We start from the raw sequence: 64,379 nt of genomic DNA, 5'->3' as shown, positions 1-64,379 counted from the left end.
TGTCTCCATCAATGCTTCAATTAACATTCTTGATTATAGCAATTTAGAAAAATAAGATGATATAAGCTTTGCAGCCATAGTTGTGAATCATGATATATTAAATCTATGAATCATTAATTGATCTGTAATTATAAGAGTTGAATAGGGAGCTAATAAGTAAATACATTTCGATACCTTGGAATCCAAGTTTTAATATAGCAGAACTGAATACTTTGATATGTCGATTTTATGCAAAAAGTAGCCTTACATCAGAATATATTTAGTGTAGCCTTGCAGTCATAGACCAAACATTAACATACTTCTATCATTTATTTTCTCAAGGACAAGTACTACAATGCTTCATAGAAAGTAAATTGATATATTGAATTAAAATGAAAATAAAGGACCTAAGGAAGGGGGTATTATTAATCACACTCATTTTGGTACCTAAGCTTGTGCTGATCCTTTGCTAGAGCTAATATGATAGAACTTATAGCCAACAATGCAAAATTGAATAGATAAACAAATGTAGCCTCCATCACGAAACATATTCATAAATCATCAACGCTTGCATGCATGACATTACTCTTCCTCTTAACAAACATATTCATAAACTCTAATAGTAGCCTCGATCACCACATTCAAAGTAGTTACGTTCTCCAATTGGCAAACAGTAACCCTCCCCTCTTCCTCTTAACAAACTCTGATACCATCAACGCTTGCATGCATGACATTACTTTTCTGTTAGAGTGACATCATGTTTTTTTATGTCTCTGCGTTTGTAATTGAGGCCAGATCAAGGATACACCCATCACCTTGAAATTAATGTGCATATAATATTTGATTTAAGTTTTGGAGAAAAGTGATATCTTAGCATATGGAAACCTACAAGAAACCGGTATGTGTGTTGAAGAAACTATGGCTTTCTTATTAAGTTTCACAATATCACTTTTCTTCATAAAAAATGGCTTTTATTATGCTAATCTTCATGGAATTTTTATTCAGCAAAAACATCCTTGGTGAATCCAAAAACACACTATCATGCCACTTATTTACCTTGAGGGCATTGTTGGAATCTTGAGGGAGAACAACGTTGAGAAGAATGAAAGTGCAAATTGACTGACAACTATAAAGTGAGAGTGAGTACACTCTTCAAAATAATAAGAAAAGTCCCACATCGGGTGCTTTGTGAAACAGAGAAAATAAACTCATCTATAAAACGAAGGTGTGATGTGAAGGGTAAGTCACAATGAATAGAAAATACGTTCAAATTTCCTTCCCAACGTTGTTTATTTTTTTTGACGCCACTGTTGTTTGTAATACACTGATCATGTGATTGTGTCAAACAAAGTGGGATCAAATAAAATCAATAATGTTGCTATGCAAATTAAATTTATTTATTAGACCTGTTGAAATAACAATTGGTTCACTTTATTTTTATATAATATAATTACACAATTTTGGTCTATTTATTCAAACGTCACTCTGGTATTTCGTTTCGAGTACATGACAATATGCTTGAATGGAACTCATGTCACAATTTGTTCTTTTTAAATTAAAGAAAAAACATAATTTCCAATAACATTTTTTATTTCACCATTTAATAAATGGTGTTTCTCCAATTCACTCATAGATTAAATAAAGTATATTGGTGCAGTGTCCTTTAAACATTCTAAATTAAGTTAGCATTTTCCTTAACTAGTGTACCTGCTCCCGTGGACATTAGTTAGCATTTTCCTATCTTTAATTACACAATTTAGGTCTCTCTATTTTTATTTTTTCAAGATCAATTTGGTTTTCCATTTCAAGCACAATATGGTTAAGTGGAACTCATGTCACAAATTAGATTTAGTTATTATAATCGTAAATGATAGAAAATATTAATTTATTGATCAGGTGTACTTATACACTCAATGAATTTTTGTTTAGTCTTTATAAAATATTTCATGTTAAAATTGATCCCATAATACTCATTGAGAAATAACTTTTTTTACAGCAACATTTTTATTTCAAGTACGGTGCGTTCGGTGATCGTACCCGATCAGAAGGTTACTACTGAAGCGGTGTTTGATGGCAGTTGTAGGTAGTTGCAATCGATTGGAACATCGGCGGTGTATACCTGCAGACACTCTGACACCCAAATCAGTATTGAGAATTAGAATGGGGTTAGGGGAGATAAAAGAGTCTAACCTTGAGAAGTGTTGAGACTCCTCTTTTTATAGTGTAGAGACGCAGGAGCCGTTGTATGACACACATGTTACGGATTTGTGGAAACAACTAATCAAGACTTCAAGCTGAATATCCAAGTTCCACTTACCAACAGCAGTCAATTTATTGGAAGGAAACCTCTTAACTCTTCCTTGTTGAATGTCCAAGAGCACATAATGACAATTAAAGTTGTTGAATAGTTCCACCTTCACAATTAGTAGGCAGTTTAATTGGTGAGTTAAAAGGTTACCTTAAGACTAACCAAACCACCAATTTTGTAACATTTGCCTATCCAGAAAAAAGAAAGTAGCAAAATCAAGGTTAATATAGAATGTAATTGTTTTGTCCATACTTGATCAATATCACAACAAGCACCCCACCGAGGAGATGTTTTCAAGGGTGTTCAACAATATACAAATGCTTACTTCAAGTACTTGTATTGAGGCTCCAAATTATTCTTGATACTATAACAAAACAGCCGAGGAAATCTTCGGAACATCGATGTTGTGTCATTGTGTAAGAATCCAATACTTTCAAGTACTCGATTCGATGTATAAAATTTTCTTCAACAATACATGATAAGAATTGGTAGGTAGGACGATATTTCTGAACAACGTTGCATATAATCAACCAATATCTTAATTGATAAAGTTTTTCACTACTCTGTAACTTCTTGGTCTTGTCGCATACAACATAGGATCGTTTTTGTCATGTGATTATAATTAATACCACCAAGCACTTCCCTTTATTTAATATAAAATTGTGTTAAGAGGGCACTCACATCACGGTGATGCCAAAACCACACTATTATGCCACTACTTGCGTTGAGGGGCATTGATGGAATCTTCAGCGAGAACAATGTTGAGAAGGAACAAAGTGTAAATTTTAAAAAAATTGCGATGAGAAGCGAGATTTTTCAATAAGGAGAACGTGGCCCTTGTCGTCGTTAGAAGCCTTTGAAACTGAATCGACATTATGGAGAAGAACATCAAGAATGGAACGGAGACTTTCAAAAGGTTGAATTTACAAGAGTGAGAATTATTATTTATAATTGAAGTAAATTAGATAATTATTACTTCAATGATAGACTACGATCCTAAAAGTTATCTTATTGTACTCATTTAATCAAAATATGTGCTTGGAATCGACACATATTTTTGTTTTTTTGTCACTGCCCATTGATCTTCGTTGAGTCGATGCTTAATCGATCCACCACATTCAAAGTAGTTACGTTCTCCAATTGGCGAACAGTAACCATCCCCTCTTCCTCTTAACAAACTCTGATATCATCAACGCTTGCATGCATGACATTACTTTTCTGTTAGAGTGACATCATGTTACGACATCATGTTTTTTGATGTCTTTGCGTTTGCAATTGAGGCCACATCAAGGATACAGCCATCAGCTTGAAATTGTGTTATGGCTACACCTTGTATCTCCTTTTCACTATACATACAAACATAGATTTAAAGTGTAATATCATACTAAGATGAGATAAATCTTCACTCGCCATTCCTGGTGAATTCAAAAACACACTATTATCCCAATACTTACTTACCTTGAGGGCAATGTTGAGAAAAAAGAAAGTGTAAATTTTAAAAGCATACAACGTGGTCATTGTCCTCATTACAAACCTTTGGAAGCAGATATTCTCTAACAGTGTAAATAAAGTTATTTATAAAACCAACGTGTGACTGATTGGCTTGATCATGGAATTGAGGATACGTAGCAGTTTTCTCATCCATTTCATAGTTCAAACTTCCTTTTTTGCATGGTTTATTTTATTGTATTTTGCGTTAATGTATGCACACAAATTAACATTGTGTTCATACATTGGGTGGATTCTAGGGTGAGGGTTCAGTTAAGTCCCTCACTGGTGTACCAATTTATTTAACCATTAGATTTAATAAGACCATATGATATCATTATTTGTGACCTCACTATATCTAATCCCTCTTCTCTGCAACCAATTCTCTCTTGCCTACAAATCTCCTTTCACCGAAGCACAACCACGATGCCGAAGTTATGTTTGCTCCTCCGCTACATATATAAATATTTACTCCTGAGTTCACACAATAAACCCCACAAGTGCCTATCGTTTTGTATGATTCAACATTAAAAGCCATCAAAAAGACTTCATTGATTATTTAACAATGATTCTCCTTGGCCATTGATAACCATGCTCTGGTAGTGTATGGATAGAAGATATCAATTTCATGTGATAAACAACAGCAATTCATATGGGACTAATACTCAAAAACTACAATGGAATTATTTTCTGTTTGTCGCTAGTTCCTATACACACTCAATTGAATTCGTTCACATCAGTTATGTCAAAATCCTTTTCATTCCTCAAATTTTTCTTTTCTTAAAATTCTCCTAAACTTGTTTTAATTTTATTTTCCATTCAGTGTGCGGCAGTGAAATAAGATCTGCCAAGAGAGAGAATTGGTTGCAGAGAGGAGTTATTAAATTTAGATCCATTGTAGTCAAGTATAATGAAACAATATGATCTTATTAAATCCAATGGTTAAATAAAGAGGTACACCGGTGAGGGACTTAACTGAACCCTCACCCTAGAATCCACCCATACATTGAAGCATTTTATTTAACTTCAAATTATTTATTATATCAACCAAAATAACATTTTTGGATGAGGCCTAGTCTTTTTCTATCTCTTTCATTAGTGTTTTTTTGCCTTAAAAAAAATCCAGTTTTGGTGTTTTAAGAAATTTGCATTTTCGTTCACTTCATTTTAATTACACAGTTTTGGTGTTGCTATTTTTCAAACTTTCATTTTTTATGACAAGTCATTACCAATATGCTTAAGTGAAAATCATGTCCCAATTTATTCTTATTAAATTAAATTAAACAAAACGTTTTAAATATTTTTTTATTTTGACATTTAATAAACAGAGCTTCTACGATTCACTTGCAAATTAAAATCTACCGGTACACTTTCTTCTTAAATCAATAAGTTAATGGTCGTCTTTTTATGAAATAAAGAGCTCTTTGTTTTTTTTTTTTTTTTATATTTTAGAAAATATAATTTCATTAGAGAAAAACACATTATTTTATTGTTTATAAGAATCATATTATTATTATTATTTTTACATTTTATCCTAAAAAATAATCACTATTCATTATTATGAGTAAAAAAATTGAAGCATAACAAAACATACACTTAATTATGAAATGTTTAAATTTCATTTCATTGATAAAAAAATTGATTTACAAATAATTTCAAATTTTTCATGAAAACCTTTTTTTTTTTTTACAATTAGGTCAAGTGATAGGGGAGAACCTATCTTATGTACCTCATAGATTCTTCAATGAAGATTAGTCATGTTAACCAGTGAAGTAAACTTAGTATCAATAACATAGTAAAAAAAAAAATGGAACGTTAATAAAAAAAAGGGTTAAATATGTTTTTGGTCCCTATAAAATTGTGACCTTTTAAGTTTAGTCCTTACTTAATTTTAATAGCTTTTTTAATCCCTACAAAAAAAAATTTACTTATAATTTTAGTCCCTGCTAAAATAAATTTTGTTTAATTATCCTTAAACTCTTAAATTTTTTAACGATTCTTTTTATACAAGTTTAGAACACTATGAAAGGTTCATTTACTAAAATCTATAATTTTTTAACATGAAATAAATTAAATATGAATTTTTTAAAACGACAAAAGTTTAAGATATAAGTAACAAAAATATGGACGTAGAAATCAAATTTTTGCGATATTTTTTTTGGAGGACCTTTTAATAACGTTCTTAACACGCCTGTAAAAAATTGTTGAAAAACTTAAGAGTTTAAGCATAAATTAAACAAATTTGGATTGAGTAAGGACTAATATTGAGTGCAGAAATTTTTTGTAAGGATTAAAAATGCTATTAAAATTAAGTAAGGACTAAACTTACAAGATCGCAATTTTGTAGGGACCAAAAACATAATTAACCCTAAAAAAAATCAATTTATTATACACAAACCAAAGTTACATAGCTTACAAAAATTAAAAGCAACACAAGTGAAGCCGATAATCTTAAAACTGGGCTGAGGATACACCCAATCTTGAAATTCTATATGCTTCTGCATCACCCCATCAGCTTGGAATTAATGTGCATTTAATATAACTAACAGGAGACAAAAATACCAAAGATTAAAGAAAGTGTGTTATTAGACAACCAATATCCTAATTGAACCATTCATCAAGTTTTTGACTCCCCTATAGCTTTTTTGGTCTTATGGCTACAACTTGATTTTCCTTTTCACTATACTTACAAACTTAGGATCGTTTTTGTTATTTGAATATAATGCCATACTATCATGCCACTGCAGTGGTTTATTAGAATCTTCAACGAGAATAATGTTCAGAAGGAAGAAATTAAAATTTTCAAAGCAGTGCGTTGAGAAGCGTGCGACACGGTCAATAATGTTACTGTTCTCGTCGTCTTTTAAACCTTTAAAAGTGAATCATTAGGGAGAAGAACAAGAAGATTGAAGAGAGGGAGACTTTCAACAAGGTTGATTTTACAAGAGTGAATGAAACACCTGTTGGGAAAAGGAAGAAGAGAGGAAACAGAAAACTTATATAATAGTCCCACATCGAATGTTCTCTGAAACACACAATAAAGTTACCTATAAAAGCGGGGTGTGATGGAGTGGTTTAAACATGGATTCCGTTGGGTTATCTACCTTTTTCGTAGTCTTATTTTGTATCCCATTTCTTAGTTAAGGCATATAAATACAAACTGTGTGATTTAATCTTAGACATGTGATATAAAATCAAAACTGCTCTTATGCAAATCAAATTTATTAGCACTAACTAAATAACATTTGAACAGAGAGAATTCAACTTTAGATTAGAAGGTTCTCTTTACTTTGGATTATAAGCGATGACATTTTGATTGATTCTTTTTTGTTTTTGAGAGAAAATAACTTATATCATTTCATTAAGAATTAAAGTAGTAATACATGCTGGAATAACATCAAAGACATGGAAGCTAGTACTAGATGTGGCTGCCTTAGCTAATACATGTGCAGCCTCATTCGCTTGCCTCCTAGTAAACTCGACATGAGAGTTTGTTAAATGATTTCTACATAATTGGATGCTACTATCCATGAGAGAACCAAATTCGGTGACATCTCCACGACCTTTGTTGAAATAATCGGCTACTTTTTTTGAGTCAACCTCGAAGTCAACATTTGTTAGTTGAAGCTCTTGTATCCACCGAATTGCATGATATAAACCCAGTGCCTCCCCAACATCGACAGAACAAACTGGAGCAATCCACATTGTTTTAGAACGGACATGATTCCCATCTGAGTCTCGGATGCACATTCCAAATCCTACCTTATTGTTAGTATTTGAAAAAGAGGCATCAATATTACATTTGTATCTTCCCCTACTGGGTTTCCTCCATCTGAGATTCACATCCCCATTTTGGTGTAACGTACTTTGCGCACCAGGTAGGGTACTCTGACTAGACGGATGTTGCTTACAATTCGCATTCCTCCATCCTTCTAACAAGTGTGTAGCTCTTTCCAAAACTGTAATACTCGGGTCTGATACCTGTTGCCACAACTTGAGATTTCTAGCTTTCCAGATGCTCCACATTATGGTGACGATAATTTCAATCTGTGATGATGATAATTCCTGCATTAAATTAAAAATAATATCCAGAGCGTTATTAAACTCGTTCAGAGACGGGGAAATCAAGTGCCACACATTTGCTGCAAGCCAGACATCAATGGCTGCCTGGCAGTGAAAGAAAATATGGTAGCTATCCTCATGAGGGTCTTCACACATGACACAATTTGACGGACAGTTAATCCTCCTGCTACGCAGTTTCACCCGTGTTGGAAAGCAATCTCTGCAGATTCTCCATACCAAATTCTTGACTTTAGGAGGTACTTTTAACCTCCAGATTCCACTCCAATACCCTGGTTTTCACAAGTGATCATTGTTTATGACGTCTTCAATGCAAATACGATACGCACTTCTGACAGAATAACACCCATTCTTCTCCCCCTTCCTTACCAACTTATCCATATGAACCTGCTGATGAAGAGGAGTGTTCAGAATATTTTGGGTTGTTTCACTTGCAAAAATCTGATGGACCAACTGTTCGTTCCAAACTTTCTCATTTTGATCAATAAGATGCCCCACAGAATAAGGTTGAAGGGCCATCATGTCAGAACCAACCGGAGGGATGCTAGATCCTGACCCATGTTTTATCTTGGTTTTCGGGTGTCAAACATTGATTACGTTTGAACCTTTTTAACCGGTGATATCTCATTTTTTCTTGGGAAGGGAAAAAATAAGCAAAACCCTTGAGAATCGAGGTCCGGGAGTTGTTTTCGCTACGGGAAGGTGTTAGGCACCCATAACGACTATAGTATCCTATAGGAACCGTCTTTATTTTCTACGCGCGCGCTTTATTTTTAGATGCTATTTAAGAAAGTGATATTAAGCCTAAGAGTTTTCTAAGTGAAGAATTGGAGGGAGAAGAATGTGTTTGAATTTTTATTTTATTTGAATTGAAGGAATTTTGATTCCCTGCCTACGTACCCGTTTAAGGGATCAAATCCACCGTAGTTCTCTTCCAAAAAGTGTTTTTGCTTTTGTTGGTTGATTTTAAGTTTGAAAATTGGAATTTTTAAGAATGAGGGAGAGAGGCCTCAAGGGCATAAGATTGTGAAATTGTGAGGTTGAATTAGTTATTTTGCAAAAGAAAGTCAAAGTATGATTAAAATTCATTAAGATTTTATTTAAGAAAAGAAAGGGAAAATCAATGGGAATTTGGATCCCAAAGTTTATTAGGAAAAAGATTTGAGTGATGTTGTTCATATATTTTTTGGAAAAAGGATTTTTCTAAGTATCGCGATTCCTAAGCATACATCTAAACATACATTCCCTAAACATACATCTAAAATATCCATGTGATGTGTGTGCATGTGTCGGTGCTTGTGTCGGTGTACATTATTAGAGTCCATTGTCCTTTACATCATTGGCCTAGATACATTCTATGGTCTTGCAAGAATTTAAAGTTTTCATGAAGTAAAATACAAAATTCCTAAGTCTTTACATTCTAAGCCTTGGTAAAAATTAATATGCAAGAAATTGAAGTGCAAGAAATAAGAGATGAAAACATGATGTGAGATGCTTATGAAACAATGAACAAAGGGTTAGTAATGATAGGCATTGAATAGTAGAAAAAAAAAGTGGCAAGAAAATAAAGCATATCAACATGGTAAAAAAACAACAAAAAGTGGCAAAAATGCACTTAATAAAACACCAAAATTCCTAAGCAAGCAAGAGATCCATAACTCTCACATTTTGGCATTTTCAAAGGGTTTTTAGGTTCAGCCCCAATGTGAAAGTCACAAGAGGATTATAAGCCAAGGAATCATGGTATGAAATTAAGCCTATTTTTGCACTAATTACACATTAAAAATAACAAGTAACTTGCTAACTAAGCAACCAATTATCACACATTCAAAACAGCACCAAACACTACATATTATGCAACAAACAATATTCCAAGATCATTCAACAAGCCACAATTATCATACACCAAAGCAATAGAACCAAAACATGTGGAGAATTCCATAAATTGGACAAACCGATACAAAAAATCAAGCAAATCCATATGCATATTTCCTCTAACAACTTTCAGCATGCAGAATTAACAAGAAACAATCCTAAATCATTCAACAAAAATGCAATGCAATCCACAAGATTTTTACAAGCTTTTTTATCAAGATTTTCAACAAAAATTAAAATAGAACAAGTAAGCAAGGCAAAATAATTTTCTAACATTTCTTCGATCAAAATTCACATGCAATATGCCAAGATTGATAAAAAAAAATGCAAGAAAATTAATAGCAATTTTTTTGGAATTTTTTGACAAAGCTTTGAAGCATGCAGAGGTGCAAAAAGTGGAAACAGTGTGTAAAATAGCAATAAAACTGCAAGAAAAACGAAAAACAGTATCCAGAGGCCCAAGCCCAGAGTCTGAGTTGGATCTAGATAATCCAACTGCTTTACAGTCGTCAGATTGATCCAGTTCCTCTCAAACCCTAGATCCGAGGGTTAAGGGCGCAGGGGAACATGATAAGGCGGTACATGCGCACACACTGGATTGAGTAGGGGTATATAAGCTTAACTCCTTCACAAAACCTCATTTATCAACCTTCTTTCTCTCTCTAAACGAACGGAACCTCTCTTTCTCACTCTAGGAACAGCTCATCGGAAGCAAAAGAGAAAGATGACCGGAGCAACTTCCGGTGCGGCGGTCGGCCGGAGCGCCGCCGTACCGGAATTCCTTTTTGCAAACCTTTTACATCAAAAGTTCCGTCTCTTCTCTCTCTTTATGAATCTGACGTCAAATTTTCGAAATCAAGCTTGCACGCTCCTAGATCTAGCGAATAAGACTCGACAATCTTTGAACAAACACAGGAGAGGGAGCAATCTGAGTTACCTCGAGGTAAGGTCGGAGAAGATGGAAGAATGAAACGGAAAACTTCAGATAACAAAAACTCCGATCTGCTATTGTTCCAGTGATGTATTTTCCGATCTGATTGCTCCTTCTTCTTTGCTACTGTTGCGATTTAGCTTCGGCAACAGTTATCGTTATGCTTGCAGTTATAATTCACGACCTTGGAAGTTGTTGTGATCTTCGAAAACGTAACAGATTTTGTGGTTGTTGATGAACCAGTGATGCTGTGATATGTTTGGATCGAGTTTTTTGTGTGATTGATGATGATTGTGATTTCTGGAATTTTATTGTTGTTGAAGATGAATATTCATGAAGATTCATGCGATATTCATCTTGTTCTTGAGCTTTTTTAGCTTTTGATCCGTGTTTGGGTGGAGAGAGAAAGGAAAATTTGTTTTTTGATTTGGCTGTGATGTGGCACTGAATGCATAGTGTATGTGATGACTGGGCCTTTTTATAGGCTGACACATGTATGAACCTGGACCAGTAAGATAATGACACGTGGCACTGGACTTGTAACTAACTCTTGTGGACCAATCTGCAATTAACTGAAATAAGAGGACTAAAATGCAAAAATGACAAAAGGACTAAAAACGTAATTAAAATAAAATTGGTAAAAAACGTAATTGAAAAATAACGTAAAGTGAAACGATTAAAAATGACAAAACGGACTAAAACGAACCTATTACTTAAATGAGGTACTTTAAAGTAACCTCTCTCTGACGAAATTTCGTGTGAAATGACCAAAACGCCCCTAGGGACTAAAACGACTTAAAATGATTCAGATTGCAATTTTAAAATGGTTTTTTGACATGGAATTAAAGCAAGAGTTTATACAAGCAAATTTAAAAGACTCAGAGACAAATTTTAGAAATTAAACAGGGTTTTAACATATGAAAAGACTAAAATTCCCCTAGGGGCTAAACTGACTCAAAAGGACTTCAAATGCAATTTTTGAAATGGATTTTGACATAGAATTGAAATAGAGACTTACTCAAACCAATTGAAAAGGCTCAAACAATTTTTAAAGGACTAAAATGAGTTTGAATGCAGGAAATGACTAAAATACCCTTTTTCATGAATTTTGCAAATAATATTGAAATAAAATGCAGAGAAAGATGCAATTGATCAGAGACATATCAAATGACTTAAAATGCAAGAAAGATGTTTTTGGATGACTTGAAATGCAAGAAAACATGGACAAATACACAATTGAAAAGATTTTTAAAGCTAAATTGAGAGATAAAGCAGAGTAAAATATCAGTGTAAACAATAGCAAATTGGCAATTCTTCAAGAATAATAGACATATATCAAAGATGAAAGAAAATTTTGAACAAGTATTTTTAGGTCCAAAATTAGGGTATAACAACCCAATCCAAGGCTCATTAACAATAGAAATATTAAAACCAGAACCAATCTTCCATCGTGCACCTTGTCGAACAACCACTTTGGCACTAAAGATACTACACCAGACAAAACTTGGGTTGTGCCCCAATTTAGCATCCAGGTAACTGCTATTCGGGTAATAACGAGCTTTGAAAATTCTTGAAACAAGGCTATCTGTATTCGTTTGAAGTTGCCATCCTTGTTTGCCAAGCATTGCTACATTAAAAGCCGCCAGGTCTTTGAAACCCATTCCTCCATGATTTTTGTGAACAGAAAGTTTTTCCCAGGATAACCAATGCAACCCTTTGTTACTTGTACCTCCATGACCCCACCAGAAAGCGTTCATCATCTTTTCAATTTCATCCAGTAGTGAGTTTGGTAACCTGAATATACTCATAACATATGATGGGATTGCTTGAAGGACTGATTTGATCATAACCTCTCTTCCTGCTTTGGACAGACACTTACTGCTCCAGCTACTTATTTTCTGCCACACCCTATCCTTGATGAAACCAAAAGTCGCCTTTAGAAAATTTCTAAGACAGCACGTACTCCTAAGATGTTGGTGATAGATTGTTGAAGCGGTTCTTGAACATTTCTACTTTAGAAAATTTCAGATTTAGGAAGGCTAATAGCTTGACCAGACGTTTCCTCATACTGATTAAGAATCTGCTTCATCACAATTGCCTGACTTTCCTCTGCTTGAAAGAACAAGAAACAATCATCAGCAAAAAGCAGATGGGATAAGCCTTGAAGAACCCCACTAGCTTCTGCATTTCTGATTAATGCCGATAAACCTTCAGCACAAAGAATAAATAAGTAAGGTGACAACGGGTCTCCTTGCCGTAACCCACGTCCTGGAATGATAGGTCCTACCATCTCTTTGTTCATAATGACAGAATAATCAACTGTTTCTACACACATCATAATCCAATGGATCCACTTTCCAGAAAACCCCATCTTGTACATAACATCTTTGAGGTAAGACCAATCAATTCTGTCATACGCTTTGCTGATATCTAATTTTAGTGCAACACTTTTCTCGTTGCCCTTCGTCTTTGTCTTCATATAATGGACCAGTTCAATAGCCACTAACGCATTATCCAGAATGGACCTACCAGGTACAAAAGCTGACTGTGAATCAGCAATAGATTTGTGTAAAATTTTCTTTAGCCGATTTGCCAAAACTTTAGACAACAACTTATAAAGAACATTACACAAAGCTATGGGTCTCCAGTCCTTCATAGTTTTTTTTATTATGTACCTTTTGGAATAAGAGCGATATTTGTTGAATTCAGGGTTGGAGGAAACTGACCTTCATTCATCCACTGACAGCACTCATGAAAGATATCATCACTACACACTGACCAGAAATGTTGATAAAAACCAGGATTAAAACCATCAGGTCCCAGACACTTGTCAGGCTGCATGGCAAACATTGCTTCTTTAAATTCTTCTCTGCAAAAGGGAGCTGTTAGTTGAGCATTGTCATCTTCATCAACCACCTGATTTAGCATATTGATCACTGGAGAGCGAACACTTTCATGTGCTTCAAACAACTCATCAAAGTAATTCTCCGCGATTGCTCGCATTCCTGAATCATCTGTAATACGGATTCCTTCATCAGATTCAAGAGAAAGAATTTTGTTGACTTTCTTTCTGGAGGTAGCTGCAGCATGAAAGAATTTTGTATTCAGATCTCCATCACGGTACCAATGAGTTTTGGCTCTCTGTCGCCAGTACATATCTTCTTGTACAAGGAGATGATTTAGTTTTTGCCTCAAATTTGGACTTCATCCTGGATTCCATTAGCACCACGATTTCTGCTAAGTTGTCTTCGACAATTTTCGATATCAACTTGGAGTTTATTGCAATGAGATTTGCTCCAATGTGTCAACTCTTCAGCACATGCCGACAGTTTATTGATAACATTGGTTCCTGCATTCCCCAACCAACTATTGCGAACAACATCATTTAGCCCATCTTCAATTCTCCAAGCATTTTCGAATTTGAAGGTTCTTTTACCACCATGTGAACGGGCCACCGGGATTTTATCCAACAAAATAGGGAAGTGATCAGAAGATGGAGCAACAAGACTTTCCAACTTAGCATTAGGAAACATCTGCATCCAAGAATTTGTTGCTAGAGCCCTATCCAATTTGTCTTCAACAGCACGAGGGGTACCCAGGGTTTTAAACCAGGTGAATGGATAACCCTCCATATGAACATCGACAAGGCCAGCATCTTGCACAGCTTGTCGAAATCCCCTAATGAGCCAATTAGGTCTAGTAGCCCTCCCTTTCTTCTCATCGGAATGAAGGATATCATTAAAGTCCCCCATCAAACACCAAGGTAAGGTAATTTGTCTAGCCAGACCACGAATAAAATTCCAAGAGTCTCTTCTTTTATTGACTTCTGGATATCCATAAAAACCTGTGAATATCCAAGTCCCACGACTTAAGATCATATTAAAAAGGGGTTAATTAAGTTTTTAGTCCCTGTAAATATTCACAGTTTTGTTTTTAGTCCCTACAAAATAAAATCACACTTTTTAGTCCATGTGACATTTTCCTTAAGCATTTTAGGGACCAAAACTGTTGATGGAAATTTTTGACAAGGACTAAAAGTGCTGATGGAAAAATTTATAAGGACTAAAAATGCTGATGGAAAATTTTATAGGGACTAAAAAATGTCATTTTATTTTGTAGGGACTAAAAACAAAACTGTGAATATTTATAGGGACTGAAAACTTAATTAACCCTATTAAAAACAAATGATAATATAATATTCTCTCTGCTCCAAATTGTATGTTGCTTTCGGAAAAAAAATTTGTCTCAAATTATATGTCGCTTTATAATACCAATGAAACATTAATGTTATTTTTTCTATTATATCCTTAACTATTTATTACTCTATTTTCTTTCAATTCTTTAATTTATCTTTCCATAGCATTTATTAAGGACAATTTTATAAAACAACTCATAATATCTCTTTCCCACACAAAATTAATTATATTTCTTAATATGTGTGAAATGTCCAAAACGACATACAATTTGGGACAGAGTAGTACATGAAAGGAAATATATACAACTAAGGAATCGTTTGTTATTGCTTTTTTTAAAATAGATTCTGGTAGTGTAATGCGTTTTTGTTATAATTTTTTTAACAAAGAAATTTTCAATGAAAGCTTCAAATGAAAAATCCGTTTGAATACTTTATCTTAAAATGTCATTCTAAGTATTTCATCATTTGATTATAATTTTTTTTGATACTAAAATTTTGAAAAAATCTCTAAAAGAAAGAAAGTTGTTTCAAATAGCTTTTCATAAAAATCATTTCTGAAAGATGTCATTTTGAAAAAATATATGATTTTTACTGTGTAAAATCTTGAACAATGAATATTTAAATTAGTGAATGTCAAAATCTCTTTTTTAACTTATATCAAATGTGTTTGAAATAACTTTTACTATTTTTGACTAAATTTCAAAAAAATCCATTTTTAAGAATACAAAGGAAAAACCATTTTTTTTAAATCTAAAACAAACGGGCCCTAAATGATATAGATAAATAGCGGCCATTACTCTTATTTGTTATATTTTTAATTATGATGTATGCTCCCACTGGTTCAGTTTTTTGCTTTAGTGGCTATTGAATACATTTTTTTTGCTTTAGTGGGCTATTGAATACATATATTACTATAAAATAAGGTATTGGATCTTTTAAAAATATTAATAGAAACTAACAAAATATATATTGTATTTATATATACGTTTAAGTTTTATTGTTTCATGTCCCTAAAGTTATTAATATTAGACACTTTAATCCTTTAAAAAATTTCTATTTTATTTTAGTCTATTTCATTATAAATAAAATGGTTCTTTAAGATATAACGTTAAGAGACATTGGTAACTAAAGTTATCAACGCTAGACACCGACACCATGAACTAAATTGTCTAATATTTGTAACTAAAAGCAACATTTAAAGCTTAAGGGACTAAATATGAAACGAAATTTTTTAAAGAGCTAAAACGTCCAACATTTATAACTTCTGTAATCAAAATAAAACGAAGAAAGACTTAAGGGACCAAAGGAATACCTTAAAATAACTTAAGGGTCAAAGAGTAATTTAAACTTCTTTTCTTATACAATATTTATAAGGGAAATGTTAACTTGTGCCCTTAAGGCACAAGTTTAGAAGCCAAATGTAGAAACTTATTTTTGAAGATTGTGCATTCAATGTCTTGAAAAGTTAAAAACTTATTTTTTCAATACAACACACATGTTTTAATTCTTTTTTTAGATCCTTAACTTGTGCCCTAAGGGCACAAGTTAACATGATAGTATGTCATTTTGTCCCTATTGATACCAAAGCTATAAAATTTATGGCATTGAGAAAGTCTTAGAGTTAGTATTTGAATAGAAGAAGAAAACTCATTTCGACTGACCATGGAACATGATTTGTCGAAGTTAGCGATATTTAATGGAATTCAGCTAAACTATTTTGTTGTCGAAGGCTTCATTTTCAACAAGTGACATATGTTATAAGACATCTGAAGAAGTCATTAAAAGTGTCGATTTGTTTCAAAACTGGATAAGATATAATAAATACTCCATCCGTCCCAATTTATAAGCAAAAAACACAATTTTACACTTATAATTTAAGGTATAATTTTTTGTATCATTCTTGGAATAAGTTTCATGGAAAGATGTAAAAACAATTATCATTGGTTAATTATTATAGAGAAAATAAAAAGGAGAACAAATTGAATGCAATTTGCATTTAATTTTACTTTGGAAAGATAATTTTTTTTGAAAAAACATAATAATAGCATAAAAGTTGATCTTTTTTGCTTATATTTTGGGACAAAGAAAATGAGATTTTGTTGCTTATAATTTGGGAGGAAGGGAGTATACAGTTAAGCAAAACTACGGTGGAAAAATGGACATTTTACTAGGCAAGTAATATATAAGATAAAAATAACCCAAATCGAAGTTGATAGAGTAATGCATGTGGCATTTCCCAATTTTCCTTTTATTCTGGGAGCATGGAATAGAGGACACTTCATTCTGTGACTTAGTTACGGAAGGTGTCATTTTTTTTTTGTCAATTTCCCAATTTCCCAATTGATCAGGTGTACTTGTACACTCGATGAATTTTTTTTTGTCTTCATAAAAAAATTTCATGTTAAAATTGGTTCCATAATATTCATTGAGAAATAATTTTGACATTAACATTTTTATTTCAATTACGGTATCGTTCGGTGATCGTACCTGATCAAAAGGTGACTACCGAAGCGGTGTTTGATGGCAGTTGTAGGCGGCTGCAAGCGATTGGAACAACATGGGTGTATACATGCAGGCACTCTGATGCACATGTCAGTATTGAGAATAAGGATGGAGTTAGGAGAGATGAAAGAGTCTATCTAACCTTGAGGAGTGTTGAGAATCCCCTTTTTAAAGTATGGAGACGCATGAACCGTTATATGACACACATAGGGCTCGGGGGTTACAGATTCGTGGGAAACAACTAATCAAGACTTTAAGGTGAAAATCCAAGTTCCACTTGTTGTAAAATTAGGCACAAGATTATCTCTATAAATAATAATCAATATATAAATATAAAACTCGATTAAACATAAACAAAATAGAGATCAATAAACTTATCTTTTTTGAGATTGTGTTGAATTGACCACTGACATAACCCATATCCATCATCATCTCTACTCATCAATTCAATAAGAGAACTACAAAATGAACAAACGGTGAAAATAGTCTGAGACGTGCTGATCGCACTGTCCTTAAGGATTTTCCGCGTAATTATACGCTAATCCCCCAGGATTTAACAGACCCTTCCCGGTGAGAACCGAGGATACAGAATTGACAAGATATAATCAGGCGGATGAAACCCAAAAAACTCAACAGTTGGGAGGAGAAAATTATTTTAAGAAAGTTGAAAGGATAGGTGTGTGAACACGTACTATAGCATGGCCACTAATTTCATATTAATATGCACAAGCTAGTAACGGTTTTCTTTAGGAAAAAAAAAAAAAAATAAGGCATGACCAAGCAAAAGAATGTGTGTTATTTAAGGTGTGGGTAATGGCTTGTTCTTTATAATGAGCAAGTAATACAAAATAACACTGCTTACATAAATTGAATATTACTTTGACCAAGCAAGATTATTGCCACATTTAAGAGATATAAAGGAAACTGCCGTTACAAAAATTTGGAATTAAAACCATGTCTACAAAACCAAGTCAAATACAATAATTATGATAATAATTTTTAATTAAAATATTTTTTTTATATTTCTCAATTAAAAATATGGGACACAAAATATTTAAAACTTTTGAAATATACTCAAAATTTACAACACCACTTACAAACATTAATAGTCAATTTGTTGGAAGGAAACCTCTCAACTCTTCCTTAATGTCCAAGAGCACATAATGACAATTCAGAAAGTGGTTGAATAGTTCCACCATCACAAGTAGAAGGCAGCTTAATTAGTATTTGATTTCTACTTGGTAGTATGTCTTCAAAATTTTAGAGGAATATTCATGTCGTTCTTTCCAAACCAGAATGGTGTTAGTCCTCATATAAGGCAATGCCTTTGAATTATGGGTTATACCATGCTTTTTCTTTGAACTATGGACACTTCTGATTATATACAATCAATTTATTTTATCAAATTATTATCGGCATCTATGTCAATGCTTCAAGTTAACTACAATCTTTATTCTAGCAATTGAGAAAAATAAGACGTTATAAGCTTGGCAGCCACGGTTGTGAATTATGATATAGGGAGCTAATAAGAAAATACACTTCGATACCTTGGAATCCAAGTTTAATATAGCAGAATAGAATAATTTGTTTTGTTGATTTCATGCAAACGACTCTATTCAGAAAGAATTCTATACCATAGTCACATAATTCGCCAACTTGCTAGCGAACCGCGAATTGGTTCGTGCGAACCGGTTCGCGGTACTTTTGCGAACCGGTTCGTCTGAATTCCCTGTAGAATTCGCAGCAGACAGCGTACCAGATAAATGAAAGAGCGAACCAAAAAAAGATGTTGCAATTTCCGTCTTTCCAGTATCAAATTTCAACATGAAGACTTGAGAAAGATACTGAAGACGTAATTTATGGTTGAATGAAAGATTCAGGAAGAAAAAACAAGGAGTTAATCAAAAACATGCATGATAGAGGAAGAAAGGAGTGTGCTGTCTCTTGATGAAGATGATTACTTTTGTTGGAGACGAAAGGTTAAGCAGCAAGAGACTTCAATTTATTTTTGAAAGAAGAAAATCATTTATTTGGTAGTGGATTTAAGCTTTACTTTTTCTCTCGATGAAGGAGAGAATGAATTTAGTATTAAAAATATTATTTACCCGATTCATAGGGAGCTGAAACAAACAATAAATATATTGTTTTGGGAAAAGCTATTAAAAATAGTACATTAATTGTTTTGTGAAAAATCAAGGGGAATTGCTACATTTATGATTTTCAACTACCATCGTATTTGACACATCCAGCTACAATATTCCCTTAAAAAAATATTATATTATTTGCCTCATAAAATATATATAATGATAATAATATTTTTAAAATTTTATATAGTTATTAATATTCTACCTTTGATAGCTTACACTATAATTGATAGTATTAGTACTACGAACCGACGCGTACCGAAGCTGCATACCCCCGTACGTACCGAATTCTTCTTATAGTGCGTACCGCGAACCCGTACCCGTACCGCGAACCGAAGAGAACCGCGAATTATGTGACTATGTTCTATACAAAACTAATCTTACATTATGATATTTATTGCAGTCTTGCAGTCATAGACCAAACATTCAACACTGTCACACTTTACACAACCAAAACTATTAGACTATGTAAATACACGGCCAAAATGTGTCTGAGACATTTACATGGAAGAGTGAATAAATTTTCTATATACCAAATTGTACATCAAAGAATGCTTAAAGAATGAATTATATCAACCAACTCAGTTAAGAACTTATAGACCTTGACTTCCAGTCAAAAGATCAATATTAGACAATTTCGACACAATCCTTGCGAAGCATTAGTAGAAAGTCTGATAGTAGTGAGTGTCCAATGCTGCTCAAAATGACAACACTTGCATGTATGACACCCCTTTGCTGTTAGAGTGAACATTCATTTGCTTCAAAATCTCAAACGTCAAAAACTTGACGATTCTTCTACTGATATTCTTGTTGTCTTGACAGTTTTGCCTCATCTGACTAAGCAAATCAAGAGGTATACTCAGTCTGGTTGCCCTGTTCCTTGAAAGTTGTACAGCCTTTGTCGAATGAAATCACATTAGTCAAGAAACAACGGGACCTCGTTAGTCACATTCAAGGTCTGGTTGCATCATGCTTTTTGATGTCTCTGTGTCTGCAATTGTGAAGGTCGCACTGCATCCGTGTTTTAACATTTTGTCGTATTATATTCATGGCTAAGATCGAAAACCAATGCAAATGGGAGAAAAGTTATTAACCAAAAATGGCTAAGATTGAAGAGGTGGACCCTATGAGTAATGTTATCATCAGTTGCGGCAAGAGAAGCCGATTCGGGGTATAAACACACTATCATGCCACTACAATCTTCAGGGATTGTTGGAATCTTCAGGGAGAACTAGGGCTGGACAAGGACCCGTGACCCGGCCCAACCCGAAAAAACCCGGGAAAAAAACCCGAGCTGAGTGGGTTTAAGCGGGTCTGCGGGTCAAACGGGTCAAAAATACGGGTACACAAGGGTATAAAGGGGCAGAGTAGGGTTAATGAGCTTCACCCGCGGGTACCCGAACCCGCCCGTATTAGATAATTAAAAACGACGTCGTTTTATTACCTACCATAGAGGGGAAACTCATTAACCCTTATCTCACTCACTCATTCCTCATTTCTTCCAAAATTTTCTCTCACTAGCCTCAAACTCTTTCACCTTCCTCCACAAACCCTAGCAGCCGCCGCTGCTTCTCACCACCACTACCTCACCGTCACCTTCCTCCACAAACCTTAGCAGCCGCCGCTGCTTCTCACCACCACTACCTCACCACTTTCCAACTTGATTCCCTTTGTTTTATGCCTTTCTCAGTCAAGACAACACGAAAATTCATCCTCTTCCTCCTTCTTCTCAGTCGCGTGTTCTATCTATCAAAGGTAAGGCAACATAGTAATTTTTTTTTCATTTTCAGCTTACTGTTGTGGATTTCTTACTAACATAATTATTATTTTTTTGTTTATTTTCTCTGTTTGGCTTAGGAAACTTATACATCTCTGCAAATTATTTCAGATCTGAGAGGTAATCTTCCTTCTTGACATATTTTCTCTTAAAGTTAACCATTTACAGAAAAAAATAGTGTTAGTCTTACTTCCATTCAGTTTTATTCGATTCATTATCTATAAGTTTTTTCCCTTTACAACAAACTTTCACTTTGTGCTTTTCTAACTATTGTTTTCTTTGATTTTATTTGTTTATGTACTGCATCTATGAGAACTCCAGCTTGTCAAAGTAAGTAATTTTTGTTGATTTAATATTAGCTTCAGTTTTGTTACTTGTCTTTTTATACATTTATGCCAAAATTTTAAATTATTCATTTTTTTGGAGTCTTTAATATTAGGCTTTTCTAGATCTGAACTTTATTCAATGTGTGGGTTTGTATTTGAATTTGTTACTAACATGACAATTTTTGTTATTTGTTTTTTCTCTTTTTATCAGCTTTGGAAACTTCTATCTTTGTGCAAATTTTCCAGCTTCAAGAGGTAATATTGGATCTTAATATATTAAGTTTACTCAATTCCATTTTCTCTCAGTTTTTGTCCTTACTAATCTTTTTAGTTATTGGTTTGATGCATATTTTATTGAGTTGATGCTTATGTTTGTTGAATTTATCCATGTTTTTTATGCATATTTTGTTGAGTTTATCCATGTTTTTGATGCACATAGCTTCTGACTTGTTAATACTTATGTTTGTTGAGTTTTTATCCATGTCTTTGATGCATATTTTGTTGAGTTTATCCATGTTTTTGATGCACATAGCTTCTGACTTGTTAATACTTATGTTTGTTGAGTTTTTATCCATGTCTTTGATGCATATTTTGTTGAGTTTATCCATGTTTTTGATGCACATAGCTTCTGACTTTATGTTTGTTGAGTTTTTATCCATGTCTTTGATGCATACTTTGTTGAGTTTATGCATATTTTGTTGATGCTTATACTTCTTCCTTTGAATTCATTGTTTATTTGTTTAGTTCTTATCCTAATGGTCTGTTATTTATTTTGTTTTTATAGACACATGGAAAGTGGTACCACTAGTGTGAATCATTTTCCTCAAATTCCAATTCAAGTTGCTAGAATACAAGAAGTTGAGGCTGCTGAGTTAGTACATAGCCAAGGACCTGAACATGCTGAGTTAGTGAAAATCTAAAGAAGAAAAAAGATGCTAGACATCCTTCAACATATGAAAGATAAAGGTAGTTTTTTTTAACTCTTTTAGAGTAATATTGATTTAGTATTTTTGTTGTAACTTTGTATTTGATTTATTCTATGTTTACTCTCTGTTTTCATAGTTGTCTTTGATTTTATATGTTGGTTTTGGCCAATTTATGCCAAAATTAAAAGAAAGAGTTGTAACCAACTAATAAATTGCTTTCTTCAATAGTTGCATACTCTCACTTCATCAGTTCATTGTTTTGGAATGTTTGACTCACTGAAGCTGTTACAATGTTACTTCTTTGACATTTCCTCTCAATAAAATGATGCTTGATGCTGCTATTCGTATCTGTCTTAATTTTAGTGTAGTATCATAAATCAATTAGCACATATTATGTTATGCCAAGCCTGTAAAATTTGGTACGCTGCTGAATCAGTTGGCTTGTGATTCTTAAAAGCTATCCTGCATATACACATAATTTATGCAATTTTGAAGAAAACGAACCTTGATTTATTAGTTACTGATGTATATTTTCTGTATTTTTTTCACAGGTTAACAATATTACTGTGATAATGTATCTTGATCTATTGTGGATCAAGATATATAAAGGAGTTATTATTATCTATCCAGATCCAGTTTCACTGTTATTATTTTCATGAGTACTGTATTAATTTTTTTTATTAGGAATATGTAAATTTTTAAAGTTATTTTTATTGGTTTTGTAAGTTAAATTTAATTTTAATCATATGACAGCTAAGGGACATCAAATGGGAAAATGGGACATCATCATCCCCATTTAACAAGATTTTTAAAGGATTTTTTTTTTACATATTTATGACAACATAATCCAAGTTAAATAAACATAAAAAATGGCTCAGTACAAGAGAAAATGAAACACTATAAAATTTAATGGGCAGAAATTTCTAAATGGGCCATTAAAATTAACAAAAAAAAAATGGTCAATTACCGTGAAATAAAAAAAAATCGTAGCAAAATTCATTGGGCCAGAAATGGTTGAATGGCCTAGTAATTGGTCCAACCCGTTTGAACCCAACTGTTTAACCCGCAACCCGATTCACCCGAACCCGTCCAACCCGAGTCCAATTTTTGGGCAGAAAAGGGTATGTACTCAACACCCGCGGGTTCATCTGGGTGGGGGGTTTGCACCCGAACCCGCCCGAACCCGCCCGATGTCCACCCCTAGGGAGAACAATGTTGACAAGAAAGAAAGTGCAAATTGACATACACTCTTCAAAATAATAAGATAAGAAGTCCCACATCGGCTGTTTTGTGAAACTGAGCAAATAAACTTATTTATAAAACCAATGTGTGATGGAAAGGTCGGTCAAGTCACAATGAATTGAAAACACTTTACGGAATCATGACATTGTTCTCATTCATGTAAAAGTTCAAATTTTTCTTCCTAACATTGTTTATTTTCCGAAGGCCAATTTCGGTTTTTCTACACAATTCTTTGTCTTTGTGTCCAACAACCGAAATGGTTTTGAAATAATCAACATTGTTGCTATGCAAATCAAAATTATTTGTCATACCTAGTGAAATAATTTTTGGATTAGAGTTTTTTCTTGTGAAATACTTTTGGGATGAGAGTTTTTTCTCTCTTTCATAATTTTTTGTTTTCCGTTTTGGTGTTTTAAAAAAAGAAATGGATTAGAGTTTTTTCTTGTGAAATACTTTTGGGATGAGAGTTTTTTCTCTCTTTCATAATGTTAATGAGCACCACGGACTTGAAAATTGAAATATTTAATTTTTTTATAGAATAATTTTATATTTCTTAGTACTCTCTCCGTTCCTTAATGTAACCCTCTTTTGCTTTTTTCACATTTTTTAAGAAAAGTTGTCAGTGTAATTAATGTGTATGTTTTGTGTATTAGGGACAAAAATAAAGTCAAATGACTGTTTAAATATAGGGACGGAGGGTGTATAACATACTTAGAAGTGTCTCGGGACACTCGTGAACATGACCACCGGAAAGAAATTTGCAAATTTGTTCACTTTATTTTTAATTAATAACACAATTTTGGCTCTCTATTTCTTCAAACATCAATTTGGAAGACATGTCAATATGCTTGAGTGGAACTCATGTCACAATTTGTTCTTTTTAAATTAAACAACATCATTTTCTATAACATTTTTTATTTTACCATTTAATAAATGGGGTTTCTACAATTCACCCACATATTAAAGTGTATTGGTGCACTTCCACCTTAATTCAATAAGTTAAAAATCATTTTTTATGAACTATTTGTTGACTTTTATCTTTAAGAAATATCATTTCATAAGAAAAAACATCCTTTCATTGTTTGCAACAATCATACCAAATTTTTTACATTTTATCCAAAAAAATAATAATCAATATTCACTACAATCTTGTAAAATTAATAAAAAAATTAATTTTTATTTAGCCAACATTTTTGATAAATAAGATATAATTGTAAATGATAGAAAAAAATATCAACAAAACTTTTTTTTAACTACAATCTTGTATTGAATAAATTGTGCTTCATCAGTTCACGATACAAGCATACCTTTTTTTTTTTTTTTTTGACAATACTCTTGTTTACGGGTATTTTTATCTATGTAAGGTCATCTATATTAAAAACATAAATAAATATTTGATTAGTAAGATTGCAGGAGTTTGAAAAAGTTAATACTTAATAGATAGATTCACAGATGCATGTAGTTTTTGAAAATATTTATGAATTAGAATCAAGTTTTGAGGGTGGAACGTAAATGACTTAGAAATAATTTTGCTAAAAAGTAAACTTGCTAAAAAAAGTTAAAAACAGAAACTTAAAATAAGGGTTAATTATGTTTCTAGTCCCTATATAATAGCGGCCTTGTAAGTTTAGTCCCTACTTAATTTTAATAGCATTTTCACTTACAAGGTCGCTATTTTATAGGGACTAGAAATTGGTTGAATAAAAATTTGAATGACCAATCGATTTAAAATTAAAATGAATTGAATAGAAAAATCTGACGATTTGAATTAAAAGACTGAAAAAGTAAATTGACAAGAAATTGTAAAGGCTGGAACGTAAATGACTCAAAAGTGATTGTGGAATGTAAATGACTTAGAAATAATTTTGCTAAAAAGTAAACTTGCTAAAAAAAGTTAAAAACAGAAACTTAAAATAATAGTTTAAATACGATGGAAGGTATATTTGATGTTAATAAAGGTTGAGTTTTTTTTTTGACAAAGGTTGAGTTTGTTTTTGGTTAGGAGTAGGTTTAAAAAATTAAGTATAAGATTCTTTATCCTCAAGTGAGAACTGTTATTTATAGTTGAAGTAAATTAGATAATTGTTACTTCAACGATGGGCTACGATCGAAGTAGTCATCTTGTTGAACTCAGTTAAGCAATATTTGTCTTTGAATCGACACATATTTTTGTTTTTTGCCAGCCGATATTTGTTGAGTCGATGTTTAATTGATCCACGACATTCAAAGGAGTTACGTTAATCCAATCGGATATGTATACATAGGCATAGATAAATTTGATAAAGTCAATTATCCAATAAGATATATTTGATTCATTTTCTTCCAGTTTGGTTCGAACTTGAATCGATCGAATAAAACCCAAAATGGTTTGGTTCAAGTAATTGGTTTATAATCTTAAATCCGACAATCTAGTTCATTGAAAGAAATTGTGCATTTGTTATTTTTTTATGAAGTGTAAAACTTGTATGTGTTGAATTTGAAAATGTTATTTTAAAATATGAAACTTAATATAAATATTAGGGTTAATAGGTCTTTACCCCCTGTAATATAGGTCATTTTCGGTTTTCCCCCCTGCAAATATTTTTTTTTGATTTACCCCCTCGTAAAAAAAAATTGTTTTGATTTACACCCCTTGTAGGCCAAACAAAAATCAATTTTATTTTATTTTTCAAGAAGAGGGTGATCTTGGCAACTTTAATTATAAACTTTCTTAACAAGTAATCGAGAGACTAGTTAGCATTACCCAACTTATAATTATTTATAAAGGGTTAAATATATTTTAATATTCACGAACTTAACGGAACAGAATGAGAGAGAGCGACAGTGAGCTTGAGAGAGAGGGCCGCCTGCGGTTTCGCCGTGAGCAGGCCTACCGGCGCTCCTTATCGCCGGCTGTGAGATCACATAGGGGGGAAGGGGTCCAGGCTGGGTGCCACCAAATGGGGGGGATGGGGTGATTGGCTTGTTGTGAGTCCAAGGAGGCGGAAAGCGCGGCGACAGACGGATCGAAGAGAAGAATGGCAGAGGGAGGACAATCGATTTAGAGAGGAGAAGTTTGCTAGCAAACGACAGACTAGGGTTAAGGATTCACGTGAGGTTTTCGGCGGAAGCGAGACGGATTATTATTATGATAGGGTTGCTGATCGGTACATTAAGGAATCAGACAGGAATTGGGTTCACCGTCATAATAGGAGACGTGGGGGGGGGGGGGGGGGGCTTAGAAGGCGCGACTTAGCAGCTGCTACACATGGAGGGAAGCAGATTATTGTTGACAGAGGTGCACCGGCTCCGGCTGCGTTTGGAAGGAGAAGAATTGCAGAGGGCAGCGGAGCAACTGCTGCTGTTAGCGCTGTTGAAAACAGAAGTGCAGATGTCAAAGGTGTACCTGCTGTATGCGATCGGGAAACAGTTAACAACGGTGAAGGAAATGCTTCTCAACCTCGTAGGTTTGTAACTTTCTATTTTACTAATTTTCCGCCGTACTTATCGAATTTTTATTTACGGAAAGGTTTAGAGGTCTGTGGTATGTTAGAAGAAGTGGTAGTTCCGGCTAGGCGTAATGCGGATGGCGAAGTTTATGGTTTCTTGAGATATTCGAACGTTCGTGATGTTTGTAAACTGCTGAAAGCTGTTAATTCTATTTGTTTTGGAAATTTTAATATAATAGCTAAGGTTGCTAGGTTTGATAAGGCGGCGGCGAGAGAGGTTGAGAAGGGTCGCGTAGGTGGAGAAGGCGTAATTGAGGTGTCGAATGAGAAGGTGAAAGTCGGTGACGGTGGTATTAAGAGCGTTGGGGAGGGAAATGTGAGAGTGATAAGTGGGGCTAAGGTAGCGTCCGAGGGAGGGAAGGCTGTCACGATGGGGAGTGTGAAGGGTGGTGTTAAAGGTGATGGTAACGGAGTGATTAGCAAGATAGCGGTTAAAGAGAGAGAAGGAACGATGGTGAAGGCAACGAACACGGTGGAGCCGGTGGAGGGTGTTAGGGTAGGTGACGTGTTGGTAAGAGTGTAAAAGAGAAAGCCTCAACATAAGGAGATTGTTAGTGGTAAGAAAGGTACTTTTAATAGAGCCTGCGGTTATATTACTGACTATAGGGGGCAGCCTTCAATCCAAAAATTGGTCCGTAAGTATAAGTCTCGCGAGGAGGACATTGAGTGGGCTTCTAAAGGGGTAGTGGCTACGGTGGTTAACGGTGAGTCTATACCAGATGTTCAGAATAGAATTGCGGACGCAGGTTTTTCGGACATTGAGATAATGCCAATGGGAGCGGATATGGTGTTGATACGTAGTTCGTTTGATGTTCATGTTCACACAATTATTAAGGATGCTAAGGAATTCTTTGAACATTTTTTCACGAATGTGGAGCGATGGGAGAAGAAGATTTGGCCATTTCAGCAGGGAGCATGGTTGAGGATTTATGGAGTCCCGATACACGCGTGGAATGAAAGTTTTTTTAAATTGTGTATTCTTGATTGCGGACGGTTTCTTCGCTTGGATGCTTGCTCGGTGGAGAAAGAAAGATTTGATTACGCTCGAGTTCTGGTAGCCACATCTTCGTATGAGATATTTAATTGTAATGTGGAGGTTATGATCGATGGGGAATTGGTAACGGTGAAGATTATTGAGGAGTGGGGTTTTAATATCGGCGATGATGCTTATCTTTTTGAAGAAGAGGATGATGTCAAAGAAGCACAGTCCGAGCAGGAAGATGTACATGTGAATCACGATATTGATGCAAATGCGGACAATGTGGTAGAAAAGTTAGTTAATGACTTGGTAGGTATTGAAGGGCAGGTTAAACTCAGGGAAGAGGTGGAGCTTTTGGAAGGCTCAGATTCGGATTTTGATGTTTCCAAAGGTAGTCGGCCTAAGCAAAATATTGGAGGCGAGGTTACTTTGGTTAGTAAGAATCAACCGATTCTTTCTGAGCCAGTGGCTTCACAACCGACTGTGTGCGCTTCATCGAACAATGCTATTGATACCCAGAGTTTTGAGGTGTGTAGTGATAACCATTTGGCGGTAAATCCGATGGTTGGTGATGGACAGGTGCTGGATCAGAGCGGTGGTAGTGAATTGGCTTTAAAGAGGTGTCAAAGACGATCAAGGATGTTGTCTTGTCCTCCCCGAGCAGCTCGCTCAGTGGTGTCTGGGCCATGGAGCTTGGACTGGTTATGTGATCAACATCACAGTGAAGCAGGGGTCGTATCTTCATCTCAGAAATGTTATAGAAAGGGGGTAAGGCCGAAGGGAAGAGATACTCAGGTAGAAGGTACTTCTCATAAACGCAAGAAAGTGAATGGGGTGTTGAGGCATTCAGTGCATAGTTTGAAAAAAGTGGCAAGGCTTCCTAGTAAAGATCGTACAGCGGTTATGCATATATTAAAGAAAAGTGTGCGTAAGTATCAAGGATCTTCTAAATTGAAAAAATCGATGACGATGATATCTAAGGAGGTGTCTGATGACACTGTTTCTTCTAACTCAGTGACTAAGGATTGGAAAAATTGGGTGGTTATGCATGGAAGTGAGAAAGTGGTGACGGAAGATGTAAGGAATATAGGTGAATCTATTGGTGTGCAGTTTAATGGGTCTCATAATATGTTTGGTGTTTTGGCTAATAGAGGAAAAAGGAAGAAAAAATCTGCGGGTGAGGGGGAGGGAGGATCAAGGGAATCAGGTAAGGTTGCTTAGTAGGTGTTGTGTGATTAAGGGAGTGGGGTGAGGGTGTGGGAGATGAAGTTGGTTTCATGGAATGTTAGGGGGTTGGGAAGTCTTGAGAAGAGAAAAGAAGTTCGCTCTGTAGTGATGCAGAAGCGTCCGTGGATTTTATGCCTTCAAGAAACAAAATTACAAAGGTGTGATGACGGTATGTGTCTGTCGATGTGGGAGGGCCAGCCGGCTGCGTTCTCTTTTCGTCCGTCAATAGGGGCTTCCGGAGGGTTGTTGACGTTATGGGATTCGACGGAGGTCGAGGTGTGGTCCTCAAGCAGTTTTGATCATGTCCTGAGCATACATGGCCGATTTATATCTTCTAATGAGGAGTTCCACTTGTTTAATGTGTACGCTCCTTGTAATGGTAATGACAGACAGGTTTTATGGGATTCTTTGACGATTCGTCTTCAGGATTTACGGGGGGAAAAGGTGTGTGTTTGTGGTGATTTTAACGCGGTTAGATGCATGGAAGAAAGATGTTTTGTGAGTGCTTCTGGAGGTGTGATGGATTTTGGACCTTTCAATAATTTTATAATTGAGAACGCCTTGTTTAATCTTCCGTTGTGCGGACGTAACTTTACTTGGTTTAAAGGGGATGGTAAGTCGATGAGTCGTCTCGATCGGTTTCTTTTGTCAGAAGATTGGTGTTTAGTGTGGCCCAATTGTGTTCAAGTCGCTCATTTGAGAGGGTTATCTGATCACTGTCCTCTGATTTTGTCAATGGACGAAGAAAATTGGGGACCGCGACCATCTCGGTTCCTAAAATGTTGGTCAGACACTCCGGGTTATAAGAAATTTGTGAGAAATAAGTGGAGTTCTTTTCAAGTGGAAGGGTGGGGCGGATACGTGTTAAAAGAAAAGCTTAAATTAATTAAATCGGCTTTGAAAGATTGACATGTGTCTCACTCGCAAAATTTACCTGCGCAAATTGCTGTTTTGAAAGATAGGATGGCGGTTTTAGATGGTAGAGGCGAAGTTGATGAGCTGTCGGTGGAGGACTGTAATGAGTTGCATGAGGTCTCAACGAATTTGCATTCTTTATCTAGGCTTAGCTCTAGCATTTGTTGGCAGCAGTCGAGAAATCAATGGCTCTGTGAAGGTGATGCTAATACTAAATATTTCCATTCCATGTTGTCTGCGCGGCGCCGACGTAACACCATTTGTCCTGTGTTGGTTGATGGTGTGAGAATTGAAGGTGTTCATCATGTTAGAAGCGCGGTGTTTAACCACTTTGCGCAGCATTTCAAGGCGCAGGATGTGGCGAGACCTAGTATTTCTAATCTTCAATTTCGGACTCTGTCTGTGGGAGAGGGAGGAAGTCTTATCAGACCTTTTTCAGCGGGTGAAGTTATGGCGGCTATTTGGGATTGCGATAGTTTTAAACGTCCTGGTCCGGATGGTGTCAATTTTGGTTTTATAAAAGAATTATGGACTGAGTTGAAAGATGATGTAATGAGGTTTGTTCCCGAGTTCCACAGAAACGGAAAGCTGGCGAAAGGTATCAATGCTACTTTCATAGTGCTAATTCCGAAGGTGGATAATCCTCAGCGGTTAAATGATTTTCGTCCAATCTCCTTGGTGGGAAGCATGTATAAAATTTTAGCAAAGGTGTTAGCTAATATATTGAGGTTGGTGTTGAGTAGTGTGGTGGCGGAGACGCAGTCTGCTTTTGTTAAAAATCGACAAATTCTAGACGGTATTTTGATAGCTAATGAGGTTGTTGATGAGGCTCGCAGTCTTAAGAAGGATCTTATGTTATTTAAAGTGGACTTTGAAAAAGCCTACGATTCTGTTGACTGGGGCTATTTGGATTCGGTGATGAAAGGTATGTCTTTTCCGGTTCTGTGGCGGAAGTGGATTCGAGAATGTGTGAGTACTGCGACAGCTGTTGTTATTGTCAACGGCAGCCCTACTGATGAGTTTCATTTACATAGAGGTTTACGTCAGGGGGACCCCCTATCACCTTTTTTGTTTCTCATTGCGGCTGAAGGGCTAAACGTTTTGATGAAGGCTATGGTTGAGAATAATTTATTTATAGGGTATGCGGTTGGTACGGGTAATCAGGTAGTGGTTTCTCATCTTCAATTTGCTGATGACACTCTGTTATTAGGAAATAAAAGTTGGGCTAACGTGCGCGCCCTCCGAGCAGCTCTTGTTATATTTGAATCTTTGTCCGGTTTGAAAGTGAATTTTAATAAAAGCTTACTGGTGGGAATAAATATTTCTGATTCTTGGTTGTATGAGGTAGTGTAATATCCCACGTAATTTTAAATAAATTGTTGTATCAGTTACATGTCCGAACGGAAATAATTTTCAAAGGATTAATTACTTATTGAGAAATCGACGATATTTGGTAAGTTTCTCGTATTACTATTTCAACGGACATGAGAAATTAAATGGTTACGAATTAACGGAGGATAATTATGTCTTTTTCACTTGAAGGGTATTTTGGTAATCTTGTCACTCAAGATTTTTTTTTAAAATTGGCTAAAGGTCAATATTTTCTCACACTTTCTACATTCTTCTTTCCCTAAAAATATCATAATTTTTCTACTCCCACCTTCTAGCTCTCTCATGGTTCTCTCATCCATTCCTCCATTCTTCAATGCAAATCCATTACAAAAACAACATCCAAGCTTGAATGGGATAGGTATGTATGGTTGTGTTAACTTTGGAGCTTTTCTCACAATCTTGGGTTGTAATACTTGTATGTTGCCATAGATCTCGAACATGGTTCTTGTTGATGTGTAGATGCAAAGAGAAGTGTCAAGATTGAGGAAAGGGCTGAAAGTTGAAATTGAGTGTAAGTACAAGTGATTAATGGCTTGAATTGTGATTAAGTTTTCCAAAAGCTTCCATAACTGATTTTTGGGATAAACATGTTAGGATTGCTGTAGAAATGGGATAGGAGATGTGTATACATGTTTGATTTGATTCTGGAAAATTTGAGCAGAAATTGAATTGTTTAGAGGTCATAAGCTGTCAGTTAAGCTGTTTTGAGCAAAATGCCTTAAATGACTAAGTTGTGAGTTCAAATTACTGTATAAGTGGTTCATAGGGCTAATAATACATGTTGGAACTTCTGTGTTAAAGGTTGGGTCGAAATATATGTGATAGAAGTTATAAGTTGCTAGTTAAGCCGTTGAAGAATAACTTAAGTTGGAAGTTAAGTTGTTTCAAGTATTATTTTCTGAAGAAAAGCTTATGAGAGATATGTTTGATTGACATATGAGTAATGGAAACATGATAAGCTGGTTTAGTGATGTTAAAAGTGCTTAAATGATAATTAAGCTGTTTTAGAAGTGCTTAAATAGCCAAACGGCAAACTTCTGGTGCAGGGACTGAAATGAAAATTTTTGTGTAAGCTGGTTGATGAAGTAAGGCTATGTCACGAGTGGTTTGAATTGTTTCAGAAGGGGCAAGACCTATAAGCTAAGGCATAAGCTATTTTGGGAAAGTGATTATAGAGTTTTGGAGATAGCAGAGCTGCAGATTTTGGGATAAGCTGCTTGCAATTTGCAAGAATGATTCACGGTGAGTTCCTTTAGTTAGAAAACTTCCCTTTGGGTAGTTAAATTATGCCTTTAGAATAATAGAATATGACTTAGTACATTAGTACATAATTTAGTGACAATATGATTAAGATTTATACCCTTGCTAGAGTACTCTAAAATAACTTTTATGTTGATAAATATGATTATGGTAATGTAGAAGTTAGAGGAAAAATATTATGATAAGTTTTACGTGAGAATGAATAAATATGCAATTTCGGCTAACGTTACGTAAAGTGAGAATTGTTTGATTTTATTACTTTATTTCGACTCTTAGCTAATATAAATTATACTTTTAAGGTAATATAATGGTTTGACATAGCTAAGACTCCAATTCTCATTATTTCCGAATATGTAGCCGAAATTATATTATTCATATCCTCTAATCATACACTACCATAGTGTATATTTATTTGTGTAAAGTAATGTTTAGAGTAAAATAGCTATCGAACAAATTATTCATGGGTAAATTTCCAATCATTGGAAAGTAGAGAATTCTAAGTATGGAAGTTCGGCTTAATTAGTCGAATTTAATTTATCAGGATATGGGGAATATTTTATAACCTTTTAGAAATGGCATATGACAACGATATGCCTAGAACCTGAATAGGTTAGTATCAGAAATAATTTCAGAATAAAGACGGAATCACTACGTCTTTATTATCAGTTTCAGGATGTTTTCATTAAAAGAAAATTAGTTAAGATAAGTTATTCCTCTCTATCTCCCCGTCAGTAGTGGAGTTGAGGATTGACTCAGTTATCAGAGAATCGGATCAAGTTATAATATTAAAACATGTTTAAATTGTGGCTTTCGCTATCCCGCCAGTTGGATACGAAAGGTTCCCGCCAGTTGGAACGGGCACTATCCGCGAGGATGACCCCACAATAATCAGAGGAGTCCGGTATCCCCGTCAGTTGGGTTCCCGCCAGTTGAAAATATTTATATATATACCGGTCAGAGTGGAATAAATTCCGGGGTTACTCCACCTGGGTTTATTCCGTAAAATCAACTCAGATAATATTGTTTGTTCAACGCTAACATTTCTAACATAATATGACAGACATTATGATTATAATTATGATTATGAGTTGAGTATTAGTATCAGGATTATATCAGTCTTTTAGATAGCGATCCTAGTTATCCCCCGATCGCTCAGTTATGCATGATAAAACTGCATAAACCCAAAATGGTTGAGTTTAGAGACAAATGGCGATCCTAGGTTCCCTGAGATTGCCTACAGCCTAGGATAGGTGGAACTCACTGAGACATCCCGTCTCACCCCAATCCCTTTTATTTTATTTCAGAGACAATGGTGGATCGCAAGCAGGGCAGTTCGTGATGAAGTAGAAGAAGAAGCTGGACAATTATATTTACTTGTCATTGCATGTATGTTGTACACGTAAGTGGTACTATTTTAAATGTATAGACAAGTAGTTTTATGATATGTTCAGAAGAAATTTTATTATTGTAATTTTAATGTATCCAATGCCAAGTTTAACGAGCATACTAGATATCCTAGGTAATTTCTAGTATGGGTGTTACAATTTGGTATCAGAGCAGGTCGATTCAGATCGTGCCTTGGGTCATTAGAATTCAATAAAATGCAGTGGGACCATTGGGTTCCGGATATTTATTCTAAATGTCGTATCTAGCTGAGCCTGATCAACTCAAACTAGTATATGATAGTTAGAACAAATGTCTGAGAGCTGAATAGGACCTAGGAGGAATGAAGCGCATGAAGAAGGAAAGTCAGGTTTTATAACGAATCTTGATAAAGAAGTATTTAATGCCAAAAGGTGGCTGGTGATTTGTGAAGATGGAAATTCCTCAGGAATGGATAGAAAATGTTATGAGTGAGACGGAGTACTTTGATATTATTAAACTGCACTTCGTATTTGGATACAAGAGAAGGAAGAGACTCAGGGATGATTGTAACCTTAACAAGAGTCGCAATATGAGAAGTATGATGTAAGGTATGAAAAAAATTGTCAGATGATTAATGGAATCCAAAAGCTCTCGGTGGATGTAGAGTATGTAAGAAGTGAAGGACTTGAATGCCGAAACGAGCTGGATTTTGATGCTTGAACTGTTAAGTGAACTAATTAAGGAATAAGTAAATTATTTTGGAGAAGATAAGGATAATTCCTCAACGCAAGCATTTAATGGACAACGCAAGCCAGATAAATCATGTCTGGTTAGTCGTATCACCCGAATTTAAAGTGCCAAATTTATGAATCCGGAAGTGAAGATGCTATGCATCATATGTGTCAAGAAGGATGAATAAATAGTAGTGGAAAAATCTTTTACGGATAAAAGTACGATTCAGATGTATTCTTATTGATGAGAAATTGCAAGAGAAGTTAGACTAATGGGAGTAGTACACTAAGGAAATTGAATCAGACCCCATACGTTTATCATGAGTTATTAAGTTGATTTAGACTAAGAAATACAAGTATAACAGTAAGTGGAAAGAGATCCCAGTAATGGTCAGAGACAAGATGTAAATTTTCGATCGGAACGGAAAATAAAGATTTAATAATAATAAGTTGCGGAAGTTCGGTGAACTAATGGACGAATGATGACAAGCTCATTCAACGGAATGTCGAGGACAAGAATGTATTAACGCAAGAATACAATAGGTTGATGTGTTAAAGATTAAATCAAGATTTTTGAATTTGAAAATTATTTTAAGGTTCTGCTACAGGAAAAATTGTCGCTAGTGTAAAAGAGTTAAGAATGAAGTAAAGTATTGAGCAATTAAACATTTTTATCTGATGATTTTTCTGATGCAAATGTCTTGAAAACCAAAAGAATGATTTTGTTAACTAGATCGAATTTTGGGAGTCGAAGTTATTACAAAGGAGATCGTAAGTGTAATGTAACTGTCAATACAGACAAGAACAAACTAAATGGAAATAAGCCTCGAAGATTCAAGTATGTTTTAGTTCATAAATAATGTGAATGTGAGAATCATTCCAGGAACACTTTGAGAAAACAAGTATGTAGTGCATGTTTAAAGAAAAAATTGCAGTATTTGAAAATGACTCGTCAGTGATTATAAGTCGGTGCTCGAAATAGCAAGAAGTGTAAAGTTAGCCCCATGTTCATAACATGTAGTAATGAGATGGAGAAATTTACAGTATGGTTGGAGTAGTACGCCTAAGCAAAGTGAACTAATAAATCAGAGTAGCGCAGCGAGATATTAATCAGCAAGAAGTAACATAATGTGCAAAAGTTTAAGACTTTGAATGAGATATTCATGGGAAATCTTAAGAGACGAATTAAACAATTTTCCAAACCGCATGATTCAAAGATATAAAAAGTTCAAGTAGTAAGAGTAGGATGAAGGTGTTCCTACCTTATTAAATATAAGAAATTGGAATCACCTATAGTATGTAACCCGGTTAATCGACGCCATGATTTCGAAGAATGACTTAGAAGTATCAGATTAGTTAAAAGGAGTCATGTATGAGGCAAAGATATAAATGTTGTATCTTGAAGATTTTATTTTTATTTTGGTTTGAAATACTATCATGGAATATCAGGTATATTAACATGTATCTGAGGGAACATATACTATTTAGAATATGAATGCAAATGCTTGAATGCAATTTTAGTCGTGAAGTTCAGGAATCTAAACTCCATATTTTTTTGAGATAAAGAAAAGATTGATATCACACAAGTTAGAAAAATTATGTGAGCTACGGTATGGGACTATGCATGTTCAGGTTATGAGTATGGAATTAAGAAAAAAGATAATAAGACATTCCCTAGAGTAACAGCTATAACAATATTGTTCAAGAATGAAATGTATATTTTGAACATATAAGTTCAAGAGAAGATCTATGATGATACTTTTTACTCATCCTAATATGATCAAGGTGTATCGTGATTGATTTAAATTCTGGTATAGAAGAAGCAAAGTTGAATGACTACAAATATATGTTATGTATTAAGCTATCAGTTGTACTACCTCGTGTATTGTGTACTCGCCAGTCAGTGCACCATTCTCATATAAGATTTATATATTTAATGTACTCGCCAGTTAGTACACTATGTATTTAAATCTGATTTATGGATTGTACTCGTCAGTTAGTACTTCCAACAGATGTTAGAGGTAGCACAATGTTGAGTTTATTCAGATAAAACATAACAGACATCAGAAGTAACATTTACCTATTTATGTATTAATTAACGGAGAAAGTTGGAACAATTCTTACCTTTGATGAAATAAACTTGACGTCAGATATTGCTCAGAGTAAGGACGATCTTATACAGAGTATGGTACGATTATCATTATAAGACCTCGTTATTTGGGGCATAGTTCAGAAATAAAATTTTATAGGGACCAGACATAGCATGAAAGATCCCTCAAAGGTCATATCCGTCCAAGACAAGATAAAAGTTGACAAAGTCGATAGAAGTGTTAATCTAGTAGACGTATGAGATTTTTCAAGAATTCAGTGAAGGTAAACAAGTAGGAGTAACCTAAGACAATTTATAAAGAATATGTGGAACAAGGAATTTACTCGAAAGATATCAGATGCATCAGTTAGCTTTACTATCCACTATGTTCGGAATGTGCATAATGTATTTCACAAATCACAGATAAGAAGGTTATTATCGAATCTTTTCGACATATGAGATTGGAAAATATGTCCTAAAATCGGTTTAACATATTAATTCAAGTCAGTTGTATCTATGGCTAGGTAGTCGAAAGACTTTATGTAACAAGGGAAACCGATAATTTAGTCGGATAAAGAAAATCAGTTGGTAACAGACGTATGTGAAAGTCTAAGATCGAAAGTATAGAGGAATTATTTGTATTTATTATCAGGTAAACTCTAAATTTCGAGGACGAAATTTCTTTAAGGGGGGTAGAGTGTAATATCCCACGTAATTTTAAATAAATTGTTGTATCAGTTACATGTCCGAACGGAAATAATTTTCAAAGGATTAATTACTTATTGAGAAATCGACGATATTTGGTAAGTTTCTCGTATTACTATTTCAACGGACATGAGAAATTAAATGGTTACGAATTAACGGAGGATAATTATGTCTTTTTCACTTGAAGGGTATTTTGGTAATCTTGTCACTCAAGATTTTTTTTTAAAATTGGCTAAAGGTCAATATTTTCTCACACTTTCTACATTCTTCTTTCCCTAAAAATATCATAATTTTTCTACTCCCACCTTCTAGCTCTCTCATGGTTCTCTCATCCATTCCTCCATTCTTCAATGCAAATCCATTACAAAAACAACATCCAAGCTTGAATGGGATAGGTATGTATGGTTGTGTTAACTTTGGAGCTTTTCTTACAATCTTGGGTTGTAATACTTGTATGTTGCCATAGATCTTGAACATGGTTCTTGTTGATGTGTAGATGCAAAGAGAAGTGTCAAGATTGAGGAAAGGGCTGAAAGTTGAAATTGAGTGTAAGTACAAGTGATTAATGGCTTGAATTGTGATTAAGTTTTCCAAAAGCTTCCATAACTGATTTTTGGGATAAACATATTAGGATTGCTGTAGAAATGGGATAGGAGATGTGTATACATGTTTGATTTGATTCTGGAAAATTTGAGCAGAAATTGAATTGTTTAGAGGTCATAAGCTGTCAGTTAAGCTGTTTTGAGCAAAATGCCTTAAATGACTAAGTTGTGAGTTCAAATTACTGTATAAGTGGTTCATAGGGCTAATAATACATGTTGGAACTTCTGTGTTAAAGGTTGGGTCGAAATATATGTGATAGATGTTATAAGTTGCTAGTTAAGCCGTTGAAGAATAACTTAAGTTGGAAGTTAAGTTGTTTCAAGTATTATTTTCTGAAGAAAAGCTTATGAGAGATATGTTTGATTGACATATGAGTAATGGAAACATGATAAGCTGGTTTAGTGATGTTAAAAGTGCTTAAATGATAATTAAGCTGTTTTAGAAGTGCTTAAATAGCCAAACGGCAAACTTCTGGTGCAGGGACTGAAATGAAAATTTTTGTGTAAGCTGGTTGATGAAGTAAGGCTATGTCACGAGTGGTTTGAATTGTTTCAGAAGGGGCAAGACCTATAAGCTAAGGCATAAGCTATTTTGGGAAAGTGATTATAGAGTTTTGGAGATAGCAGAGCTGCAGATTTTGGGATAAGCTGCTTGCAATTTGCAAGAATGATTCACGGTGAGTTCCTTTAGTTAGAAAACTTCCCTTTGGGTAGTTAAATTATGCCTTTAGAATAATAGAATATGACTTAGTACATTAGTACATAATTTAGTGACAATATGATTAAGATTTATACCCTTGCTAGAGTACTCTAAAATAACTTTTATGTTGATAAATATGATTATGGTAATGTAGAAGTTAGAGGAAAAATATTATGATAAGTTTTACGTGAGAATGAATAAATATGCAATTTCGGCTAACGTTACGTAAAGTGAGAATTGTTTGATTTTATTACTTTATTTCGACTCTTAGCTAATATAAATTATACTTTTAAGGTAATATAATGGTTTGACTTAGCTAAGACTCCAATTCTCATTATTTCCGAATATGTAGCCGAAATTATATTATTCATATCCTCTAATCATACACTACCATAGTGTATATTTATTTGTGTAAAGTAATGTTTAGAGTAAAATAGCTATCGAACAAATTATTCATGGGTAAATTTCCAATCATTGGAAAGTAGAGAATTCTAAGTATGGAAGTTCGGCTTAATTAGTCGAATTTAATTTATCAGGATATGGGGAATATTTTATAACCTTTTAGAAATGGCATATGACAACGATATGCCTAGAACCTGAATAGGTTAGTATCAGAAATAATTTCAGAATAAAGACGGAATCACTACGTCTTTATTATCAGTTTCAGGATGTTTTCATTAAAAGAAAATTAGTTAAGATAAGTTATTCCTCTCTATCTCCCCGTCAGTAGTGGAGTTGAGGATTGACTCAGTTATCAGAGAATCGGATCAAGTTATAATATTAAAACATGTTTAAATTGTGGCTTTCGCTATCCCGCCAGTTGGATACGAAAGGTTCCCGCCAGTTGGAACGGGCACTATCCGCGAGGATGACCCCACAATAATCAGAGGAGTCCGGTATCCCCGTCAGTTGGGTTCCCGCCAGTTGGAAATATTTATATATATACCGGTCAGAGTGGAATAAATTCCGGGGTTACTCCACCTGGGTTTATTCCGTAAAATCAACTCAGATAATATTGTTTGTTCAACGCTAACATTTCTAACATAATATGACAGACATTATGATTATAATTATGATTATGAGTTGAGTATTAGTATCAGGATTATATCAGTCTTTTAGATAGTGATCCTAGTTATCCCCCGATCGCTCAGTTATGCATGATAAAACTGCATAAACCCAAAATGGTTGAGTTTAGAGACAAATGGCGATCCTAGGTTCCCTGAGATTGCCTACAGCCTAGGATAGGTGGAACTCACTGAGACATCCCGTCTCACCCCAATCCCTTTTATTTTATTTCAGAGACAATGGTGGATCGCAAGCAGGGCAGTTCGTGATGAAGTAGAAGAAGAAGCTGGACAATTATATTTACTTGTCATTGCATGTATGTTGTACACGTAAGTGGTACTATTTTAAATGTATAGACAAGTAGTTTTATGATATGTTCAGAAGAAATTTTATTATTGTAATTTTAATGTATCCAATGCCAAGTTTAACGAGCATACTAGATATCCTAGGTAATTTCTAGTATGGGTGTTACAGGTAGCGACGGTGTTGAGTTGTAAAGTGGGAAAAATTCCTTTTATGTACCTAGGCTTGCCTATAGGTGGTAATCCGCGAAGACTTCAGTTTTGGGAACCAATCGTGAATCGCATTAAATCTAGACTGTCGGGTTGGAATAGCAGATTTCTTTCTTTCGGTGGTCGCTTGATTCTCCTAAAATCAGTTTTGACTTCTCTGCCTGTTTATGCTCTTTCCTTCTTCAAAGCTCCAACAGGTATAATCTCTTCCATTGAATCTTTATTGAATAATTTTTTTTGGGGTGAGAGTGAGGATTGTAGAAAAATTACTTGGATAGGTTAGAATACCTTGTGTTCTAAAAAGGAGCATGGAGGTTTGGGGGTTAGGAAGTTGAAGGAGTTTAATGTTGCTTTACTAGGTAAATGGTGTTGGAGGATGTTAGTTGATAGAGAAGGGTTGTGGTATCATGTTTTAGTCGCCCGTTATGGCGAAATAGGTGGGAGGTTGGAGGTAGGGGGCCGGAGTGTTTCTTCGTGGTGGCGGGAGGTTGGTAGGATTCGTGATGGGGTTGGTGACATTGGTGGAGGATGGTTCGGTGATAGTGTTCGACGGAGGGTGGGTGATGGTGCCGAGACCTTGTTTTGGTCGCATAGGTGGATGTGCGGTTTCCCCGTTTGTTTGACTTAGCTGAGAACAAAACCATTACAGTGGCTTCTTTGTTCTCTTTGGGGTTGGAGCAGGGTGGGGAGGGGTGGAGTTGGCGGCGTAGGTTGTGGGTGTGGGAGGAGGCTTTGCTAGAGGAGTGTAGGGCGTTACTATTTGATATCTCTTTGGTTCCTAATGTTTCAGATACTTGGGAGTGGCTTCCTGATACGGCAAAGGGGTACTCCGTGAGAGGTGCCTATGATTTGTTAACAGCCGGTGTTGATTCTCAGTTGGGATTACCTTTTGAGTTGGTGTGGCATCATCAGGTTCCTTTGAAGGTCTCGGTCTTTGCGTGGCGGCTCATTTGGGATCGACTACCAACGAAAGCTAACCTGGCTACTCGTGGTATTATTCCTGCGGATGATATCTTTTGTGTTTCTGGGTGCGGTCACGTGGAGACTGTTTTATCTTGGTTTTCGGGTGTCAAACATTGATTACGTTTGAACCTTTTTAACCGGTGATATCTTATTTTTTCTTGGGAAGGGAAAAAGTAAGCAAAACCCTCGAGAATCGAGGTCCGGGAGTTGTTTTCGCTACGGGAAGGTGTTAAGCACCCATAACGACTATAGTATCCTATAGGAACCGTCTTTAGTTTCTACGCGTGCGCTTCATTTTTAAATGCTATTTTGAAAGTTTTATTTAAACCTAAAGTTTGCTAAATGAAGAATTGGAGGGAGAAGGATGTGTTTGAATTTTTATTTTAGTTGAATTGAAGGAATTTTGTTCCTTGCCTACGTACCCGTTTAAGGGATCAAATCCACCGTAGTTCTCTTCCAAAAAATGTTTTTGTTTTTGTTGGTTGATTTTAGGTTTGAAAATGGGATTTTGAAGAATAGAAAGAGGCCTCAAGGGCATGAGATTGTAAAAGGTGGGGTTGAATTAGTCATTTGCAAAATATGGTCTAAGTATGATTATTTTCATTGGAATTTGATTAAGAAAATGAAAAAGGAAAATTCAATGGGATTTTGATCCCAAGGTTTGTTTTGAAAATCATTTGAGTGATGTTTGTTCAAGTTTTTTGGAAAGTTGATTTTTTTCTAAGTATGAAGCCTAAACATACATCTAAACATACAATCCTAAACATACATCTAAACATGCATATTCTAGCTATATACCTAAAGTGAAGTGTGTGCATGTGTCGGTGCTAGTGTCGGTGTACATTATTAGAGTCCATTGTCCTTATTACATCATGCCCTAGTTTACATTCTATGGTTTTGCAAGAAATTAAAATTGCATGAAAGTAAAGTACAAAAAGTCCTAATTATTACATTCTAATTTTTGGTGAAACTTAAAGTGCAAGAAGTTAAAGTGAAGAAAGAGATGAGATATGGAATGAAATGGGAATGCTTATGAATAATATGAGACATGAAATGAAATGGTTAGTAACACATGACAATATCAAAGGAAATAAAGCAAGAGAAACACTATAACATAAAGGATAGAAAATAAACCAAAGTAAAGGCAAAATGAGTGCAAACACGACTAAAATTTGTTCATAGAATGCAAGAGCCATATGACCTATAATTCTCACACTCCAATATATTTTTAAAGGTTTAGGATCAAATCTTGGAATGGGAATTAAGGCAATATGGTTTACTTGACATTTTGGAAGCGAACTTAAGCATATTTGCATTATTTAACTACACAACTAACTTGTAAGCTAAGCAACTAATCAAGATTCACACTCATGCATTAATATCAAACACAAACAGTGGTTAAAACCCTATGAAATCAAGTGGTATAGGTCACTAATATTCATCAAGCAATTAGAATTAAAAATCAAGCAAACTTTCATCAATTTTTAGCACAAAATATCACAAAATAGTAAGAAAATTAACCACATTATTTTTACCAATTTTAATATGCAAAAGCTATCACAAAATACCACAAAACTATCAAGAAAGGCATATGAATTTTTGTAGAATTTTTTAAAAGATTTTTAGACTAAAAAACATACAAACTTCACAATCTTTTAACAAAAATATGGTAAACATTTTATAAGAAAATACTACATATTTTTAGATCAAGACTTAACACGTAACAACACCACAAAAATGTCAAAAAAACAATCAAGAATACATAGAAAATTTTTTAGGATTTTTTGTGAACAAATTTGGACAGGCAGGGGTGTAATTAGTCAAAACAGTGTTGGAATAGCACAAAAATTAAAGAAAAACGAAATACTGCAAACAAAGAGCCCAGGCCCAAGGTCCTTTGTGGATCTGGATTATCCATTGACTTCATAGCCTTTGGATTGATCCAGGTCCATGCTTGACCTAGATCTGACGGTTAGCAATGCACAACGCACAATAAGATACATCAGGCACACCTTAACACTCAATCCAGACCGTACACGTCATCATAAAGCAGATCGAACGGTGAGGATGAAGGAAGAGATGGTTTAGGGAGTGAACCAGACTGGTTCAGGTGAACCGGTCCGGTTCGCTCCCTTATAAAAACAATGGGCCGGTTTTCCTTTCATTTCAACAGATTCTTTCTCTTTCTTCTCCTCATCTTCTTCTCGTTCTCTCTTCCTCTCATCCTAACCCTAACGGCGCCGTTCATCTTCTTTGATGGTTCAGGCGAAATGATACTCTAAATTAACCCTAAATCTTCACATAGTTCACGAATATGAACCCTAAATTCGAAACAAACGGTGAAACGTGATGGATCTATGCACTGATTGTTTTCGGTTTCGAAGTTTTTAAGTTTTTTGAAAGAAAAGAGTTCGAAACTCTTCGATCTAACTTGTTTCACCGTTCGTTTTGACCATGGATTCTTCGATGATGCAAAAGTGAGTAGGATCTGTGTGTTTACCTGATTTCGAACGAAAATCTGAGCAAGAAGATGATGAAACCTTCTTCGAATTCTCCCTGAGATTTCTGGTAAGTGCTTCAACGTTGTTCGTCTTCTTCCTCTTCGATTCACTTCGAATTCGATCCCTCTTCTACTCTTCTTCGGTCTTCTTCCTGTGATCACCCTAGGGTTCGAATTGCAGGGAGAAGGCAACGATTCAATGATGAAAATCTTCGTCGAAGATGCTCTGAGAATCGAAATAGGTCATAATCCGCTGGAAAATTGAAACTGTTTCGTTGCTTTTTGTGGAATCTACGTACTAGATGATGAATTTCTTTGCTTGAATTGGTATTGAATTGTATTTCTGATGGTGAATTTGGAACGAATTGGTGTTGAATTGTGTTTGTTACGGTGGTTTCAATGGCTGAAAGAGTTTGTTAGGGTTCTGTTAGGGTGGCGCGTGGGGCGCGTGAAAATGAGTTGGTGATTCTGTTTTGATGAGTTGGCAATGAGTCCCTGGCTCTGTGATGATGATGTGTTGTATTTATAGCTGACATGTGTACATGTAAACCAATAGAAAGTTGACACCTGGACTGGACTCTAACTGATTCGGCCTTTGCTGAATTTTGGACCTGAGGACCTCTTTGCAATTTCGAAACCTTAAAGGGTTGACCTGCAATTTTTAAAAAGGACCAGACTGCAAATTTGGACAAGATGACTTAATTGTAAATTTGAAAGTGTTTAGAGGACTGAAGAAAAATGGACCAAAAATACAAACAAAAAGACTCCAGGGACTATAATGCAATTATTAAAAAATTAAAGGGCTAAAAATAAAAGTGAAAAGGACCAATATGCAAATTTCAGGAATTAGAGGACTAAAGTGCAAAAAAAATAAAATGAAAAAATAAAATTGAATTTAAAATTGGTAATTTGGAAAATAACGTAAAGTGAAACGATTAAAATTGACAAAACGGACTAAAACGAACCAATGGCCTAAATGAGGTACTTTAAAGTAACCTCTCTCTGCCGAAATTTCGTGTGAAATGACCAAAATGCCCCTGGGGCTAAAACGACTGAAAATGACTCAGATGCAATTTAAAAAAATGGATTTTTAACAGGGAATTGAAACAAAAGTTTATTTAAACCAACTTGAAAGACTCAGAGACAATTTTTTAAGATTTGAACAGAGTTTTGACACTTGAAAAGACTAAAATGCCCCTAGGGGCAAAACTGACTCAAAATGACTTCAAATGCAATTTTTAAAATGGAGTTTGACATAGAATTGAAATGAAGACTTATTCAAACTATTTGAAAGGACCCAAACAATTTTTAAAAGACTGAAAGGAATTTTGACATAGGAAATGACTAAAATACCCTTACATGTGAATTTTTCAAATAACATTGAAATAAAATGCAGAGAAAGATGCAATTGATCAGAGATATATCAAATGGCTTGAAATGCAAGAAAAGAAGAATTGAGTTGGTATTTTTAGGTCCAAAATTAGGGTATAACAGAGACGGCCGAGCATCTTTTTTTATCTTGTTCTACGTTTGCACCTTTATGGCAGCAGGTGCGCGAATGGATTGGTATTGTGGGAGTGGATTCTAATATTATTGCTAATCATCTTTTGCAGTTTACACATTTGACAGGTGGTGGTAAAGCTAAAAGTTCGTTCATGCAGCTTATTTGGCTCTTGTGTTCTTGGGTAGTTTGGACTGAACGTAATAATCGTTTGTTCAATAATACTGTTACTATAATTCCTCGCCTGTTAGATAAGGTAAAATTGTTATCTTTAGGTTGGCTGAAAGCTAAAAAGGTTGTGTTTGTCTATGGTACACAGAGGTGGTGGTCAAGTCCTTTAGAATGTCTGGGTATTGGCTAACTTCTGTAATCTATGTCCTTGAAATGCTATTTGGTGTGTTATATAATTTCATTTTGATTTCTTCAAAAAAAAAATTTAATATTCACAAAAGTTCAAAATTTTGTTTTTAATCATAATAAATAATTTCCTTTAGTCTAAATAAAAAAATGCAGCACTTTGAACCCGAATTCGCAGAAGAGATCCTGAATTTTATTGTTGTGCCCGGTTGTTTGGTCTCTTATGTCCGAGATGTGAAATTTGGAAATGAGTTTCTCTTTGTTAATTTTTTTGTTGAAAAATGTAAAATGCTGAAGAGGGTGGTTTTCTCCCTCCCAAATCATGGACTGAATTATAAGGTTATGGAAGGATTTGAGAAACTGTACTCATTTTAGAAAGGTTCAAGTAATTGATTTATGTTGCTTACTACTATATGGGATTTATATGATATTACTAGTTTATGGCCATTGTATTAGGAGCTAGATTTCAACCAAATTTTACTGAACATGTATAGTTAGAGATGCAAGGAAAATTAGTGAAAAGGACATTATTCGAAGGGAACCAACATCTATATAAGAAGGAAACTTAGCTGAACTTAACTTTTGTTCTTCATATAGGAAAGGTAGAAATTAGTGATATGATCAAAACAGGATTGCAAAACATGAACTATTCATTGAGCAATATTTCATGATATTTAACACAAACCTTATTTAAACCAACATATGCTACGTTTTGAAGTCATTATCGAGAATCTGACACGGCATGGACACTTGTGATTATATACAATCACTTTTACTTTATCAAATTATTATAGCTGTCAGGATCAGTGCTACATAATTAATAATCTTGATTCTAACAATTTAAAAATGCAGACGATATAAGCTCTGCAGCAGCATCAGTTATGACTTACGATATATCATATCTAAGAATTATTCTTTGATCTGTAATTCTAAGAGTTGAATAGGGAGCTGATAAGAAGATGCACTTCAATACCTTGGAATCCAAGTTTAATATAGCAGAATTGAACACTTTGATTGGTTGATTTTATGCAAATGATTCTTTTCAGAAAGAATTATATACAAAAGTAATCTGCAAATGATTTTATTGCAGACTAAACATTTAACACAGCCAAAACTATCCTACAATGTGTCCGAGACAAGATTAGACAATTTTCTTTCAAAAAAGAAAAAAACAAGATTAGACAATTTCAACACCACCCTTGCGAAATCCATCCGAAAGGTTGATTCGTCATTGGAAGCATTAGTAGAAATCCTAGCAGTGTTCTCTCCAGCCATCAGCTGTTGATTAGCGAACAGTAGCCCTACCCTCTTCCTCTTAACAAACTCTAATATCATTAAGTGTCAAATGATGCTTAAGATGACACTGCAGATGACAACGCTTGCGTGCATGACATCACTTTTCTGTTAAGAGTGAACAAAGTATGTGACCAGTGACCATGTTTAAGTTATGACATCATATTTTTTGATGTCTCTGCGTTTGTAATTGAGGCCACATCAAGCATACAGCCAATCTTGGAATTTCATATGCTTCTGATGTACACCATCAGCTTGAAATTAATGTGCATATAATATAACAGGAGACGAAAAGACCAAAGGAACCGTTAATATCAATATCCTAATTGAACCATTAAGCTTTTTGGTCTTATGGCAGCTTGATTCTCCTATTTACTATACATACAAGCATAGGATCGTTTTTGTTATTTGATTATAATGCCACCAATCATGTTACTAGGAGATAAATCTTCATTCACCATCCCTGATAAATTCAAAAACACACTATCATGCCACTACTTGCCTTGAGTGGATTGTTGGAATTTTCAGTGAGAACAATGTTGAGAGGGAAGAAAGTTTAAATTTTAAAAGCATTGTATTGAGAAGCGACACTGTGTCTGTCAATAACACGAATCTGGTCCTGTCGTCGTTCAAACCTTTGTGAATCATTAGAGATCAGAACAAGAAGATTGAAGAGAGAGAGATTTTCAACAAGGTTGAGTTTACAAGAGGGAGGTAAAGAAGCTAACCGCAAACGAAATAGTAAACAGTCGAAAACATCTTGGTCTTCAACGCATGGGAGATTGATTTAAACACCTGTTGGGAAAAGAAGAAGATAGGAAATAAACTAATAGAATAGTCCCACATCGGGTATTCTCTGAAACACACAAAATAAAGTTACTTATAAAAGCAAAGGTGTGATGGAGAGGTGTAAACATGGATTGGGTCGAGTTATCTCCTTTTAGTAGTCTTATTTTTTATTAATTCGTCCCTTGGTAAAGACATGTTAATCAAAATTGTGATTAAATTGTTTGCTTTTGCCAAGGACGTCCTAATATAAAATCAAAACTACTGTTATACATGTCAAATAAATTTTTCGGCACCCTCTACATAAGCAGAGGATCAAAACCAGAACAAACAAAAGCTATGATTTGGATTAATTCTTTGTGTCTTCTACTAATGTATTCATGAAATTAATAATATTGAAAACCAATTATTGTTAATGATATTAAGAGCCCGTTTGTTACAGATTAAAATAAAAGTGATTTTCGCATAAAATAATTTAGAGATTATATTTTAGAGATTTTATGAAAAATCAAAATCTATTTTACGTTTGTTTATCACGATAAAAATCACTTTTTTTTAAACAAATAATTTAATTTGTTTGGATACAACTATGTAAAAGGGATTTTTTGTTACAAAATTAGTTCAATCTTTTAAAACATATTTTCTCTCTCTAAAAAAAATCTATTTTTTGAGAAGCTGCTCTTAACAGCTTCTCATTTGAAGTTGTTTTTAGATTTTTTTTAGATTCTGATTTTTTTAAAAAGCTGTAACAAACGGATGCAAAACTCTTAAAAGTGATTATTCTTTTAAAAAAAGTGATTTTTTCCTTAAAAAGCTATAACAAACGGGCTCTAAATTTGAACCCACAATGCATCATTCAACTTTTCAACGTAAGATCATATTAAAAAGAAAAATATATCAAATAAAATTATATAGATATATAACCGTAATGTATGCCTCCCATTTAGTTTTATTGCTTTCGTGGCTATTGAATAAATATATTATGTCTTCACTATAAAATAAGGTATTAGATCTTTAAAAATATTAATAGAAACTTTTTTTGTAGTGATTTTGTAGTGATTAAATATATTATGTCTTCACTATAAAATAAGGTATTAGATCTTTAAAAATATTAATAGAAACTTTTTTTGTAGTGATCGGGGTTTGAACCCCGGACCTTGCAATATTTATGCATTGTTCCAACCAATTGAGCTAAGCTCACGAGGACAAATATTTAAAATGTGATTTAAGTGATCTTGGCCATTCAGCAAACAAATATTTAGAGTTTTCCTTCGTACAAATTGACTATTGTTTTCACTTGGAACTTGGACTTTCGTCTTGAAGTCTTGAATATCAGTTTTATTTAAATTCCTTGTTAATTTCTTTAGTTGTTGAGGAAGAACATTAACAAAAATTCTTGACAATTCACATGTAATATGAACTTTGTTTAGTTGATATGTTATATAAACTTTCATATTTGCACCAACTGTTTCAAAACAATGCCTCATGTGATCCGAAATAGAGAACTAGTTCAATAGATATAAACCAAATGAAATCACAATACATGTATTGAGATGCACACATATGGCCCTTAAAGAAAGTACTAGCTCAACTAAAAACCTTTAAGAGCAGGGATAGATCCATAAATTTTGATAGGTGGGGACAAAATCACATACCATTATAAATATAAATATTGTATATGAAAAGAAGTTTAAATTACTCTTTGATCCCTTAAGTTATTTTAAGGTATTTCTTTTGTTGGAACACTAGTTAATTCTAGTGAAGAAAATTGGAAAGAAAAACACTATGAAAAAACTAGTGTGTGGGTGTGACTTAAAAATGTCTCACATTGAAGGGTCACCCCAACTAGTAAGTGTTTATATATGGGAAAAGTGACCTCCAAAGGTGTGCCCTTGGGGTACCCAATTTTGTGAACGGGTGAACGCTTAAAAAAAAAAATTGATATATATATTTTTGTTACTTGAAAATGTTAAATTAATTAATTGATTAATTTAATCATTATCCGTAAGCGCTACGCGTAACAAATAAATTTGTTACGATCTGACCCGATCCAAAACGCATATCCAGAAACTTCCGGATATATCCAATTAAGAAACAAAACGCGGTTGCTTAAGGATTAAGCAGACTTAATCCCCAAGTCACTCGTTTTTTGTTACAAACTCTCCCTATAAAAGGAGAGCTCGTCCCATTTGATTCTTTACACCGAAAATTCACAGTCGATGCTTCCTGTGTTTTTTCCTCTCTTCTCCCTCCGACTTGTTTTTAACAAGTTTCTTCTGCTTCTACTCCTTTCTGTCCCTTCGGTATTAAGAGTGTTCTTAAGACCATAGTCCCTTGGTCTTAAGTTCATAGTCCCTTCGATAATATATGATTCTTCGGAATATAGAGTACTATTAAGATCATATTAAAGAATGATCTTAACAGTATATATATATATATATATATATATATATTATTTTAAAGAGAAATGGTGGTATCACCATATTTGAGTGGTCGTAGTGCCATATTCATGTTTTGGAGAAGTTAGAATGGTGATAACACCATATTTGAGTGGTCTCAGCACCATAATAGAATGGTAATAATACCATATTAATTTGAACGGTTTCGAATAGAGCGGTTACGTACCATATCGAGTGGCTTCGATCAAACGATTGAGCCATATTTTGAGGGTGTAATTCTCGAACGATTTTTCTACAGTGCAGTAGTTAATCGAACAGTTGTAGCTGGGCTTGTTTTATCCTGGAGGCGGCGTGGTTGATAGTCTACCTTGCACAGCTTTGGGTAGTGCCACGAAACGTCTTAAAGAGAGCGACCTGGTCGTGACTCAACCTAGTAACAACTTCGGTAGATGATAGAATTTTGGAAATTCAAATTTAACAGTTTGGAAATCCAAAAAACAACAATTTTAAGACGTTTCGATATGCTATGTCTACCGAAGAAGTTACTTATTGAGGTTAAGTTGTCCCTAAAAACTCTAAGGATAAATCAAGCTATAGATTTACATCTTTCGACTGAAACGATGAAGTGATTGTTGTTTCAATCAACAACACTAAAAATTTATTTGATGAAAACAATAATTTGTTACAAAACAAATTATTAGTTACTGAACCAAAAAATCCCAACAAATTTTTTCCAAGTGTTTTACGCTGCTACTTTTTGTGTCAAGGGAATGATAATTGGACAATATCATTTGAAATAAGCTTACGGCTTTAATTTTGGTTATTTTGGATCATACGTACTGTTTTAGGAAATGTCATTACACTTTACTTGAAAAACAGTATTGAGAAAATTATGTTTATAATGATATTGAGAATTCAAGGATAAGTGCAGCAACTTGTTGGAATATTGGGTACTAGTGATGAATCATAGATCCATCGAGCCACAAATCTCCAAATCTATAATTGTGCAATAAAGGAAAATAAATGGAATTGTGAAAATTCTACTTTATGTATAAGAAAGAATCTGAATTTCAGATTTCTATTGAATAAGACTAAGTTGACTCAGACTTAAAAGAGAGACTTGTGTACCATGCATTCTTATGGGAAAAGACTGCACTTTGATGGTATGTTAAAAATTAAATTCTCCTTCTATTTTATTAGTTGTGTGATTTTAATATTTGACATATCAAAATTAATCACGAACAAGTGTTTAATTTTAAACTTGAGCAACTTGGACTTAATTCCAACGTTATATGACAATTTTATTTATTGCAGTCAAGATATATGAACAAAAATTCATATAAATCAGAATTTAGAGAATATGAATCTCTAAACATAATAAATTATGATATGTGTTAATTTGAAGACACATAAATTAGAAATGATAAAATGATATTTTTATCATATTTATTGATGACTGTGAATTTTGGAAAATAAAATTGATGAGCTTGACTGTTCAATTTTTATAACGAAAATTGAAATTTATAGAGTACCCAGGTCTAAGAACAAAAATTCTAATTAAGAAATTTTTGAAGAAAAGACAATCCAACTTGTCTTATTTTTTGAACTTGGGATTGTCTGGACTATATTTAGATCCTGGACCCTAAGAGAGTTGAACTCACTAGTCGAGCCTATGAATATGTATTCATCGGGTATGCGATAAATAACGAAACATATAGGTTTTATGACCTAAATGTTAAAGTGATCATAGAATTTAAAAGATGTCGAATTCTATGTAAATATATACCCCTTTAACTAAAGAATAGTGGGGGCACTAGTGGGGGCTCTAATGGGAGCACGACATTAGTGGGGGCAAATTAAATTTCCCTTTTTAAAAATTAAGAACTAGTGGGGGCACTAAATCTGATCACATTCATGTTATCAGAAATAGTTATGAAACAGTTATGAAAACATCGTACGAGATGTTATAGAACCTCAAGGAGGTAAGAAAGCTAAAATTGCTAAAGAGTATGAACTTGGTTTATACAATGGAAGAAGATCCATTAAGCCTTAAAAAGCTATATCCTTAATGGATGCTGAATTATGGCAAGAAACAATAAACGATGAAATGGATTTTCTCGAGTCTAACAAAACATGAAACTTAGTTGACTTGTCTCATAGTTGCAAAACCAATCGGTTGTATTTGGTTTTTTGAAAAAAAAAAGGAACTAAAACCTGATGGTACGGTTGATGAATACAAGGCTTTCCTTGTAGTCAAAGGTTTTAGACAAAGAGAAAAATATAGACTTCTTCGACATTCATTCACCAGTCACGAAAATCATATCCATAAGAGTACTAGTCCCTTTAGCCGCCATTTATAACTCGATAGTACTCCAAATGGATGTGAAAGTTGCCTTTTTATGGTGAACTAGAAGAACAAGTCTATATGGAACAACCTGAAAAATTTTGCAATTCATGAACAAGAAAACAAGGTCTGTAAGTTAGATAATTATTTGAATGGTCTAAAATAAACTCCTGAGGAATGGCATGCAAAATTTGACATTCTAATGTTATCGAATGAGTATAAAGTGAATGAAAGTGACAAATAATATTTGCACGATCATATGTCTCTATGAAGACGACTTGCTCATATTTGATTTAAAGATTCATGTTATGAATTATGTGAAATCATTGTTTATCAACAACATTGATAAGAAAGACCTAAACAAAAAAAAATTGAAGTAATTCTTGGTTTCAAGATTACTAGATCAGAAAAGATAACTTTTTGATAAATCTCACAAAGTTGAGAAGATTTTAAAGAAATGTAATTATTTCACCGTAAACTTGCAATCACATATTATGATCCAAGTGTAAGAACACTTGAGATGGAATTAGAAAAACAGAATATACAAGCATCATTGGCAGCACTTAGGTATGCCACTGAATGTATTAGATCCGACATTGTCGATGTCGTGAAACTCTTGTGCAAGTTTACTAGTAGACGGATGGGAAGCATTGCCATGCTATAGAAAGAGTCATGAGGTGTCTTAAGAAGACTATGACTCTAAGATTACTTCACTAGGAGTAACATATTGTACTTAAATGGTACAAGATATAAATTGAACATCTTTCAGATGAAAATTTAGCGACTAGTGTTTGCACATTGAACATCACTAGAGGAGTTGTTTGTTAAAACAAATGATATTGACTCAGTCCACTATGGAATGAATCTGAGATGAGAACACTAGAGAAAACTAGTGAAGAAGCAAGTTGGCTAAGATCCTTGCTAGCTGAGATCCCTCTATGGGAAAAACCGTTACCTGCTGTGTTAATTCATTGTGATAGTACCGCGGCTATTGCAAAGATTAAGAATCGTTATTACAATGGTAAGAGACGACAGATAAGGCGAAAACATAGCACGATTAGAGAGTGTATCTCTAAATGGAGCGGTTAGAGTTGATTTTGTACGTACGAATGAAAACTTAACTGATCCTTTGACGAAAGGACTTAATAGAGAGAAAGTCCAAGAAACATCCAGTAGGATGGGACTAATGCCTATAGCCCACAAGTGATGGTAACCCGACCTACATGACTGGAGATCCCAAGAAATAGGTTCAATGGGTAAAAACAAGTCATGAAGTGGTAGAACATGCTATGAGAGAAAGAATATAGAAAGCATGATCCTGCAGCGAAAGAAGGATGAGGTAATAATAACTCTTAATGAGATCTATACTCTATGTTGAGTGGGGTACACAGCTACAGGAGTACCCTTGATAGACTCACCTATACGAATGTGGAACTTAGGCCAGTCCTATGGAATTTCGAGGCAGAATTCCTAGAGCATTCGTTAAAACCGGGATACACGTGCAGGGCCTTTAAACGCACGGGCTTGTAGAATACACCTGTGAAAAGGTTTGTGTGTGGATTCTATGTCTGAGATAGAGTTCAATGCTGTAAGCAACTCTTGTTAAATCAGAATACCTTCCACTATGCTAAGGTTCAAGTTGTTGGCGACACCTTTGTATATTAGCAAATCTTATGGAAACGTTTTACGTTATTTCTCGAAACCATTTTGAAGTCAAGTGGGGGATTGTTGGAACACTAGTTAATTCTAGTGAAGAAAATTGGAAAGAAAAACACTATCAAAAAACTAGTGTGTGGGTGTGACTTAAAAATGTCCCACATTGAAGGGTCACCCCAACTAGTAAGTGTTTATATATGGGAAAAGTGACTTCCAAGGGTGTGCCCTTGGGGTACCCAATTTTGTGAACGGGTGAACGCTTAAAAAAAAATTTGATATATATTTTTTTGTTACTTGAAAATGTTAAATTAATTAATTAATTAATTTAATCATTATCCGTAAGCGCTACGCGTAACAAATAAATTTGTTACGATCCGACCCGATCCAAAACGCATATCCAGAAACTTCCGGATATATCCAATTAAGAAACAAAACGCGTTTGCTTAAGGATTAAGCAGACTTAATCCCCAAGTCACTCGTTTTTTGTTACAAACTCTCCCTATAAAAGGAGAGCTCGTCCCATTTGATTCTTTACACCGAAAATTCACAGTCGATGCTTCCTGTGTTTTTTCCTCTCTTCTCCCTCCGACTTGTTTTTAACAAGTTTCTTTTGCTTCTACTCCTTTCTGTCCCTTCGGTATTAAGAGTGTTCTTAAGACCATAGTCCCTTGGTCTTAAGTTCATAGTCCCTTCGATAATATATGATTCTTCGGAATATAGAGTACTATTAAGATCATATTAAAGAATGATCTTAACAGTATATATATATATATATATATATATATATATATATATATATATTATTTTAAAGAGAAATGGTGGTATCACCACATTTGAGTGGTCTCAGCACCATAATAGAATGGTAATAATACCATATTAATTTGAACGGTTTCAAATAGAGCGGTTACGTACCGTATCGAGTGGCTTCGATCAAACGATTGAGCCATATTTTGAGGGTGTAATTCTCGAACGATTTTTCTACAGTGCAGTAGTTAATCGAACAGTTGTAGCTGGGCTTGTTTTATCCTGGAGGCGGCGTGGTTGATAGTCTACCTTGCACAACTTTGGGTAGTGCCACGAAACGTCTTAAAGAGAGCGACCTGGTCGTGACTCAACCTAGTAACAACTTCGGTAGATGATAGAATTTTGGAAATTCAAATTTAACAGTTTGGAAATCCAAAAAACAACATCTTTCGTTCCTTATGTCTTTCTTGGCTTTATTTTGATTTCATGTTGGACGTTTTGATTCTTTATATTAAAAAAAATCTGAGCAGGAGGTTCAAAATCTGAGCCCTGTAAACGAACATAACCACTAACTTCCTAACATCATCTATCCATAAAAGAAGAAGTCACAAAAACAAGGTAAATATACAGAGCAATTGTTGTCTATACTTGATCAATATCACGGCCAGCACACCACAAAGGAGATGTTTTCAAGGGTGTTGAAGAATTTACAAATGCTTCTAATCTATTCTGAAATGCAACTTCACTAGTCTTTAATAACAAAGGAAGAGGAAAACACACACCCATTTCTACACACCGTTTATGTCGAGGCTTAATCCTATTCTCTAAGCTAAATGAGAAATAATGAGGAAATTCTTTCACCTCCTTCAAATCTCTCCCCATTTCCACCACAAAGTAATTGTATTTAGGCTCCAAATTATTCTTAATACTATAACAAAATAGCTGAGAAAATTTTGGGAACATCGAAGTTGTGTCGCGGTAAAAGAATCCAATATTTTGCGCAATAATCGATTAGGGGTATAAACTTTTCTTCAACACTACATGACAGAAAATGGTAGGACGAAGTTTCTTATCAATGTTGCAGATAACCAACCAATCTCCTAATGGAACCATTGATCAAGGTTTTGTTTGACTCCCCTGTGGCTTTTTGGTCTTATGGCTATAGCTTGACTTTCCTTTTCACTATAAAATGGTAGGGTCATTTTTATTATTTGATTATAATGTCACCAAACATTTCCATTTATTTTATATATAAAGAGGATATAAATCTTCACACACCATCACGGGTGAATACAAAAACAAACTATGATGCCACTACTTAACATGGGGGCATTGTTTGAATCTTCAGTGAGAGCAGTGTTAAGAAGAAAGAAAGTGTTACTTTTAAAAGCACGTGGTCAATAACGAGAATGTGGTCTTCTTTGTTGTTAGAAACCTTTGAAATTGAATCGATATTAGGGAGAAGAACAGCATGATTGGAATGGAGAGTTTCAACACGGTTGAGTTTATATCTATTTGAGTTCCAAACCAGATGATGTTAGTCCTCATATTAGACATGTCTTTGGAATAGCTTTGTATGAATCGTGCGTTTGTTATGTTAATATGTGCTTGAAATACATTTGCTAATTTTAATTCTTTCTGTTTATTTCTTTGAATCATGTGTTGTTAATTGAAAATTTCTATTGTCTTGCATACTCATTTTCTTTAGATGATTGTGCTTCACCAGCTGCAAAATTTAATAGTTATGTAATACGGTTTAGTGAGTTAAGCCTTAGATTAATTTCTTTGTATTCATGATTTTTGCAATGCTATATTTTTTTCTCAATCATGCTTTAATATATGAGGACTTACATGACATCAGTTTGAACTTTTCAAAATCTCATGTGTATTGAATTTGTAACTTATAGCATATAATATAACAACCATTTCCTCAACTAGGAGTATTGATTGCACAACACATTTTGAAGTTTGGGGTGTTGGCTTGAGACCTTGGATTATGCATCTCCTCAAGGTCTCATATTCGATTATCCCTGATGCCACTTTAGGTGGGCTAACCACGATTTCTAAGATGATATCAGAACCTAATTGCACAACACATTTTGACGGAATATCTTTGGAACACTTTTAAGGTAGAAGTTTCTTAGGTGTATGGTATATGTTAGCCAAAAATGTATAAACCCTTCTATTGATGTTGTGCATTATGTTTGGGTTTTTGCATTCATTTTGGGTACCTGTTAAGTAGATTATTTTTGAGAACTCTACGATAGAATTATGTCCAGGAGAAACTCAAATTCTAGCGCAAAAAAAATTAAAAATACTCCTAACCTTACAAAAACAATTTTTGAGGTGAGGATTGTCTTTACGTGTAAACACATGTTCAGATCATCTTTTATCGATGTGGGACTCTTTAACAAAAAAATTATAATAAAATAAAATAAGCATACAGTAAAATAGAAGAGTATAAAAACGGACACTTGACACTAGTAATAATAAGATAAAAATAACCCATATCAAAGTTGACAAACATCTATAAAGTACTTCTCAAAATAAAAAGATAGCTATGGAGTACAGTAAATGAATTTGTAAAAGCAATATACTTCACTTGTGGTTTTGAAAAAGAAAATATACGTTGTTTTTTTTTTTAAGTAATATACGTAGTTTTTTATAATTTTGTTTTTAATTAATTGATAAAAGCAATAAGTCCCACATCGATGGTTTGTAAAACAGAGAAAATAATGTTATCTATAAAACCAAGGTGTGACTGACGGGGATTTATAAAAGGATACTTCACTGTATAACTTATTTACTAAGTGTCATCATCCATTTTCATACATAATTCATATGAAAAGGAACAGTAGTATTGATTTTATCACAAGTAAGGTTTGATTGACTCAAATCAAAAAAAAAATTGAGAGAATCAGTTGAACCACTTTGTGATGAAATCAATGGTGCTGCAACACAGTCAAAATATTGAGTTATTGAAACTTAACAATTCTTCATTTCCACATTTGGGATGAGGTTGAATCGCTTTCATTAGTTTTGTTTCTCGGAACCTTCCTTCCTAAATCTTTATATTGTATTAACTTCCCAGTCTCCAAACCCAAACCCGAAAATTTTCCAAAACCTAAACCTACAACAAAAAATTAATTTCCACCGTTTATGTATTAATCTAATCCATTTGAGGTAGGAAAACACCCAACACGTGATATGGTAACCAGCATATACCATTTACAATCTTATTTATCAAAAAGTATTGGTGATAGTTAACTGACGTTTTTTTACTTTTTTCCAATCATATATTTTTATTTCAATTATGGTCACTTAGTAAGTCTTCAAAATAGTATTTGATCGGTGTGTGCATCAGTGCTTTCAATTAACAATCTTGATTCAAGCAATTTAGAAAAATAAGACGATATAAGCTTTGCAGCCACAGTTGTGAATTATGATATATTATATCTATGAATCACTTAATGATATGTAATTGTAAGAGTTGAATAGGGAGCTAATAAGAAAATACACTTCGATACCTTGGAATCCAAGTTTAATATAGTAGAACTGAATACTTTGATTCGTCGATTTTATGCAAATGACTATTTAGAAAGAATTCTATACAAAAAATAATCTTATATCAGAATATTTAGTGCAGCCTTTGCTCTTGACAAACTCTGATAGTAGAGTGTCAAACGCTGCTTCAGATGACAAAACTTGCATGTATGACATCCTTTTGCTGTTTGAGTGAACATTCATTGGCTTCAAAATCACAAACATCGAAAACTTGTCGATTCTGCTGCTGATATTCTTGGTGTCTGAACAGTTTTGCCACATTTAACCAAGGAAATCAAGAAGTATACTCAGGTCTGGTTGCCCTGTTCCTTTAAATTTGTATAACCTTTGTGGAATGAAATCACAGCCGATTTTGCCGATGTTGCGTCCTTCAGATCATCAAGAAACAACGAGACCTCATTAGTCATATTCTAGTTTTTTTTAAGAGTACATGACCGTCATCTGAGCTACGACATCATGGTTTTTTATGTATCTCCAACTGCAATTGAGGCCACATCAGGAACAAATCTTCACAATGTCAAGATCGAGACACTTCCGCGATTTAACACTTTGTCATATTATATTCATGGATAAGATTGAAAACCAATACAAATGGGAGAAATGGAAAATGCATAACTGTAAAGTAAATAGTTTCATCAGGAGAAAAGACATTATGGAGAAGAACAGATTGGAACGGAGAATTTCAACAAGGCGGAGTCTACAAAAATGAGTTAAGCAAGCGTGTAACCGCGAACCAAAGAGTAAACATCTTAGAATAGTCCCACACCGGGTAGTTTTGGAAACAGAGAAAAGATAATAGTCTATAAAAGCAACGAGTGACAGCAAGAGATTTAATATGATATGGAAGGTTCTTGCAGCAGTGTGGATTTTATCCATGTGGATCACAATGGCTGCATAAATATCAATTGCATCCATTGGCTCCATTTTGATAAAATCAACTTTGCTGCAATACAAGTCAGATTGACCACAACTAGCATAAAAGCATTTGGATTTTTAGGTTGTTATCTGAGACATGATCCATTATCATAAGTGTTCGTTTTTTTCCTTCTTTTTTTGAACAAATAAACGTGGATTTAAATATGCTTTTAAATCATACAAATATAAGACTTTTTTCATAGTCTCTTTAACTTTTATTTTTAGGTCTCTTGATGCACTTTTAAGGATTTCAAATCAAAGATATCATTGTTTAAAAAGGTTATTTCAATTTACAGAATTCACAAATCAAGAAATTAAGAAATTATATTCTTGCCGGGGACATATTCACTGAGAAATGTTCTTACATTATAAATGAATTCACAAATCAAGAAATTATTCTTGCCAGGGACATATTCACTGAGAGATGTTCTTACATTATAAAATTTATGCATAATACGGTGTCATTTGGTTTTAGTGTATATGTTTGTATATATGTTGTAAATAAAATAAAAAAAAGTTTAACTATGTCATTGGGTTTGGTCCCAGCACTTGTATTTGTTTGGGTTTAGTCCTGCACTTTATAAAAAAAATTAGTTTTGGTCCCTGTTGTTAGTTAGACGTTAAAAAAAGTCAAAGTTAACGGAGTGCCACGTGGCCCAATCATTGCATGCCACGTGGCACAAAAAAGAAATATACTTTCAGACTAAAAAATGGAAACCAGAATACACCTCCGATGATAAAATGAATATTGCTTGAAACTTACAGGACAAAGATTGAGCTTAGTACTTCAGTAGAAGATATTATTGGTTAAGCCCGAATTAAAAGTTAGTACTCTATAGCTTAGTTCAACAAGTGTTCAATTAAGCACTGTACAGTCTCTTTGCCATTCGATTCTGATAGTTTAAGAACATTCTTTGTGATGTGAAGTGGTTGTTTTGGTATCAAAATCTGAGCTAAGGAACACCAAAGGAGTTTTAAGCAGGAGGTTCAAAATCTTATCCCTGTAAACTAACATAACCACTAACTTCCTAACATTATCTATCCATAAAAGAAAAAGTCACAAAAACAAGGTAAATATACAGAGCAATTGTAGTCTATACTTGATCAATATCACGGCCAGCACACCACAAAGGAGATGTTTTCAAGGGTGTTGAAGAATTTACAAATGCTTCTAATCTATTCTGAAATGCAACTTCACTAGTCTTTAATAATAAAGGAAGAGGAAAACACACACCCATTTCTACACACCGTTTATGTCGAGGCTTAATCCTATTCTCTAAGCTAAATGAGAAATAATGAGGAAATTCTTTCACCTCCTTCAAATCTCTCCCCATTTCCACCACAAAGTAATTGTATTTAGGCTCCAAATTATTCTTAATACTATAACAAAACAGCTGAGGAAATCTTCGAAACATCGATGTAGTGTCACGGCGAGAGAATCCGATATTTTCAAAGTATTCGATTCGGGGTATAAACTTGTCTTCGACACTACATGATAGCAAATGGGTGTGCTTGTTTACCTCTTCTATGCCAATACTTTGGAGGAAGTACATAGTAGGACGAAGTTGCTTATCAACATTGCAAATGATCAACCGAGGACGACGATTTATTACATGCTTGATATTTGAGCCACTTACACGAACTTCTCGGTGAAGGAACGTGAAGACGGGTATAATGTCTGAGACTTTGGTGGTAAGAATCTCCGGGCACATGCCAACCAAACGCCGAAACTCAATTGCAGAGAAATCCATTCCGGTAATGTATTCCACTGTGGATTTTATATCGTCAAGTGACGCAGTAACCAGCTTCGGATGATTTTCAATAAATGAGAAAGAGTCAATACCGATAGATTCTAGATACAAGACCTTTTTTTGGAAACCAGTATCAGTGTTGGGAGGTAGAGTTTGATTTGGACATCGCCATTTTACAACCTGTAATACATCAGAAGCACAGGAAATTACAAGCTGACGATAATTAATTATTAATCACCAATTCAACATGCAAGCAAATAGTTAATTCCTTTACTAAAGCATGAAATTAATGTGCATTTAACAGGAGGCGAAAATACCAAAGAAAGTATGTTATTGACACAGTAAAGTTTATCATGTAACGGATACTCAGTAGTCAGTATAGGATGGATGGGACGAAAGCAATATGCATATCAGAGGTTAAACCAGAGAACTGATATCACGAGGACAATTTGTCACTGCTATTACAGTCTTGTCATTAAAATTAATTCTTCTGTCAATATCCTAAGTGAACCATTGATCAAGTTTTTTACTCCTCTATAGCTTCTTGGTCTAATGGCTATAGCTTGAACTTGTTACACGCTATAAAAACACATGTTAAACACATACTCCCTCCATTTCAAAAAATAAGCAAATTTCACTTTTTAGGTTCATTCATTTAATGATGTATCATTAAATGAATGAACCTAAAAAGTGAATTTTGCTTATTTTTTGAAACGGAGGGAGTAACAAATAAAAACTCATCCCCCGTCGAAAGAATAAGGGTCGCATCGCCACAGAGCATAAAACTAAGGGCTTGTTTGCATTAGATGTTGTACAATTCCAACAATAGTTGAGCAAAAGGAGGAATTCCATTTACATCCGTTAATAAAATCCTAACCAAACACACTGTAATATAATGTCAATTTAGTCCTAGTCCCTAAACTATTTGTCAATTTGGTCCCTAAACTATTAAAATCAACTAAAAGGTCCTTAAACTATACTCTCATCCATCAATTTGGTCCCTGAGAGTATAGTTTATGGACCTTTTAGTTGATTTTAATAGTTTAGGGACTAAATTGGTGAGAGAGTGATAATTTAGGAACTAAATTGAATGTTTATTCAATTCAATTAATAAAAGGTCGTGTGTACCGTGTAACTATCCTGATAGCAAGAATCCTTAAGCACTTAAAAACCAAAGGGTAGCAACTTTATCCAAAATACAATCATGTACCAGCAATTTCCCCTATCAATAAGATTTAAGCACTCTCAAATGAACAACCCCAAAGCAAAATAAAAAGAAAAAACCTTAATCCTTCAAGAGGCAAAGAACACAACAGAATTCAACAATAAACGGCAAGACCCAAAAACATAACTAAATTCTTGCCAAGGACAACCAACAATGTCTTAGAATAATAGCTATTGCACAAATAAGCAAAAACAAGTAAGAGAAACCCAAACAGCCAAACTAGAGCATCATTCATTAATCAGAGAACCAATCAAGAAAAATCTAAAGTAGATCATTATTATAATATAAAGCAGATACTTAACCCAGTAATAAAAACTAAATTATCACACTATTAAGCATAAACCCAGTAATAAAAATGAAAACTTGAGCATTACTAAGCATAATAGACCCAGTAATAAAAATGAAAACTTGAACATAATTAAGCATAGACCGGGTAAGAAAAACCTAAACTTTAGCATTATTAAGCAGAGACCCAGTAAGAAAAATGAAAATTTGAAGATTATTGAGGTTGAAAGGCTAACCGTAGCTCTGACAAAGAAGGTAGGTCGTGAAGAATGGAAGGAAATGGAAGTAGGAACCCTAGAATGAAAGGGTTTGCAGAGACGAGTGAAGGATTTGGGAATGTGGTGATCGGTGGAAAACAAGGGTGTTGTAGCAGTAGCAGAACACATTTTGGTTGGTTAGAAATAGAAGAATGAAGAAGAAATGGTTGCGAATGAAATTTAGAAAATGAAATTAAAATTGAAAAAAATGGGTAATAGTGTTGAGATGGTGGGAGTGTGTTCTGGAACGGAGATTGGAGAAGTGATGGATGAGTGAGGAGATAGAGAGAATGCATGCGTGGCATTTCTTGTAGGTCCACTCTTTTCCTTCATCCTCTCATCCAAACCATACATACATTTTTCTTATATTTTTATTTGCATTTCAATCAAGAACTAAATAAATTTTTCATCATCTATCAAAAAATATTTGTCATTAAAAAAATTTAAGAAAAAAAAACATTCTTTAAACTGTTTTAGTTCATTATGTTTTTTTTAAAAAGCCAAATTGATATATTATAAAACACAAATTTATATATTATAAAACAGATGTTTTAGTTCATTATGTTAAATTAAATCAACGAGTTTTTCTATGTGCAAATTTATACATATTAAAAAGTTTAAAATAGTAACTTTACATTGAAACTTGTACAAATATACCACTTTTGGTTGGTTTAACATGTACAATATTGGATATGGTAGACAAATTTTAAATCAATATATATTTCAAGTGATTTTTCTTTAGACATATTTAATATTATAAAAAAATTCTTAAAAAATAAGCTCATAATTTAATTTTTGGAATTAGAATTTTTTTAGTTTTATCATAAACTTTTAAAATTAAAAAATTTAGAATTTTTAAAGATGATAAAACAACATTAAAAAACAACAGAGATTAAAATTGTTTGTAAATTTTTTAAAAGAATTCAAATCCAATATAAACGGTGGTTTGTGATATGTAAAAAAATAGACATCTAAAAACTTTGATATTGGGATATAAATTATTTATTTATTTTTTTGTATACAATAATTTTTTTAA

At 34.2% G+C, this 64,379-nt stretch overlaps 4 protein-coding genes and 3 long non-coding RNA genes across 7 annotated transcripts; 4 read left to right on the top strand and 3 right to left on the bottom strand.

Annotated features, from left to right (window-relative positions):
• Positions 1–7,123: 7,123 nt before the first annotated feature.
• LOC146948987 (uncharacterized) lies at positions 7,124–8,374 on the bottom strand. The gene is made up of 2 exons (XM_085748462.1): positions 8,225–8,374; positions 7,124–7,840 (listed from the first exon to the last, which is right to left on the bottom strand). Exons 1-2 carry the CDS (start codon positions 8,372–8,374, stop codon positions 7,124–7,126), a joined length of 867 nt encoding a protein of 288 aa, XP_085604588.1.
• A 5,478-nt stretch (positions 8,375–13,852) lies between these two features.
• LOC146948986 (uncharacterized) lies at positions 13,853–14,413 on the bottom strand. Its single transcript, XM_085748461.1, has one exon. The coding sequence runs from the start codon at positions 14,411–14,413 to the stop codon at positions 13,853–13,855; it is 561 nt and encodes a 186-aa protein (XP_085604587.1).
• Positions 14,414–20,951: 6,538 nt separating this feature from the next.
• LOC146948985 (uncharacterized) lies at positions 20,952–23,334 on the top strand. The gene is made up of 5 exons (XR_015027099.1): positions 20,952–21,257; positions 21,360–21,609; positions 21,817–21,860; positions 22,390–22,571; positions 23,083–23,334. It is a non-coding gene; the product is annotated as an uncharacterized LOC146948985 (long non-coding RNA).
• A 6,169-nt stretch (positions 23,335–29,503) lies between these two features.
• LOC146948982 (uncharacterized) lies at positions 29,504–46,128 on the top strand. Its single transcript, XM_085748460.1, has 8 exons — positions 29,504–30,080; positions 30,426–31,214; positions 31,293–31,498; positions 31,547–31,726; positions 40,766–41,000; positions 41,163–41,359; positions 41,485–41,850; positions 45,817–46,128. The coding sequence occupies exons 1-8, from the start codon at positions 29,504–29,506 to the stop codon at positions 46,126–46,128; spliced, it is 2,862 nt and encodes a 953-aa protein (XP_085604586.1).
• LOC146948984 (uncharacterized) lies at positions 32,292–34,538 on the top strand. The gene is made up of 2 exons (XR_015027097.1): positions 32,292–33,016; positions 34,339–34,538. It is a non-coding gene; the product is annotated as an uncharacterized LOC146948984 (long non-coding RNA).
• LOC146948983 (uncharacterized) lies at positions 38,865–40,725 on the top strand. The gene is made up of 2 exons (XR_015027098.1): positions 38,865–39,203; positions 40,526–40,725. It is a non-coding gene; the product is annotated as an uncharacterized LOC146948983 (long non-coding RNA).
• A 14,669-nt stretch (positions 46,129–60,797) lies between the features above and the next one.
• On the bottom strand, positions 60,798–63,699 carry EMB3114 (Mitochondrial transcription termination factor family protein). The gene is made up of 2 exons (XM_085745108.1): positions 63,323–63,699; positions 60,798–61,756 (listed from the first exon to the last, which is right to left on the bottom strand). The coding sequence occupies exons 1-2, from the start codon at positions 63,470–63,472 to the stop codon at positions 60,920–60,922; spliced, it is 987 nt and encodes a 328-aa protein (XP_085601234.1). The 5' UTR covers positions 63,473–63,699; the 3' UTR covers positions 60,798–60,919.
• Between the last annotated feature and the right edge of the window lie 680 nt (positions 63,700–64,379).

Source organism: Medicago sativa, chromosome 2, assembly GCF_051527215.1.
Source record: "Medicago sativa cultivar Bolivia chromosome 2, Bolivia_mono, whole genome shotgun sequence".
Lineage (NCBI taxonomy): Eukaryota > Viridiplantae > Streptophyta > Magnoliopsida > Fabales > Fabaceae > Medicago > Medicago sativa.
Note: the sequence above shows the minus strand (reverse complement) of the source record. Positions and strands in the feature narration are given on the sequence as shown.

Bases quoted from the DNA above. Each gene is read 5' to 3' on its own strand.
- LOC146948987 (XM_085748462.1), bottom strand. From the start codon at position 8,374: ATGGCCCTTCAACCTTATTCTGTGGGGCATCTTATTGATCAAAATGAG. The intron at 7,841-8,224 runs GTAAGGAAGGGG...AATTTAATGCAG, and splicing joins AGGTTCATATGGATAAGTTG to GAATTATCATCATCACAGAT.
- LOC146948986 (XM_085748461.1), bottom strand. From the start codon at position 14,413: ATGGGGGACTTTAATGATATCCTTCATTCCGATGAGAAGAAAGGGAGG.
- LOC146948982 (XM_085748460.1), top strand. From the start codon at position 29,504: ATGAAGTTGGTTTCATGGAATGTTAGGGGGTTGGGAAGTCTTGAGAAG. The intron at 41,360-41,484 runs GTGGGTGATGGT...GGGTTGGAGCAG, and splicing joins GTGATAGTGTTCGACGGAGG to GGTGGGGAGGGGTGGAGTTG. The intron at 41,851-45,816 runs GTTTTATCTTGG...TTATGGCAGCAG, and splicing joins GGTGCGGTCACGTGGAGACT to GTGCGCGAATGGATTGGTAT.
- EMB3114 (XM_085745108.1), bottom strand. From the start codon at position 63,472: ATGTGTTCTGCTACTGCTACAACACCCTTGTTTTCCACCGATCACCAC. The intron at 61,757-63,322 runs GTTAGCCTTTCA...GATGTATTACAG, and splicing joins CCTTCTTTGTCAGAGCTACG to GTTGTAAAATGGCGATGTCC.